Raw genomic sequence first — 68589 nt, forward strand, 5'->3', positions numbered from 1 at the left:
AGCCTGCCGGGAACACAAATCGCTTCTGGGCAGCCTCCTCTCTAGTGCTGCCTGGCAGGGCATCTCCTCACACTAAACTGCCCATGTCTCTTGGCTCCCCAGATTCCCACAGGGAGCCAGGGGCCTGTAGCAGGGATGGCTCAGTGTCAGGACAAGTGGCTCGTGGCCACGGGACACGTCTGTGCCCCAGGGAGCCATGGGAGGCGCCCAAGGAGGCTTCAGCCTGGGCTGTGTATGGAGCTGTGTTGCCGTGCTGGCTCTGGTGGGGAAGGAGAAAAGTTCTGCAGTAACGGGTGTGGCCACCAGTGCATGACAGCATCCGAAGATGAGTGTGGCGCCTTGGTGGCCAGGGCCGGATGGAAGAGGTAGGCTGTGGGGATGTGCCCATTTCTGAGCAGGTGGGAGAAACTGGGGGTAGGAGGATGGGGCAGCACCTCGGTCCCATTGGCTACCCTGTACCCAGGGCTTGGAGGTCCATGCTTGGGCCTCCAGTGGAGCCACACTGGTTTATGATGCAGCCACGTGTCGTGGCACGGATGAGCTTGGGGAGCCCCTGGCATGCAGGGAGCCGCGATACAGGAGCCCGACTCTGACAGCTTCGTGCTACTTCCCAGGATCTCCCTACGGCCTGACCCCCGGAGCCGGGGGGGTCTTGCTGCCTGCACCCCACTGACCTGCACAAGAGGATTGCCGGGATCGCCTCTGCCACAGACAAAGGCCCTGCCCCCAGCAGCCCCCTCCCCGCTCCTCCAGCTGCACCAGCTGCCCTCGGACAGCGTCTCCCACACGACATTGGCGGGTGCCTCCATGCCCAGGAGGCTGGCTGGGTGTGTGCCCGGCCGTTGTCTGAGTGTGTGCCCGGCCGTTGTCTGGCTCTGCCTCCAAGCAGCACCCTGCGAAGGCAGCAGTACAGCCTGTCTCTGCATAACAAGCCGTGTGTGAGGGCTCTGACCGTGTGCCTGCCGGGACAGGCTGGCTGGGGGCACTGGGAGGGCCAGGGAGTAACCACTGCAGCAGCCCAGCCCCTGGATTCAGTCACCTGCAAGCACCCAGATTACTCTGGGCTCAAATCACAGAATTACGTAATCCTGGGGCTGGAAGGGACCCTCAGGAGGTCATCGAGTCCAGCCCCTTTCCCCAAGCAGGATCAGCCCCAACTAAATCAGCCCAGCCAGGACAATGTCAAGCCGGGACTTAAAAATCTCAAGGGCTGGAGAGTTTACTGCTTCCCTTTCCCCCTTCCCTGCTATTTGCACAGCACCCACAGAACATCTGGGCAGGTCCTGAGGAGCTGCAGGGATCTGCCCTCCCAGTCACTTGCTGCTCTGGTGTCAGGACTGTCACCCACTCCACTTGCCTGTTTGTGTCTCTGGCCCTACCCCAGCTGGGCACAGACCTGCGGCGAGTTGGCCATGTCTCCGGCCGTGCTGGGCATGGTGGGGTCACCTTCCCACATGCAGGCCAGAGCCTGGCACCGGGTCCGGCTGGGGAACAGGCAAAGATTTGGGGTGAGCTGGGGGCTTTTTCCCAGCCTGCCCTTCCCCAGTTGCTCTGGTGTGATATGTTGTCCAACAGGCTGAGCTGGGGGCTCCCGACCTGCGGGATCTGTCCCCTCCCAAGCAGGGCCCAGGGGTCAGGCCCATGCTCCATGTGTCTGCATCTGAGCTGAGTCCCCGGTGGCAAGTGTCTCTCATGGGAGGCTGATGGTGGGGGAGCCAGCAGGGACCAGGGCTCCTCCCTCTGCTCTGCATTGCCCTGGCTCATGGGGGCAGGTTGGGCTGGTGCCCTCAAGTGGCCAGGCCATACGGTGCTGCTCTGGAGCAGCCTGCCTGCTCAGCTGGGGAGGGCAGGCCCTGTCCTTTCCCCTTCCCTGCCTGCATGGCCATTTCCTTGTTGCCCAGAGAGGGTCGGCCCCAGGCCTGCTCTGTTGGGCAATGCTGGGCTGTGGGTGCAGGGCTGCCCCTACAGCTTCCCTAACCTTACCAGGACAGCTCAGCATTGCAGCTCGGCCTCAGGTGCGGTCCTGGTGCTCCTGGTGACCTCTCAGACACATGGCTCAGGGAAAGGGCATTTCCCAGGGATCAGGGAAGGGGAGTCCAGTTACAGTCCACAAAAGCCAGGCTTGGCTGGGGCTCTCCAGGCCTGTGCTGGGGCTGCTCGCAGATTGCAGGTTTCCATTCCAGGCTCAGGCAGTGCCCCACCACATGGCCTGCTCGTTCAGCCCCCGCTGCTCCATCAGAGCCTGTTCCACAAGCGACTCTCTCCTGGGGGAGCTTATCAGCCTCCTGTGACCATCAGTACTTCCGGGGCACAGCCGGCCCCTCCTGGCTTATGGCTTTTCCCTGGCCTGGCCAGGGGCTGTAGCTCCTTGCTTAGCTGATCCATCACATGCCTCTGGTTGGCCCTTCTGCCCCAGTGCAGCTTAAACCTCCGACAGGCTTGGTCTGGGTGCTTAGAGGAGGTCTCAATAGCACCGGGAAGCCAGGAGCCCCGTGTTGGGCTGGGTAGATGCAGGAGGCCAGCTGCCCCATGCCCATCCTGCAGCCCAGCCCGGCAGTGCCTGTTTGGGGTGGCAGGGTTTGCTCGCAGCTCTGGGTGATTTCAGCTCTCTCTGTCCCTGCTGCGCCTGGGGCTCATCCCTGCACAGTGGCCACCTCAGATACACCAAAGGTGTTTGTTCTCGGGGGGGGAGCAGCTGGGAGGAATCTGAGTGATTTCTTGGTGGGGGGACTCCCTTTCTTCTGCCCCCTATCCTGCTAGAGGTGGTCGGGGTCCCCTGGGACCATGCTGGGGCGGAAGCAGCTGTAGGCGGGGGCCCTGAGCAGGAGAGAGGTGAGGGTCAGGCCACAGTGACCCGGCACAGTTTGTCCCCCAGAACATTAGCATGTTGGTAACAGGGGGGCCTCTCCCCAAACCACTGAACATCTCACAGCTGCCTTCAGCCTCTCATGGCTGCTGGGAGCAGCTGGGCTGGGCCCCCTGCTGGTTTCAGGGCTCATGACCAAGGAGTGGGGGGCAGTGGCAAATTCCAAGTGCCCCCTCGAGGTCCAGACCCATGGCAGGGGCAGGCTGGGGAGCAGGGGAGGCAGGGACTGGGTCAGGTCCTCCCACTACAGCCGCTCACAGGCTGGACCACACATGCTGCTTTCCTTCACAGCCGCTTTGTCCATGCCCTGCGCTCAGCCGTGGCCAGAAGCCTCCAGGCCGCCCCCTCCGGGTGAAGGGCTAAGTCACGTCTCTGGGAAGGCCCTGCCCCTGCCTGGGATCGCTTGGCCTCTCCTTCTCATGGATGGCACTGGGGGGGAGGCAGCACGGCCCTCTGGAACGGGAGCGTCCATCCACAGCCTGTGACCTGTCCCCTTCGACCTGATGGCCCCAGGACGAGTGATCTCCCATCACCTGCTGTCAAAAATCAGGACTTGGCAAGTGTCCCACAGAAGCCAGGGGGCCTTTCCTGGGGTTCTAAGCCTGGGGCATCCTGAATGTCCTGGGCTTCTACTGCCGGGGTTGGGGGAAACTGCCAACCTGTGTGGTTCCTGCCCTGAGGAGACTGCTGCCTGCTCCCAAACCATCTCCACCCACCGGGGGTTTCTCTGAGGAGGAGGAGGCTGGAATCACCAGTTCTGAAAAAATCGGAGCCAAGTTGCAAGCCGGGCTGAAGCGCCGTCCAGCCCAGAGGAGAACCTGAGCCACTGGAGGAGAGAGACCCCAGAACTCAGCCCCGTGGAACTGCACCCAAGCTGGAACAGGGGGAGACATTTCAATGCAGATGGGGGTTTACCCAACATGCTAAGTCCCTGAGAAGCTGGGCTGAACTCTGGGAAGAGCCACGTTGCTGCCACCTCCCAGACCTGTCTCCCCCGCAACAGTGCCACTAACCAACAGCATCACGGCAACAGAGCGAGTCTGCCGAGGTTTCTCTCTCTGTTCACTCCCTGCTAGAGGCTCTCATGGGAGCAGCCAGGCAAGGATCCGCCCAGAGCAAGTCTCACGTGTCAGCCGTGGTAGCAGTACCCTGAGCGCCCCAAGCCCAGCAGTCGTTACAATTCAGTGGTGCTGGGGCTTGTCTGAGGTCAGAGCCAGGGTCCATGTTGCAATCCTGTCTCGTGGGATTCGGTGCCCTAGTTACTGGCCTGGCCCTCTGGCCCAGAGGACGAATGTGCAATGTATGCAAATCCTGCCGGCGTGAGGTGTGGTTTCATCCTCCAGTGGCTGAGGGGGCGGAATAATGCCACTGTGTGCTGGGAACAGGTGCAGGGTGTGAGCCTCAGTCCTCCGCCTTCTGCTAGTGGGCAGGGAAGTACAGCTACGCAAACAAGGAAGCTCTCAGAAGTGCCCAGCCCCTGATGAGATGCTCAAGCTCAGGTCTGTTGGCTGCCCCTGCGTCCCCCGCAGGTGGGGTGGTTGTCGCTGTGATGCTGCCGGCGTGTGAGCCCCATCCTGGGACGCTCTGCAGCAGGCGCAGCACCCAAAGCGTGAACTTGCCCCACTCCAGTGCAGTTCGTGCGTCTGCCTCCACCCATGAGCGCTGGAGAAGGACTCTGATTCCGGGTTCGAGGAGGCTGGGCAAGTCCCCCAGAGCAGAATGCCTGGGTGCCTTGGGAGCCTGTGACCCAGTGGCCTGCGGGTGGTTCACAGCCTGGGGAGCAGAGGAAATGCTGATCTCCCCCTAAGCCAAGGAAAGGGGCAGACAGGAAAGACACATCTCCTGGGGAAACCTACCAAAATGGTGCTGGGTTTCCCATTCAGTTGAGTTCCTGACAGAACGTTACTCCTGCGGTGGAAGCCTGTGTCAGGGCTCAGAAATGTGCGGGGCTCTCCCAGCCCCGGCTCTGTCCCGTGCAGGGTTGGGCAGTGAAGGCATCTGGCTCAGTTCCTCAAGGCCGTCCCAGACAGAGTGGGAGAGACGCCGGGGAGGGACGGGCCCTGCAGCACCAAGTGACCAGGCTGGAGGGAGAGTTGAAGGTTGCTGGGAGCCTGTACCCATGCAGAGGCCTGCAGGAGGGGATTCCTGGCAAGAGAAGAAGCCCTGCTACCCCACCCCCAACCACCCTTTGTGCCGGCCAGCTTGGAGAACTAACAGAATTAACCTATGACTCCCCAGGCACACGTGCCAACCTCCAGCCACTGCCCCACCTCCCAGCTTGCTGATGTTTTCTCCCTGGATGCTAATGAGCTTTGCTATTGGCTTTTGACTGTGGGTTTAATGGTCCTGTGAGCCCAGCGAGAGAGCGGCCCGATGGGCTCAGCCCTGGGCTGGACACACCAGCTCCATGTGCTTAGAGGAGGTGGCACCAGGAAATCCACGTTTCGCCGTGTCTAACCCAGGAGCGCTTTGGGAGTCACCCATTGCGCAGCAGCCTGTCTGCCCCTTCCTGGGCCTAGGGAGAAAAGCTCAAGGGCAGGGTGCCTTTTGGGCTGCAGCCCAGCCCAGAGAAGGGTTGTGTCACCACCTGCCATCTAGCTGTGGGATCCTGAAATGCTCTGCTGAGTGCCTCACAGCCCGGACACCAGCAGCCAGACGACAGACTGGCTAGGGGTGTACAAAGGGTCAATCTGACCAATCTGATCAGCTTCTATGACGAGGTAACAGGCTCTGTGGACATGGGGAAGTCAGTGGATGTGATATACCTTGACTTCGGCAAGGCTTTTGATATGGTCTCCCACAACATTCTTGTCCATAAGTTGAGGAAATATGGATTGGATCCTTGAACTATAAGATGGATAGAAAGCTGGCTTCATGGCCGGGCCCAATGGGTAGTGGTCAATGGCTCAATATCTGGATGGTGGTCTGTTTCAGACGGAGTGCCGCAAGGCTCGGTTCTGAGGCCGGTGTTATTCAACATCTTTATTAATGACCTGGAAGAGGGACTGGGTTGCACACTCAGCAAGCTTGCGGATGACACAAAACTAAGGGGAGAGGTAGATAGGTTGGAGGGTAGAGAGAGACTCCAGAGGGACCTGGATAAAATGGAGGACTGGGCCAAAAGAAATCTGATGCGGTTCAGTAAGGAGAAGTGTAGAGTCCTGCACAGGGGCAGAAGAATCCCAAACATTGTTACAGCCTGGGGACCGACTGGCTCAGCAGCAGTACAATGGAAAGGGACCTAGGGGTTATGGTGGATGAAAGGCTGGATGTGAGTAAACAGTGCGCCCTTGTAGCCAAGAAAGCTAACGGCATCCTGGGGTACATTAGGAGGAGCATTTCGAGCAGATCTAGAGAAGTAGTTATTCCTCTTTAGCTACGTCTACACAGGGATGCTGCATCAAAATAGCTTATTTTGATGTAGCAAAATCGAAATAAGCTATTTCGATGAATAGCATCTACACGTCCTCCAGGGCTGGTGCCGTCGACGTTGAATGTCGACGTTGTGCAGCACCACATCGAAGTAGGTGTTGCAGGGGAGTGTCTACACGCCAAAGCGGCCCACATCGAAATAAGGGTGCCAGGAACAGCTGCAGACAGGGTCACAGGGCGGACTAGCACTTCCGGGGCAACAGCTAGCCGCTCCCTTAAAGGGCCCCTCCCAGACACACTCAGCCTGCACAGCACGCGGTCTGCAGAGCCACAAGCACACACACCTCGTCGAAGCAGTTATGGACCCCCAGCAGCGGCAGCAGCCAGAGGTCCACACAGCTGCCCCTGCAGGAGCAGTGCTCGCCCTGCTCAATGCTATGCAGGAGGCAGCTGACCACCTTTTCTTCGTGGAAGAGGAGCTGCCCCCAAGGGATGAGGAAGCAACCCCAGACCCTGCAGCCCTCCGACCCGCCCCCCCCGCCGCACACGCTGCCGGCTCTGGAGCTACCCCACGAGCGCCGACTGGTGGGAGCAGCTGGTGCTCGGCAAGTGGGACAATGACCGCTGGCTCCAGAATTTCCCCATGAGCCAGCAGACATTCCTGGAGCTCTGCCAGTGGCTCACCCCTGCCTTACGGCACCAGGACACCTCCATGCGACGTGCCCTCACGGGTGAGAAATGGGTCGGCATCGCTGTCTGGCAGCTGGCCACTCCAGACAGCTACTGATCCGTAGGGCAGCAGTTTGGTGTGGGCAAGGCCACCATTGGGGCTGTCCTCATGGAGGTAAGAGGACCCGGTGGGGGGAGCCCTGGAAGGGGGGAGACCTGGGGGAGACCTGGGAGGGGGGAGCCCTGGAGTGGAGGGCCAGACACATCCTGCACACCCCTCACTGGTGCTCTCTCATGTCCTTCCCCGGCAGGTCGTCCGCACCATCAGTGCCCTGCTCCTCCACAGGCTCGTGTGGCTTGGGGACCCAGATGCTGCCATCGTGGGGTTTGCCAGCCTGGGCTTCCCAAATTGCTTTGGGGCTCTGGATGGTACCCATATCCCCATCTGTGCCCTGGAGCACAGCGGAGGACGCTTCCTCAACAGGAAGGGATACCATTCGGTGGTCCTCCAGGCCTTGGTGGGCAGCCGGGGCCGCTTCCTGGACATTTATGTTGGCTGGCCTGGCAGCACCCATGATGCCCGGGTATTCAGAAATTCGGGCCTGTGCCGCAGGCTGGAGGCGGAGACCTACATCCCCCAGCGGGAGATCCCTGTGGGGGACACCACCATGCCCCTCTGCGTCAGCGCAGACGCAGCGTACGCCCTCCGGCCGTGGCTCATGCACCCTTACACGGGCCACCTGTCAGCCAGCCAGGAGCGCTTCAACACGCGCTTGAACCACGCGCGCCAGGTGGTCGAGCGCACTTTCAGCAGCCTCAAAGGGCGCTGGAGGTGTCTCCTCACCCACCTGGATGCGGGCCCCACCAACATCCCCCAGATTGTGGGCGCGTGCAGCACACTCCACAACCTGGTCGAGAGCGAGGGGGAGGCCTTCTTTCAGGGCTGGGCTGTGGAGACTGGCAGGGCCGATGTGCAGCCACCTGCTGCCCCCAGTCGCCAGGTGGACCCCGAGAGGATCCGGGTCTGGGAGGCCCTGTGGGCCCATTTTCACGAGGCTGTGGGTGAACGCTGGCAGGCCACCCACTGCACCCCCCCATCCTCCACAACACTCCCTGCCCCCACGCCCACACCACAGAGCACCCAAGAGCACCCCCTCCCCACTTTTCTTGCAAATAAATGGACCTGTTTTTTGAAACCAAACAGTGAAATGTCTTATTAATACAATATATATATAAAAAAAAAAAGGCGGGGGGAACTATTTACATGGGGGAGCAGGTACCATAACAGAGCAGGGGTCCAACACAAACTATATACAAATAATGGGGGATATATTCAAAGGTGGGGGGGCACGTCCTCGGCCCCGCACCCCTACTGTCCGGCGCCCGGGGTTGGAGGGCACGACCCTCGCCTCGGCCGGAGCCCTGGCCGAGGCTGGGTGGGGGCCGGGCGAACTGGCAGATATGGCTGGCGAGTGTCTGCAGGCCCCAGGTCCCCCTCAGCAGCAGGCCCCAGGGTAGCGGATGGTGGTGGGATGGTGGTCGGAGTGGCGGGCAGAGCTGTGGGTGGAGCGGTGGGCGGCGTGGCGGGGGGGTGGGGGGCAGGTGTTCCGCTATGCGCTCGAATGTGCTCATGAAGGCCCCCCGCAAGCCTCCTGGTGCCAGGCCAGTGCTCGCTCTTGCAGTTCCAACCGCTGCTCCTCCACCTGCAGGCGCCGCTCCGACACCTCCAGCTGACCCCGGAGGGTCGCGAGCAACTGGGGGTTTGTGGCCATCCTCTGGTGGCTCCACCATCGGCCCCGTCCTGGGGCTGGTCGGTGCTCTGCCGAGGGGCTGGGCTGCTGGGATGGCCCTGGTGGGCTCTCCGGGACCATGGATACCTCGCCAGCGCTCTACGGGCCCTCCGATGGTGCAGCTGAGGAACACTGGGGAAGAAGAGTGGAGACAGCCGTTAGTGTGGGCCCCGAGCCGTGGCCTTTGTCCTCCCACCCCTCTGCTGCTGGTTCCCCATCCCCGTCCCCGGGAGATGCTGCTGCTGCTGATAGGTGTGCCACCCCCCCTGGGGGACCCTAGGTTTCGCTCCCCCCATCCCCAGGGATGGGGCATGGCGCTGTCCTGCTGGGGGGGCAGGGGCTGATGCACTCTTCTGAGGGACATGCCACTGCTGTCCTTGGGGCCATGGTCATTTGGGCATGTGGAGGGCCCTGGTCATGTCTCTTGTCCCTGCCACTTAACCCTGGGGGTGTGCACTGGGTGGGGGGTACATACCTGATGGTCCGCTCCCACGGTTGGGAGACACCCTCTGGGCGGACGCCCTGCTGGAGCTCTGGGATGTGAGGGCGATGCGGAGCCCCCCATCGCTGGAGGAGTCCCCCTCCTCCTCCTCTGGCATCCCAGGGGTGGGCTCCTGGGGGCGGTCCTGGGGTGCAGAGCTTGCCTCTGGGGCGGACTCTGCCTCCAGGGCCTGCTGGGGCTCATCGGCTGAGGTGTCAAGAGTGGCCGGGGGGGAGGAGGTGTACCGGGGGCCCAGGATGGACCTGAGCTCCCTGTAAAAGGGGCAAGTGACGGGGGCGGCCCCAGATCAGCTGGCCGCATCCTGGGACCGGGCATAACCCTGCCGCAGCTCCTTCACCTTACTCCTGACATGGTCAGGAGTGCGGGCAGGGTGACCCCGGGTGGCCAGGCCCTCAGCCAGCTGAGCAAACGCATCCGCGTTCCGCCTCTTGCTCCCCATTACCTGGAGCACCTCCTCCTCGCCCCAGAGCCCCAGCAGGTCCCGGATCTCAGCCTCCGTCCAGGAGGGGCCCCGCTGCCTCTTCCCTGACTGGCTGGGAGCCCTGGCTCCCCTTGGGGGGGTGCCTGGGGGCGCTTAGGGGGCTGGGGGGCAGCCATCGCTGCAGGGGTGGTGGACTGCGGCTGCAGAGGGGCATGCAGGCTGGCCGCATGGCTGGGCTGCCGCCTGCACACTCTCTCAGCTTCCTGCACAGGAAGGCAGGGGGCGGGGACCTTTAAGGGGCGCTGCACGCGGCGACCATTGAACTCAGGGGCTGGAGAGAGCGTCTCTCAACCCCTCGGCTGATGGCCGGCATGGCGGACCCCGCTCTTTCGATGTTGTGGGACGCAGATCGTCTACACGTGAGTAGGGTGCTATTCCCATCTCCTGATGGGGATAGCGACTTCGACGTCTCGCTGCCTTATGTCGATTTCAACTTCGAAATAGAGCTCGCCACGTGTAGCCGTGACGGGCGCTATTTCGAAGTTGGCGCGGCTACTTCGAAGTAGCCGGCACGTGTAGACGCGGCTTTTATTTGGCACTGGTGAGGCCACATGTGGAATATTGTGTCCAGTTTTGGGCCCCCCAGTATAAAAAGGATGTGGATTTGCTGGAGCAGGTTCAGCGAAGGGCAACAAAAATGATTAAGGGTCTGGAGCCCATGACCCATGAGGAGAGGCTGAGGGATTTGGGCTTGTTTAGTTTACAGAAGAGAAGACTCAGAGGTGATTTAATAGCAGCCTTGAACTTCCTGAAGGGGAGCTCTAAAAAGGAGGGTGAGAAACTGTTCTCAGTGGTGTCAGATGGCAGAACAAGGAGTAATGGTCAGAAGTTGAAGAGGGAAATATGTAGGTTAGATATTAGGAAAAACTACTTCCCCAGGCGGTTGGTGAAGCACTGGAATGTGTTGCCTAGAGAGGTGATGGATTCTCCATCCCTTGAGGTTTTTAAGTCCCGGCTGGACAAGGTCCTGGCTGAGATGACTTAGTTGGGGTTGATCCTGCTTGAAGCAGGGGGCTGGACTAGATGACCTCCTGAGGTCCCTTCCAGCCCTGTGATTCTGTGATTCTGTGGGGAAAGACCCACTTCATCAGAGGCATGAGTGGGGGGTGGGGTTCCAGAGAGGTATTTAAAGAGTGGGGTCCCAGTAAAGGGCCGGGGGGGGCAGAGCTGACAAGGTCTATTCATTGTACTCATATTCAAGAATGTTCTATTCTATTCAGGTCTATACTTTGTCAGCTCTGGCCCTCCCTTTTACTGGGACCCCACTCTTTAAATACCCCTCTGAACGCCCTCAACTCATGCATCTGATGAAGTGGGTCTTTGCACACGAAAGGTTATGCTCCAAAATATCTGTTAGTCTGTGAGGTGCCGCAGGACTTCCTGTTGTTTTTGAAGATACAGACTAACACGACCACCTCTCTGATAGGCCACTAGGTTATTCGTAATGTCTGTGCAGTTGACAGGTGGCTTGTGGTGCACGTGCAGACAACAGCTCTGGTCTGGGTGTGTACGGCACAGCCAGGTCAGCAATTATTGCAAACAAGGGGTGAGGTGCAGCAGCTACAGCCAGGCCCAGGCTCAGAGCTGAATTACCAAGTGCTAATTACCGAGAATTGCCAATAAATTGAATTACAATAATCAGTTCTCTGTTCTTCAGACCTAAGCACATTCCTTATACCTCCAAGGATGCTTTTGTCCTCAAAGCACTTAGAGGAGCCAGGTCTGTGGCATTTGCACAGATTCATCCAAACCAGTGGTTCTCAGCCAGGGGTACCTGTGCCCCTTGGGGTACTCAGAGGCCTTCCAGGGGGTATGTCAACTCATCTATCTCTTTGCCTAGTTTTACAACAGGCATTAGTGAAGTACAAATCTCATACAATGACTTGTTTGTGCAGCTCTGTGTTTTACACGCCCAGATGTAAATACAATATTTGCATTCTAATTGTGTGTTTTATAACGTTACGGTAAACAGGAGAAAGCAAGCAATTTGTCAGTAATAGTGTGTTGCAACACTTTTGTATTTTAGTAATCAAGGTTGACAAATCAGAAAAATATTATCAAGGTGAGCAAATCAGAGAGTGGAGGGGCGGGTGGGGGGGGAGTCAAGAATTAGATTAAGCCAAGTATGCAAACGAGCCCCTATAATGACCTAAAAAATTCCCATCCCGGTTCAAACCACGTGTTAATGTGTCAAATTTGAATATAAAAGAGAGTTCAGCAGCCTCTCTTTCTGAAGTAGTGTGAAAATTCCTCTTCAGTAAGATGCAAACCTTCAGGTCATTAACAGAATGGCCCACTCCATTGAAATGCTGGCTGACCGATTTGTGGACCAGGAGTGTTTTTATGTCTGTTTTGTGCCCATTAATTCTTTGTCTAAGGCTACGTCTATACTAGCACACTATGTCGAAGTAGCCTATTTTGAAGTTAGGACATCGAAATAGGCTACTTCGACGTGTATCGTCTACACATCCTCCAGGGCTGGTGCCATCGATGTTCAAGGTTGAAGTAGCGACGGGAAACATCGAAAGGAGCTGCCCCGGAAGGAAATGCAGAGCGTCCACACACACAAGTGCTCCCCGTCGAAATAAGGGGCCAGCAAAGCCCCAAGCTGCTCCCTTAAAGGGCCCTTCCCAGACACACTTGCCCTGCACAGCACAAGAGCCACAGAGCCAACAACTGGTTACAGACCCTGTGCATGCAGCACGGACCCCCAGCTGCAGCAGCAGCAGCCAGAAGCCCTGGGCTAAGGGCTGCTGCACGCGGTGACCGTAGAGCCCCGCAGGGGCTGGAGAGAGTGTCTCTCAACCCCTCAGCTGATGGCCACCTTGGAGGACCCCGCTATTTCGAAGTAGCAAGACACGAATCGTCTACATGCGCCCTACTTCGACGTTGAACATCGAAGTAGGGCGCTATTCCCATCTTCAGATGGGAATAGCAATTTCACCGTCTCACTGCCTAACGTCGATTTCAACGTTGAAATAGCACACGGCACATGTGCCGGCTACTTTGACGTTGCGCCGGCTACTTCGAAGTAGCCCAAGAGAGTTTGAAGTCTGTCCAATATACAAAGCATTTGGGCATTGTTGGCACATGATGGCATATATGATGTTAGTTGAAGAAAATGAGAATGTGCCCATGATTCTGTGAATAACCTGGTTAGGTCCAGTGATGGTATCTCCAGGATAGATATGTGGACAAAGTGGGATGGGAATTTTTTAGGTCATTATAGGGGCTCTTTTGCATACTTGGCTTAATCTAACTCTTGACTCCCCGCCTCCTTCTGTCCCTCTATTCTCTGATTTGCTCACCTTGATTACAATTTTTCTGATTTGTCAACCTTGATTACTGTTTTTGGTTCTGTGTGCCTTAAATATTGAGTCTGTTCTGGTATGGCCATGGTCTGAAGAAGTGGGTCTGTCCCATGAAAGCTCATCACCTAATAAATTGTTTTGTTAGTCTTTAAAGTGCTACTGGACTGCTTTTTTGTTTTGATAGTATATAGACTAGCATGGCTCCCTCTCTGTTACTGTTTGTATTTTAAGGTCTGATTTTTGGAAGCAAGTCACTCCCATCAGACTCCTGAAAGGCCACACTTTCCTGGAGAGGTTGAGAACTGCTGCTCTGTGATAGTCAGGCAATTACAGTAGTCAGAAAATGTTTTCAGAAGTTCTAGAACACCAAACATCCTAGTAACACTACCCTGCAGTACAACTTGCTCTGATACAGTAGAACAAATGTGTAGCAATGGTAGAAAAAAAATTGTGCATCTGAAAACTGTAGGTACTGTTTTGTTTTTTAAGGGATACTTTATGAAAAAAGGTTAAGAAGCACTGAGAGACAAGTTTAGACTATGCAAAGCTATTGCTAACATTTCTAAGGCTAATTTGCTTGGACATGTGAAGGAATTAAAGTGGAAACTCTGGTTACTTGGGGTCTCACTCAGCAGGGAGACTGATGGAGATATCCCATCTTCAGGCCAATGCACAGAGATATCACATCTTCTCAATGTAACCCTGGGGCTGGGGAGAGCTTTTCCACATGCCTGGGACAGGCCTTGGCGTCACTCATGGATCTGCAGCTCTTTGGTGGATTCAGTCTCTTTCTAGGCACTGTGTGACCTCCCTTTTATGGGCTCTCGGTTCCAGGCTCATTGGTGGGCCTCGCACTCTGATTTCCATTGGACACGTGTGGAGTGAGGACTCTGTGCTTTGCCACTTCCACTGGTACCCAGCAGAGGGTGATGGTGTACAACGAAAGTCTTCAGTCCAGCTCTTATCAGAGGCTTTTTACCTTTGACTCAAAACAAGAAAGCCGACCAGTGGCACTTTAACGACTAACACAGTAATTTATTAGGTGGTGAGCTGTCGTGGGACAGACCCACTTCCTCAGACCATAGCCACACCAGAACGGACTCAATAATTAAGGCACAGAGAACGAAAAATAATTATCAAGGTTGACAAATCAGAAAAATTGGAATCAAGGTGGGCAAATCAGGAGAGCAGATGGGTGGTGGTGGTGGTGGGGAGTCAAGAGTCACATAAAACAAAGCATGTAAAAGAGTCCATAGAATGGCCCAGGTAACTGGTGTCCCGGTGCAAACCACTTGTTAATGTGTCGAATTTGAATATGAGAGAGAGCTCGGCGCTCTCTCTTTGCAGGCGATTCTTAAAGTTCCTTTCCAGTGAAACACAAACTTGTGAGTTAAGAGCTTTTTGATGCCTGTTTTGTGCCCATTCATTCTTTGTCGAAGCGTGTTTACTGTTTGTCCTATATACAAAGTACGTGGGCATTGTTGGCACATGATGGCATATATGATGTTAGTGGAGGAACATGAGAATGTGCCCGTGATTCGGTGAATAACCTGGCGAGGTCCAGTGATGGCATCTCCAGAATAGATATGTAGCCAAAGCTGACAAAAGGGCTTGTTGCAAGGAAAAGTTCCCGGGTTGGTATTATTGCGGTATAGTCTGTGGTTGCTGGTGACAATCCTCACAAGGTTGTGGGGGTGTCTGTAGGAGAGAACAGGCCTGTCGCCTAGGGCCTTCCGTAGCGTGGCGTCCTGATTAAGGACAGGTTGTAGGTCTTTAATGATGCGTTGCAGTGGTTGAGTTAGGGGCGGTAGGTAATGACCAGTGGTGTTCTGTTGTTGGTTTTTATGGGCCTATCTTGAAGTAGCTGGTTTCTGGGTATTTGTCTGGCCCTGTCAATTTGTTTTTTCACTTCTCCTGGTGGGTAATTCAAGTTTAGGAATATTTGATAGAGATCTTGTAGTTTTTGGTCCCTCTCAGTAGGATCAGAGCAAATGCGATTGTACCTAAGGGCTTGATTGTAAACAATGGATCTTGTTGTGTATGCAGGATGGAAGCTAGAAGCATATAGGTAAGTGTAGTGATCAATGGGTTTCCAGTAGAGTGTGGTACTCATCAGGCCATCCTTGATTTGTACTGTAGTGTCCAGGAAATGTATCTCTGGCGTGGAGTGGTCAACGCATAAGTCGATGGTTGTGGGGGCGAATTGTTAAAGTCTCTGTGGAATTCTTCTAGAGTCTCTGTACCATGGGTCCAAGTCATAACGATGTCATAGATGTTTTGTAAATAGAGGAGGAGTAGTAGGGGACAAGAGCTGAGGCATCATTGTTCCATGTCAGCCATAAATATATTAGCATATTGTGGGGCAGGCGGGTGCCCATAGCAGTTCCACTAATCTGGAAGTATAAGTTGTCCCCAGATTGGAAATAATTGTGGGTGAGAACAAAGTTACAGGGGTCAGACACCAGACTGGCTGTGGTGACATCAGGGATGATATTCCTCATTGCTTGTAACTACAATCCATTGGTGACCTTCCTGAAATCACCATCCTGGCCACCGTGGACGTAGAGGCCCTTTACACCAATATCCCACATGAAGATGGACTCCAAGCTGTTAGGAACATTATCCCTGATGAGACCGAGGCACAAATGGTGGCGGAGCTTTTTGACTTTGTCCCCACCCACAACTATTTCAGATTCGAGGACAAATTATACCTTCAAATTAGTGGCACTTCTATGGGCACCCGCATGGCCCCAGAGTTTGCCAACATTTTTATGGCTGACCTGGAACAACGTTTCCTCAGTTCTTGTCCCCCAGTGCCCCTCCTCTACCTGCGCTACATTGATGACATCTTCATCATCTGGACCCATGGGAAGGAGGCTCTTGAAGAGTTCCACTGTGTTTTCAACCGTTTCTACCCCACCATCAACCTTAGCTTGGACCAGTCCACACAAGAGACCCACTTCCTGGACACTACTGTGCAGATAAGTGATGGTCACATAAACATCACCTAATACCAAAAACCCACAGACGGCTATGCTTATCTACACGCCTCCAGCTTCCACCCAGGGCACACGACACGACCCATTGTTTACAGCCAGGCACTGAGGTACAACTGCATTTGCTCCAGTCCCTTAGACAGAGACAAACAACTACAAGACCTTTACCAAGCTTTCCTCAAACTACGATACCCATCTACGGAAGTGAGGAAACAGATTGACAGAGCCAGACGGGTACTCAGAAGCCACCTGCTACAAGACAGGCCTCACAAGGAAAACAAGAGAACACCACTGACCATCACATACAGCCCCCACCTAAGGTCTCTCCAGCGCATCATCAGTGATCTGCAACCCATCCTGAACAATGATCTTTCACTCTCACAGGCCTTGGGAGGCAGGCCTGTCCTCACCTACAGACAGCCTGCCAACCTGATACAAATCCTCACCAGCCATTACAAATCACAAACCAGTCACTCTAAACCTGGAACCAGCCCCTGCAACAGTCCTTGCTGCCAACTCTGCTCACATATCTACACCAGTGACATCATCACAGGACCTAACATCAACCACACCATCAGGGGCTCCTTTACCTGCACATCTACTAATACAATATATGCCATCACGTGCCAGCAATGCCCCACTGCAATCTACATTGGCCAAACTGGACAGTCTCTCCGTAAAAGAATAAATGGACGTAAATCAGACATCAGCAATGGTAATGGACAAAAGCCTGTGGGGAACACTTCAATCTCCCTGGACACTCAGTGGCAGATTTAAGGGTGGCAGTATTGAAAAAAGAAATTTCAAAAATCCAATGGACAGAGAAGTCTCTGAGCTGCAATTTATTTGCAAATTTGACTCCATTAATAAAGGATTAAACAGAGACTGAGAATGGCTGGCCCCTTACAAAAACAGCTTCTCTGCCCTGGGTGTTAATCTCTCCCCATTAGACTCTGACAATGGCTCACATCCCCCTGTCTGATCTGACTTGTTTTTTCCTCTTTTGATACGTACTATTTATACTGGGGCATTTCCACCTTGCTGAATAGACCTTGTCAGGTCTGGCCCTTCCTTTTACTGGGACCCCCCTCTTTAAATACCGCTCTGAACCCCCACCCAATGCATCTGATGAAGCCGGTCTTTGCCCACGAAAGCTCATGCTTCAAAATATCTGTTAGTCTATAAGGTGCCACAGGACTTCTTGTTGTTCTCATTGCTTGTAATCCATCTTCACATGAAATATTAGTGTACAGAGCCGCTACATCCTTGGTGGCAAGGAAGGTGTCGTCAGGAAGTTTTCCAATGTTTTGTAAGCTCTTCAGGAAGTCAGTGGTTTCTTGGAGATAGCTGGGAGTGTTGGTGGCATAGACCTTTGACTTGGTTTGAAGCCTGTCATTGGTTATTAGCACTTACTGCTGAGTGGAATCAATCCCCCATCACCCTTTTCTTTTAATATTCTAGTGACACACTCGTTCATACCTTGCAACCTCTCTTCTTCCTTGTACCACTCTTCCTCCTACTGTGAAAGCACAGCCATTATTTGCAATCAAACCAGAGAAATCCCTCCTAATCTTCTGGATCTGCAGGACAGACGCCACCCAGGCGGTGGCTGTACAGCAGCGTTTCGCCTTTGTTAGGACTTACAATAGAATGAGAAACATTATTCACATGGAGAAAAATGTAGATGTGGCCTACAGTGCAAACAATTGTGCAGCTTCTTGTTTGGGATGAAAGACAGATTGTCCCCGGGCGATTTGACTGACGAGGAACACAATGCATTGTTTAGAATCCAGGGTGAAACAACAGTTTGGATTTCTAGGGGTAACCAGCAGTTTGCCAAGTTTGACCTTCAAGACACATTTCTTGTTTGTTGACCTTGCAGCTTCCCCACTCACCTCCTGTTTCAGGCGTGCGCAGTGCGCAACGTGCCATCCAGGCTGGGCACTTGGGCTCTTGTCAGCTAGCTTGGGAGAAGAAAGAGGTTTTAGCTACATGAAAATGATGGGTGATTCCTGCCTCAGAGATTCACAGGTCTCTGAGCCGCTTTGGTTCTGTCCCGATAGAGCAGAACTCCTGACTGGCTGATGGGTGAGTCCTCAGATGCTGAGAACCATTTCCTGGCTGGCTTTACTTGCTAGGCAGACCCTGCTTAGGGGAAAACCAAGTTGGGAGCTTCTCAAAGGCTCTGAGGGCCAGAGGAATCGGTAGCTGTTAACTATTCCAAGCACGTCTGTTCTTTGCAGCCCTTGCACATGAGTGACAGGGCAGGTGAAGCTGCGAGCACCAGGCCAGGTGCTCCACTCTTGCTAGCCCCTGTGCAACAGCTCTGATAGGCTGTCATTCTATATGAGGTGGGGCAATAGGAAAGGCAGCTAGTCTGGAAAGGGTTTACTGATGGTCCCAGAGCAGAGTCTGAACCCTGAGGGGGCTGGGAAGAGCCTGGGGTACATGTCTCCTTGATTTGGTGTTGATTATTGGGGCAAATTGAACAGCTGGTGAGCAGAACTATTCCTCTTCAGCACCAGGGCCACAGCCCAGAGCTTGGTTAATGCTGCCATGGGCAGAATAGTGCTGTCCCAGTGTAAGGCTGACAGATGTGGGTTCCTGGCCCTGGGGATAGAACCTGCGAGCATACGGTCTAGAGCCCTGCACTCTACCACATGAGCTAGGGGCCAGCTGAGGCTGTAGAGTGGAGACTTCACTCACGCCAGATGGGGGCTCAGTGCCTCTGGGTACTACACTAGCAAAGCCGAGACCCGCGCGGCCCATTCTCTGTGAACACCAGCACCTGAAGGGCAGAGCCAGTGGGGCTGGTTGGCGCAACGAGGCCGGGAAGCAACCTCCCCTGGGCACTGGATGGTGCCACCAGCAAGGACCTGGCCCTACACACAGGTCGCTTAGGGAGCCTTGTGCAGAGCTGGGCTGAGAACTGCTGCTCCTGGACAGGCTGCCCAGCAGCAGCTGCCTGAGTGCTCTGCTCTGGGGACAAGCCTCTGCCTGGTGAGACAAGTGCCTTCTGGTTTGCACGGGCCAATGCGGACTGGGCCGGCCATGCCAGGTGTGTTTGGTGCCCGTTTGAGCCTCGGCCCGGCTGAGTGCCTGCAGCCTCACACGCCGTGCCCTGGCAGTGGCATGGCAGGAGCTGCTCTCTCTGAGCTGCCCAGGAACCCGCGCAGGCCATCAGGACAGCACCTGGCTCCCGCTGCCTGGGCAGCCCTCGGCGGGAAACGGCCCCATCTGAAACCGAGCACTGACTGCTGGACTACCTCTCTCCTGGGCTGTGAGAGCTCCAGCCACGGGCAGGGGCCAGCCCTTCCTCCGGCACAGCGCCCCATGCCCCGCGGGCAGCACTAGAGAGGCACAGGGCGTTTTCTGGTGCTGGGGTGCGCGCTGACCCTGCCCAGTGCTTGCAGCATGCAGTGCGGCTGTGTAGGCAGCCGGGGGTGGCGGTGGCTCTCTTGCTGGGCTGCCAGATGGCGTTAGGGTGGTGTGCTCGGACGGGAATGCCGAGGCCGCACACCCTGCCCTTTCCTGCCCCAGCCAGCAGCTGGGGCACGCTCTTTGCTGGCTGCTGGGGGATGCAGCTGCTCTCACCCACCAGGGGCTGGGTCATCCTCAGATGCCCCTCCTGGGGAGTGTCTGTTGGGTGCAGCCCCTCAGTGTCTCCAGGCACTATGGGCCTTTGGAGAGAGGTGGAGAACCGCAGGACGGGGAAGGAAGGCCCCAAGCCGCGGCTGCGCTGATCGGGGGTGGGAGCAGGGCCCCTCAGGCTCCTCCAGCTGCCTGGAGCTGGCTCCCCCCTTTCTGCCTCTCAGGAGTGCTGCTCACGGTCTGGGAGGTGCCCCGCAGCTGGGCTGAGCAGCCTCATGCCTTCCCAAGTCACCTATGTTCTCACCGCCTGCAGTGGGGAGTCGGCTCAGAGAGGGAGCCATGTTAGTCTGTGCTTGCACAAAAGGGAAGTGGCGGCATGTCGCTCCTTAAAGGCCAACAGAAACGAACTCCTCCCCAGCACGTTTGTTAGTCTTTTAACAGCCAGCAGGGCTGCTTCTTCCCCAGCGACTGGTACGTCCCGCTGCACCGAACTGCCCAGACTGGGCTCTGGCAGCTCCGCCAGCCCTGCACCTGCAGCTTGGCCCGGGGAGAGGCCAACAAGGCTTTGACACAGGGCTGGAAGGATGCAGGACTATAAAGTTGCCCACACAAGTGAGTGGGCAGGTCTTTGCTACAGGTGGCACATGTCCAACAGCCCTTATTGGCTCTTCTCTCCTCACCCTGCGTGCAGCCAGCCATACGTCCCTCCCCTCACACCCGCGTGCAGCCAGCCGTACGTCCCTCCCCTCACACCCGCGTGCAGCCAGCCGTACGTCCCCTTCCCCCACACCCGCGTGCAGCCAGCCGGGCGTCCCCTTCCCCCACACCCGCGTACAGCCAGCCGTACGTCCCCTTCCCCCACACCTGCGTACAGCCAGCCGTACGTCCCTCCCCTCACACCCGCGTGCAGCCAGCCGTATGTCCCCTTCCCCCACACCCGCGTGCAGCCAGCCGGGCGTCCCCTTCCCCCACACCCGCGTGCAGCCAGCCGTACGTCCCTCCCCTCACACCCGCGTGCAGCCAGCCGTACGTCCCTCCCCTCACACCCGCGTGCAGCCAGCCGTACGTCCCCTTCCCCCACACCCGCGTGCAGCCAGCCGGGCGTCCCTCCCCCCACCCCTTGTAGGTGCCGTCCTTTCGCAGGCGATGGCCCGGCTGGGCTGGGGTGGCAGCGATGCAGCAGGTGTATTTTGCTCCATGCCTGCCGAGCACACCTGAGCACGGCCTCTGGGGAGCGAGGCGGCCAGCACAGCTGGACACACCAGGCCCCGCTGGCGCAGGGCGTCCGGCTGCGGGTGCTCTCCCCTGTGCTGCCCCAGCTCTGCCCAGACAGCTGGCACAGCAGAGCCCGCAGCCCAAGGAGCGCGAGAGCCACTCATAAGCCCAGACCCCCGGCCACATTTACTGTCCATGACGCTGGGTCCTGGCTGCCCAGATCAACAGCTCCAGTTACACTCGCTGGACCCAGTTGGCTAGAGGAAGGTAGGAGGAATCCTGCAGTGGGACTTATGGTGCAATAAGCCATGCAAGGATCTGCCTCGTGCCTGCTAGCCCCCGGCTGGCTAACTGCCCTAAGTGGGGCTGGGACATGAGCCTATTGAATGTAACCTGGGGTATTTGCCTTAGCCACAGAAATACATCACCCCTTCTTTGCAGCCTGTGAAGCTCTTGGCTGCAGCAGTATGTTGTGGAAGCAAGTTCCCAGGTTGGACAAGTAAACATTTCTTGTGACTGGTTGTAACGACTATTATTGCTCCAACGTGCGACCTCCACAGTCCCATCTGCACCTGACTCAGTGCTCCCCCAGGAACAGAGCATGGGTGAGCCTTGGAGTCGGTTTGCAATCTGTCTGGGTGCGCAAACGTCCACCTCCTCCGCACACAGTCAGCACAACTGCGATTGCATCAGTAGCCTACATACCACAAACAGAGGCTGTTCCCCAGGGCCCGTCCAGGGAAACAGCCGAATGCTTTGTGCTTGCATCACGCTGCTGCAGGCTTGGCTGCAGTTTCAGGGCCGGCACCTGTAAACAAGCCCTGTCCCCAGACAGTGCCAGGTTCTGCCCCACCCACACTAATTGGGAGCTAGCTATTCTGGGAGAGGAGTGGGTGGAATGGCTGGCTGGGACCTCTCCCCAGTGTCTGTGACACAGCTGCGCTCTGGGAGGAACCCGGCACAGCTGAGGGCTCAGGCAGAGAGGAAGATGGGCTCAGGGAACACTCCTGGGGCCCAGGCAGAGACAGTTGGCTGTGCCACCCCTGGAAGCAAAGGCCTGCTCTGGGCTCTGGGGACGTGAGGACAGGCCTGGGGATGGCTTTGCAGCTGGCCTGGCTCCTGTCCTTTACCCACTTTCCTCCCCTCCCTGCAGTCAGGAAGCGGAGGCACAGCACATGACAGCCTCCCACAGGGCATGTGAGCGCAGGGATGTGGATGCAGGGCGGCTCCCAGCTTGCTCCTTGTTTTCGGTGCCTGGTGCCCAAGTTCTGGGCAGGTTGACGGAGCCTTGGCCTCCTGCCCAGCCCAGTGCTATAGAATAAAGGGCCATTCCCTTTCAGTCCTGGCTCTTGCCCACTGCACCTCCCCAGCACTCCCTTTGCAGCGCCTGCTGGGACCTGCCCACGGTGTGGACTAGGGGCAGCCAGCTGTCCCGCCTCGTACATATCAACTCTGCATCCCTCAGGGAATGGGCCCATGGTGCTGGGCAGCCTGTCCCCTTATGCCCCACGGACTGTTCTCCTGGTGCCCAGACGGTGGGGCAGGGGAGAGGTCACCCTGTTGCTTTGAGCCCAAACCGGTGCTGGTGTCTGCCCGGTGGACCTGCTCCCTTGCGCCCCTTTGTGGGGCTCATGCACAGGGTCCCGGGAGGTAACTGGGGCACTGCGGCTGGGTGGGCACCCTCCTTCCCTCCCCGCAGCCCTGGGGCCGTACAGCCCAGTCGCAAGGCACGGTGCAACACAGTCTCAGTTCTCCCCGGCTCAGGGAGAGCTTCACCTTAGCCCAGGTGGCGGCACCAGGCTGGGAGACCCACCTTGGTGGGCGGGGCAGGGCGGGGCGGGTGCCTGGGTCTGCTTACAGTGGAATGGAATTAGCTGAGCGTCAGACTCCGACAAGACCAGACAGGCTGCCTGCGAGCCGGCCCCTCCCTCTACTCCATCAGCCCCGCTCGCCCCGCAGCTTAAAGCTGCCCTGCGCTGCCCCGCCTTGCGCTGCCCCGGCACTGCAGCACCATGACGCCAGCAGGCCTGGTGCTCCTCGGGGCCCTGCTTGTGCTGTGGGCACAGCTGCCCCCAGCGCCTGGCGAAGGCCCAAGCGTGGAGCACGGTGGGTACTGGCAGCGCTGGGTGGCACCTTGGGGCGATCAGCCCAGGACAAACTCCCCCTCCGGGAGCAGGGGTGTGGCAACGGGGCCTGGGTTCCTGGTGGGTGCTGCCTGCGCAGGGGCTGTGCAGGGGGTGGGGCTAGCCCACCTGGGGATGGCCCCATGTAGCCCTCCCCTCCCCTTCTGTGCAGGCCCCTGGCAGCATGCTGACCCCTCTCTCTGCAGGCAAGCCTGGGTACTGCTACAAGGTGGCCCCGCTGGGGAACATCTTCGATGGGGAGAAGTGTGCCAGCTGCCTGGAGAACAACTGTTCCACCTGCTGGACTGACAACGACTGCCCCGGCACCACCAAGTGCTGCCCAGACGAGTGCGGCTACACCTGCCAGATGGCAGTGACAGGTATGGGCATCCTGGCCTGGCCCCAGGGAGCTGGGCTGAGCCAGTGTGAACCTGGGGAGCCCTGAGACCACCAGCCTGCGCCCTGCCCCGGACCCTGTGCTCTCGCTGGCTCACATGGGAACACTGGCGCAGGCAGAACATAGAGGGGTGTGTGTGTGCCAGCCCTGGGTCAGGCAGGGCAGGGAGGGGTGGGCTGAGGCTAGGGCACTGGAGGGGCTTGGCCGGCAGGCAGCCCCCCCTTGGCATGGCGCAGGGCACGGTGCGGTGGCCGGGCAGCTAATGCGCAGGGCAGGGCTGGAATGGGTGACAGGAGGGATCATGTGGCGCTTGCTCGTTCTAGTCATGCCCTCTGGGGCACCTGGCATCGGGAGGTGGGACGCTGGGCGAGGGGGACCATCGGTCTGAGCCAGTGTGGCTGCTCGTGCGGTCATGTGGACACAAGCCCAGCCGGCACCAGTTTCCACCCCGCCCTGCATGGATGTGTGCTGGCCTCGTGCTGCATGCAGGGGGACTGGAGCTGGGCTTGCTCTGCCATACAGAGCTGGGGAGCAGCCCGGGCCATGCGGGGAAGGAGGGAGATGGGCTCAGTTTTGAGTTGTCCTGAATCTCAAAGATGCCTTTTTGCAGCCTTGGTGTTGTGGCCGCAGGGGCTTTTGCAGTGTGACTGTGGCACTGTGACCGTGGGGTATTCACAGGCGTGGCCGTGGCGCTGACCACGGGGTGTTTTGCAGGTATGGCCATGGCACTGTGACCATGGGGGCTTTCGCAGGTGTGGCCGTAGCACTGTGGCCGTGGGGTGTTTTGTAAGCATGGCCTTGGCAGTGTGACCGCATGGGCTTTCACAGGCGTGGTCGTGGCACTGTGGCCGTGGGGGCTTTCGCAGGCGTGGCCGTGGCACTGTGACCGCATGGGCTTTTGCAGGTGTGGCCGTGGCACTGTCACCGCATGGGCTTTCGCTGGCGTGGCCGTGGCACTGTGGCCGTGGGGGCTTTCGCAGGCATGGCCGTGGCACTGTCACCGCATGGGCTTTCGCAGGCATGGCCGTGGCACTGTGACCGCATGGGCTTTCGCAGGCGTGGCCGTGGCACTGTGGCCGTGGGGGCTTTCGCAGGCGTGGTCGTGGCACTGTCACCGCATGGGCTTTCGCAGGCGTGGCCGTGGCACTGTGGCCGTGGGGGCTTTCGCAGGCGTGGTCGTGGCACTGTCACCGCATGGGCTTTTGCAGGCGTGGCCGTGGCACTGTCACCGCATGGGCTTTCGCAGGCGTGGCCGTGGCACTGTGGCCGTGGGGTGTTTTGTAAGCATGGCCTTGGCAGTGCGACCGCATGGGCTTTTGCAGGCGTGGTCGTGGCACTGTCACCGCATGGGCTTTCGCAGGCGTGGCCGTGGCACTGTCACCGCATGGGCTTTCGCAGGCGTGGCCGTGGCACTGTGGCCGTGGGGGCTTTTGCAGGCGTGGCCGTGGCACTGTCACCGCATGGGCTTTCGCAGGCGTGGCCATGGCACTGTGCCTGTGGGTGCCTCACACCACCCTCCCTGTAGCATGGGCTGCACTCACCTGCAGGGCCAGGGGTGGTGTGGAGGGTCTGACAGTTTGTGGTCACTGACTAGTCGGGCCTGGCCCATGGGGCGAAGCAGTTCGTGCTCCGAGCAGCTGAAGTATCTCTCCCCCACCTGCAGCCAGCACTGCTCAGACAGGTCCTGCTGGCGAGTCATTACCTAGCTCCACCGCATTCCTCAGTGGCAGCCCCACCCTGGCATCCCAGCACATCGTGACTGTGCACTAACAGGTGTTACTGGCTCCCTCTGGGGCTGGCAGCGCGAGCAGCAGTAGGGCTGGCTCAGGGCTTCGCCATCAGGGCGGCGACAGGTCTCTGGTGTCAGGAAGCCCAGCCTGTGTGGGTGGGGAACTGGCAAGAGGCAGGAGGCCAGGGGAGGCTGATCTGTGAAGCTGGGCTGGGGAGTGTGGAAGACAGGGCACACTTGATGCTGGGTGTGACCTTCTGTGGGCAACAAGAAGTCCTGTGGCACCTTATAGACTAACAGATATTTTGGGGCATAAGCTTTTGTGGGCAAAGACCTGCTTCGTCAGATGCATGAGTGGGAGGGTAGTTTCAGAGGGGTATTTAAAGAGTGGGGTCCCAGTAAGAGAGTGGGCCAGAGCTGGCAAGGTCTATTCAGGAAGGTGGAGATGGCCCAGTATCAACAGTCATTATCAAAAGAGGAAAAAACAAGTCAGATCAGACAAGGGGATGTGAGCCTTTGTCAGAGTCTAATGGGGAGATATTAATGCCCAGGGCAGAGAAGCTGGTTTTGTAAGCTGCGAGCCACTCCCAGTCTCTGTTTCATCATTGGTTAATGGAGTCAAATTTGCAAATAAATTACAGCTCAGAGATTTCTCTCTCCATCTGATTTTTTAAATTTTTTTGTTTCAGAACTGTCACCCTTAAATCTGCTACTGAGTGTTCAGGGAGATTGAAGTGTTCCCCCCACAGGCTCTGTACATTATCGTTCCTGAAGTCTGATTTATGTCTGTTTATTATTTTACAGAGAGACTGTCCAGTTTGGCCAATGTAAATTGCAGTGGGGCATTGCTGGCACATGGTGGCATATATTGTATTAGTAGATATGCAGGTTAAGGAGCCCCTGATGGTATAGTTGGTGTTAGGTCCTGTGATGATGTCACTGGTGTAGATACGTGAGCAGAGTTGGCAGCGAGGACTGTTGCAGGGGCTGGGTCCAGGCCTAGAGTGACTGGTTTGTGATTTGTAGTGGCTGGTGAGGATTTGTATCAGGTTGGCAGGCTGTCTGTAGGTGAGGACAGGCCGGCCTCCCAAGGCCTGTGAGAGTGAAAGATCATTGTTCAGGATGGGTTGCAGATCACTGATGATGAGCTGGAGAAGCCTTAGGTGGGGGCTGTATGTGATGGTCAGTGGTGTTCTCTTGTTTTCCTTGTGAGGCCTGTCTTGTAGCAGGTGGCTTCTGGGTACCCATCTGGCTCTGTCAATCTGTTTCCTCACTTCCTTAGGTGGGAATTGTAGTTTGAGGCGAGCTTGGTAAAGGTCTTGTAGGTGTTTGTCTCTCTCTGATGGATCAGAGCTAATACTGTTGTACCTCAGTGCCTGGCTGTAAACAAGGGATCGTGTCGTGCGCTCTGGATGGAAGCTGGAGGCGTGTAGATAAGCATAGCGGTCTGTGGGTTTTCGGTATAGGGTGGTATTTATGTGACTGTCACTTATCTGCACAGTAGTGTCCAGGAAGTGGGTCTCTTGTGCGGACTGGTCCAGGCTAAGGTTGATGGTGGGGTGGAAACTGTTGAAATCACGGTGGAACTCTTCAAGAGCCTCCTTCCCATGGGTCCAGATGGTGAAGATGAAATCAATGTAGCGCAGGTAGAGGAAGGGCACCAGGGGACGAGAACTGAGGAAGCGTTGTTCCAGGTCAGCCATAAAAACGTTGGCAAACTGTGGGGCCGTGCGGGTGCCCATAGCAGTGCCACTGATTTGAAGGTATAATTTGTCCCCAGATCTGCAATAGTTGTGGGTGAGGACAAAGTCACAAAGCTCCGCCACCATTTGTGCCTCGGTCTCATCAGGGATAATGTTCTTATCAGCTTGGAGTCCATCTTCATGTGGGTTATTGGTGTAAAGGGCCTCTACGTCCACGGTGGCCAGGATGGTGTTTCCAGGAAGGTCACCAATGGAGTGTAGTCTCCTGAGGCAGTCGGTGGTATCTCGAAGAAAGCTGGGGGTGCTGGTAGCACAAGTAGAGAGTCAACATATCCAGACAATGCTGTGGTGAGAGTGCCAATGCCTGAGATGATGGGGCTTCCGGGATTCCCAGGTTTATGGATCTTGGGTAGCAGGTAGAAGAAACCTGGTTTGGGTTCAAGGGGTGTGTCTGTGTAAATCTGTTCCTGTGTTTTTATAGGGACCGTCTTGAGCAGATGCTGTAGTTTGTGTATTCCTCCATGGGCTCCTCGGACAGAGGCCCGTAGGCCTTCTGTGGGCAGGGTGTCAGGTGACAAGGGGTCTGTGCCCTACCCCACGCCCCAGGCCCCTCTGAGAGCCCCCCTTGCCAAGGGTGCTGGAGGCAGCGGCAGCTGGTGCGCGCCCCTCTGCCTCCCCCAGCTCACGCCCCTTTGCTCTGCAGATCTCTGCTGCCTGCCGCCTGTGTGTGGGTTTTGCAAAGCCCGGTTCCGGCGCTTCTTCTACAACCTGTCCAGCCAGGCCTGCCAGGAGTTCGTGTACGGCGGCTGCGGCGGCAACATGAACAACTTTGAGACAAGGGAGGAGTGTCAGAAGGCCTGCGGACACCTCGGTAAATGGAGCGCGCAGCCCAGGGCCCCCGAAGGCGTTGGGGCGTGAGGCTCTGGGTGGAGACCCCACCTCTGGAGTGAGCTGGGGGGATGGTCCTCTGACACTCCAGGCCTGACTGCATTGCCTTTCCCTTGCAGGCATTGCCTAGCTCAGCCTGGCGTGCGGAGCCGAACGGAAGCTGCTCTTCCTGCCCGGCGACCAGCGTCCTGCGCACTGGGGGGGGCGACTCTCCCTGCCTACGAGCCCCCCATCTGAGTTCCCCGGACAGTCTGCTAGAAGGCGCCTGCCTGGCATCCCACGTGCAGAGCCTGCCCCAGCCTCACTGCCATTCACTAGCCGCAGACATGGGCAGGCAGGAACGGAGACTGCTCTCCCGGCCCGGGGCGCCCGGCTGGCTCTGTAAGGCAGTGTGGGGGGGCTAGTGGCCAAATGCCCCTCAAAGCTGAACCATTTGCTTGGGAGAGGAGAAAGCCGCCGGCTGGTTGCAGGAGCAGCAGGGGCACATGGGACTCCAGGCACACAGGTGGTAGGAGTGGGCAGCCCAGCATGAGGGCAGGATTGTCTCCTGCCAAGGCCCACAACGCAGCAGGCTCAGCACGATCCCCCAGCCCCCACCTGCTGCTCGGCACCTGCTGTCCTGGAAGGCCCAGCTGGGAGAGGCCAGCCGGGAGCGCGAGACTTGGAGCGCCCTTAACGCCCAGGCTCTGCAGAAAAGCCTGAAGAGCGGCTGCTTCGGGAGCAGCAGCTTGTTGTTTGGGACTGTCGTGTGTGTGTTTGAGTCTCGCCCATGGCTGACGGCTCTGTCACTCTCCAGGCTCATCTTCATCCAAACTGCCCATTCCTACCAGCTGGGCCAGCCCTGTCCCGCCCCCGCCCCCCCACCCAGGGAAGGCCAGTGGGGTGGGAGCAGGAGACCTGGGTTCTAACCTGTGCACTGAGACACCAGGCAGGTCTGTGCCTCGGTTTCCCTGTCTGCGGCAGGGGTGTCTCTCCTGTTGCTTAATGCTGATCCAGGGGAGCCTTCACCAACCACTCTGCCAAAAATAAACTGTCCCCCACCCCGGTCTCCTTGGGGCAGGGTCTGGGGCCTCCTCACTGGCACAGCAGCAGCAAATGTTCCAGACGTGGGGGGCACCTCCCTGAACTGTCAGCGCCAGCGGAAACCATCTGTCCCTGGAAAGGGCCAGGCAAGTGCCGGGCCTGCCTGCCCGCCAGCCTCACCCTGCCCCCCACCCGCGCCGCACGGGGCGTGGGGCAGCCAAGCTGGTTTGCTTACAGGGTGCTGAGCTGCAGCTCACACGTGTGCAGGACGCGTCTCCCCCGCCCCCACCCTGCACCGGGGCTCCGGGGTGCGGCCACCCCCCGCAGCCCTTGGACAGGGCAGAGCGGCCCAACGCGGCCCCTCCCAGCCCCTCGCCCCCAGCGGCGGCGCTGCTCCGCGTCGGGGACCTCCGGCGCCCTGCTGCCCAGTGCCGGGGAGACCTGCCCGGGTGGGGCGCCCGGGGCTCTGGGCTCAGCGCTCAGGAGCAGGGGGACTTCGTGGCCTGAAAAGCAGCCGTGTGGAGGGACACCTTTAGCGGGGGCCTGGGGCCCCACGGCCCCGGCTTGCACCCGGACTCTGCTTCTGCATGAGGTCCCCAGCCCCGTTCTGTGCGAGACCCCCCCGGCTGTCCTGCCCCCAGCACCCGCGGCCATCCCGCCCCTCGCTCCCCCCCAGCCCCTCCCCCCAGCCCCCCGCTGTCCTGCCACTCGCTCCCCCCAGCCCCTCCCCCCAGTCCCCCCGCTGTCCCACCCCTAGCCCCTCACCCCCAGCAACCCCGCCCCTCACCCCCATCTCCCCTGGCCATCCCACCCCCAGCCCCTCACCCACAGCACCCCCGCCCCTCGCCCCCAGCCCCTCATCCACAGCACCCCCACCCCTCGCCCCCAGCCCCCCCCGCTGTCCCGCCCCTCCCGCCATCACCCCCAGCCCCCCCGGCCGTCCCGCCCCTCACCCCCTGCGCCCCCCGGGCGTCCCGTCCCCACTCCCCTGGCTGAGTGGAGCACTTTGGGGGGAGCGGCTGGGTTTCGCAGGAGCCGGAGAGGCACGCAGAGCCCAGCGCTGCAGCTCGGTGCCGCAGGGAGAGCGGCAGGAAGGAGGGGAAGGGGCTTTCTGAAGCATGTCCTCAGCGCCGGCGGCGGGTTGGGGGCAGCAGGGAAGGTGACGGAGCACCCAGCCCTGCTCACTGCTGGGGGCAGCTGCCCCCTTGCCCACGAGAACTGCTGTTCCTCTTCCATCTGTGAAACTTTGTTCTGTGCCCCACCCGCAGCCGGGGGCGCTCTGCGGATCAGCTGGGTGGCCCCGGGCACCTCTGCTGGGCGCACAGGGAGGGGTCATCGCCTCTCCGGGGGGGGCGCCTTCACCAGCCGTGAGCCGGAGCTAGGGCAGCTGGCTGCAGCAGCCTGGCGCGATGCTTCCAGGGGAGCTCGGGAGTAGGGGGGTCCCATGGGCAGCCCTGAGCTGGTGCCCTGCTGTGTTTGCTGGCTCGGCCCTGAGGCTGGTCATGTCCAGCTGGGAGCCAAGGGAATGAGGCCTCGGAGCAGAGGGTGCTGGGGGAGAGGGCTATGCTGGAACACCCCAGGGAGGGGTGGGATGCATGGAGGGGGCAGAGCCAGCCTGTGGCTTGACTTCAGTGTGAATAACAGCCCCCGTGCCCCGCTCTGCACCGCCAGCTCGGCAGCACTGGGCGACCCCACCGCAGGGACATCGGGTCTCAGGCACTCTGTGGAGGGGGCCCTGCTCTGCAGTTCCAAGGGGGATCTGAGGAAAAGGCACCTTTGCAGCCCTGCCCCATCGCGCACCCCAGCTGGCGAGTGGCTGGCCTGCCCCACGCAGAGGAGCAGAGTCACGCCTGGTGCTGGTGTTCAGTTTATTGCTGGGCCATCTGGAGCAGACCAGAAGTTGCCGTAGATGAGAAGGGGCTGGGGAGGAAATGAGGGGCTCCAACACAGGGCTTCCTGTGGTAAAGGTGCAGCTCTCTTAGGCTTGGTGGTTCGTTATTCAGCAGCTGAAAAATAAACCAGCTCAGAGCTCACGCCTGGCGGAGGGCCATGTTTTCTCTAAGCTTGGGCACAGACTGGAGACCTGGGAGGAGCACCATACCCTTTCCCTGCCCCGCTTTCTGCTGCCCCAAGTCCCAAACCGACTGGCTCCGTGCTGGCAGCTACAAGTAGGGGCTCAGCCCAGCCAGTACCCAGCCACTCTGTCCCATTGGAAACGCTGGGAAGCAGCCCGGTAGCTGGCTGTGTCCTTTAAAGCAGGGCACAATGCCCCTGACCCCGGGGCCGGTGCAGCGGTCCGCGGCTGCAGCCAGGGAGCCATGGCCTCCCCCCAAGGGATGGGCACGCGGCTGGCCCTGTGCCCCTAGCATCATGAGCTCAGTTGCTACGCGGCACCTTTCTTGGGCTCCAGGCAGCGCATGGCACACTTCTTAAAGCAGCACTTCTTCCACTCAGCACAGTCGTGGTCATGGGTACACTCAGAAGGGTCCACGCTGTGGCACTTAGCAGATTCCAGGGGGCAGGTCCCAGGCTTCTCTGCAGCAGAGGAGACCAGAGGGCCCTGTAATGGGGTGTGTGTGGGAGCTGGCCACCCCAGCTGGCTCAGCTGTGGGGTAGCCCTCGCCAAGCCCAGCACCAGGCACTGGGGAGGAGCTGCCTGGGGATGCTGTTACCTACAGTACATTCTGATTGGCTGGGCCTTGCTGAGGACACCTGGCCTGGTGCCAGCTCCCAGCAGAGCCTGGGCAGGCCCTTGCATGGAGCAGCTCCCAAGAGCACTGTGACGGGGAGTAAGGGGAGCAGCCAGGGCTGGGCTGGTGCAGAGCACAGTGACCACTGCCAACTGCCCCTCCTGCCCCCAGCGCCCTGGGCAGCCCCTGAGCAGCCAGCCAGTTCTTTGACTGATGGGGTGGTGGGAGAAAGAGAGGCGGCTGGTGGGCCACAGGCTGATGCAGCAAAGAGAGGCGGGCCAGGGGCTGGGTGTGGGAAGGGCCCAGCCAGTGGGGTTCCCCCTCCCCCCGAGATGGATGGGGCTAGGCTGGGAGTACCCTGCCAGGCAGGAAAGGATGCTGGTGAGCTCTCGCCTTGGCCAGCCAGCATGGCCCACCCAGCAAGATGAAGGCAGGTGTGTGGGGGCACCCAGGGAGCCAGGGTCGGCTGACAGCTGAGCTGGCTCAGACTGCCTCAGCAGCTTCCAGCCAGGGGCCAAGTTGGCACAAAGAGACACCCCTCCATGGCCCCTCTGGAGAAGGGTGCCCGTCTGTATGATGCCTGACCCCTTCCAGACAGGTGAGTGCCTCTCCCCCATGCTGGGCATCCCCCTCTGAGCTGCACGGCTGTCGGTGTCCATAACCCCCGACCTCCTGCTGACTTCCCTCTGCAGATCTCAGAAGGGGTCCTCCAGCCCTGCTCGGGACCCCTCGCTGCCAGCTGGGGTCAATGCAGTCGCTCTCAAACATGGCGCCAAAAAGGGGAGATGCCGGTGGGATCAGCTGAATGTGCTGGCAGTTGCCCCCAGGCCGGGTTGCACCTGGCGCCCTGCCAGCAAAGCTCTCCATGCATGGGGGGAGAGGAGGGACGGGGTTATTTCCCAGGGTGTGGGATGGTACCGAGCAGGGCCCCATGGGGCTGAGCACACGTGGCCTGGCCCCACCAGTCCAGAACCTGCGCGAGGGCAGAGCACAGCCCTGGAGAGGCCAATTCACCTGCAAAGATGGCGGGCATGCAGACATGGCCACAACCGTTGCTGCAGCATTTCTGTGCCCGAGGACAGTCTGCGTCTGCATGGCACTCGTCCCAACATGTGCCTAAGCCCTGGGGCTTTGGGCAGACGCCTGCAATACAAAGCAGCGTTGTGCCCGCGATTCCCTGCCCCACTGGGAATGGGGCCCTGTGGGCGATGGACCCTGCCCGCATGCTGGAAAGGTCCGAGCACTGCACTCGGGGGGGCCTGCGCCAGTGAAGGTACCAGGCCCCATCTACAAGGCATTCAGAGCCTGACCCAGCCTAAAGCCCTGGGATGAGGTTCAAGCACAGGGGCTGGCCCCAGACTGGAAGGAGCTCCCCTGGGAGTGAGGCAGGCAGGATGGGTCAGCCCTTGCAGCGTCAGCACACGGGGTTGGGCTCCGAGGCTGTGGCCTGGGGCTGAGGGCAGGACCTTCATCTCAGCGTGGGTAGCAAATCCTCAGGAGCAACGGCTGCCCTATCCCACCCTCTGCCGGCACAGAATGGGAGGGGGACTGCTGGACTCTGGACGTCTCCACCATACCGGGACACGACATGGCAGCGAGGGCTGAACCACCGGCTGGGCTCCTGCAGCGGCTCCGGGAACCAGAGGGAAGCCGGAGTGTTGGCAGGAAGCTAGCAGAGCCCAGGGAACAGGGTGGCTTTTGAACTGGCAGCAGTGTGTAACTGGTAGTCTGCGTATGACCAGCAGAGCGAGAGAGACATGAACAGAGCCAGGAAGCCAGGCTCGGCGTTTCCGCCAGCATTCCCACTGGGGGAAGGACTCAGCCCCAGGGGGACCAGACTTGCAATTTCAGGCAAAGGCCGCCCCGGGAGGGAGGGAATGTGTCTGTGTCCATCTCTGCCAGCTCCCGTCGTCGCATCGGTAGGATGTTGCGTACATCAGCGCCCTGGGGCTGTTCACAGATACACTCTCTCGCAGGGGTGGCCTTTTTGGAGAAGCCAAACATGGTCACCCTGGCCAGCACTCCGGCTTCCCTCCCGTTCCCGGAGTCGCCGCAGGAGCCTTGCCTGTGGTCCAGCCCTCGCCGGCACTTCAGCTCCCGGATTGGCAGAGATGTCCAGAGTCCTCGTCCCATTCATCATAGCTACCAAGGTGCCTCTCCCTGGCAGGGGGCCCCACTGGACCCTGTGCCTGCTGCTTCATACCCCATTCTGCCCCCAGCTCCAGGGCTAAGCTCACCTGGGTGCACCACCTGGCAGACATGGCTGCAGCCGTGGCGTTGGCACTTTTGCCCTCGGGGACAGTCCTCATCCTTGCGGCACTCGTGCGTGCATGAGCCCCTGGTGACACTCCCAGCCTTGTCCGGTGGCCCTGTAACACAGCAGGTGGCCCCCATGCCAGATCGCTGGGCACGCGCCGAGCCCAGGGAAAGCCAGGGGAAGGGCGCTGTGCCCCTACCTGTGCGCAGGGCCACACACTCGAGGCGGCACCCCGTGTCACAGCACTTCTCGTGCCGCTTGCAGACGTGGTCATCCAGACACAAGTTGGAGAGGTGCTGCCTCGGGCTGCTGCAGGGCTTTGGCCGGGGACAGGCACCAGGATGCTCTGGTAGGGGAGGGGACAAGAGGGACAATGAACCCTCCATCTCAGCCTTTGATGAGAACTGCCCAAGGGGAGGGGCCCAGCCAGACCGTCCCTCTGCAGCCACGTGCCCACTCCAAGCTCCTGCAGCCCCATCCACCCTCTCTCTGCTGCCCTGCCCTGGCACAGGCTCCTTCCTCCCCCGCACAGCCGGGCTGCCCCGGGAGATGGGGGGTGGAGGGGGTCGGTCCCTCTGGTGGTTACCTTTGTACGGCGGGACGCAGTGCATGGCACAGCCGGCGAAGCAGCACTTCTCCTGCTTGGGGCACTCTCGGTCGTGCAGGCAGCTGTCCCGCTCGTTGCATGGCACCAGGGTTTGCCAGGGCTTCTGTTTTGGGCAGGCACCTGGTTTCTCTGACGAGAGAAGGGAGGGCGGGATTGGGGGCTGCTGGAGAGGGGTGCCCCAGGGCAATGCCACGTGCAGCAGCAGCAATTCAAAGGGGCCCGGAGCTCCGGCCTGCACCGTTGCTACGTTGGCAGCAGCAGCCAAAGCTCCGGGTCCCTTCGAAATGCTGGGCTGGGGGCAATCGCCCCTCCCTCGTCACAGAGCCTGGCAGCCCCTGCGCTCTGGTTACCTCTCTCCGGGGCCTGGCATGTCCGGCCACAGCCACTGTCACAGCACTTCTGGCTCCCAGGACACTCCTTGTCCGCCGCGCAGGACTCGCACGGAGGGGACAGGTGCATTCTCCCGTCGGTCATGGGGCAGACGCCGGGCTTCTCTTGACAGCACAAGGCAGAGGCGGGAGGGGCTCGCTGGGGGCCATGTGACGGGAGGAGGCCCCTGCCTGCCAGCTCCACCCCGGCTCTCCTGGTGTGCTGCTGCTCTGGGCCTGAGTCCCTCGCTCAGACAGTCTCTCCGTCTGACCCCCCATCGCCGCTGCCCCATGCCCGACCCCGCTGGTAGCTGCTCTGCCACGATGCCCCCCCAGTCCGGGGCTGTTGTGCCAGGCTGGGCCCAAGCCCCCGGGGCTGGCTGGTTGCAGGCGGGGTGGCTCTGGGACCTGTCCCAGGAGTGTGGCTTGTCACCATGTGCCAGCCCTGTGCACAAGCCAGCCTGCACCTCCCAGCTGCCCGAACACGCCCGCAGGGCTTCCCCGGCTTGCGCACGGCGCTGTACTGCTGGCGGAGGGGGGAGGCTCCAGATGCCCAGGGCAACTCCTCACGGCCCCCGCGATGGTGGCTCCACCACCCTAGGAGTGGGGCCCAGGCGGCCCTAAGAGAGGCCTCGCGTGGGGCGCAGCAGAGCCCCCCCCCCAATTCATTGCACTGGCCATAGCCAGTGACCCGGCCCCGGCGCCGTGCTGTGCTCTGGGGCAGCCGGGAGCGGAGTGCCCGGCCCTGGGCGCCGCCTCCCACCCCGCAGAGACACGAGCGCGTGCCTGGGGAGGGGGGTGGGGCAGGGCAGGGCCTGGGGAGAGCTGGCGGGACACGTGCACCCCCAGGCAGACGCAGCCCCGGCTGTGGACTCTGCCCCGCCACCGGCCCTCGCTCCCGAGCCACCCCTCCGCTTCGGCGGACGCTGGTAGGGGGGCTTGGCCCGGCCCGCCAGGGCAGTGGCGGCAGCGCCTCCTACCTTCCAACGGCATGGTGCACTCGTGGTCGCAGCCGCGCAGGCAGCACTTGTGGGCCCCGGGGCAGTCCCGGTCGTGGCGGCAGGCGGTCCAGCACTCGTAGCTGATGTAGAAGCCGTTGAGCACGGGGCAGAAGCCAGGCTTCCCTGGGGCAGACAGGCCGGGGCGGTCACAGCCGGGGAAGGGTGCAAGGAGAAGGCGCGGCCCTGGGCCAAGCCAGGGTCGGGGGGTGGGAGGCCGGGGTCCAGGCCCGGGCCCGTCTCTGCAGCAGGGAGATGCGCCAGGCCTGGTGGAGCTGGCGAGTCAGCGCACAGCCCGTGCGAGAGGTGGGGGAACCGGCCCTGGGCCGCCTGCCGCTGTGCGGAGCCCAGAGAAGGGCCGGAGGCGCGCTGGAGGCTGCCCACGCGGTGCTGCTGCCTGCCACGTCCCCCCCGCCGAGAGGGAGATGCAGGTGCGGGCGCAGCGGGTTTGGCTGCGGGGGCCAGAGTGGCTCCACGCCGAGGCAGTCAGAGCCTGAGGGGCCCTCAGCGCCTCCGTGGGGAGGGAGAGGGACCCACCGGGAGAGACAGAGAGCAGAGCCCCTTGGGCAGCCATCCCCCGCCCCAGGCCTGCCATGCCCGCCGGTCGCTGCCCCAGCTGGTGCTCCCCCACCTCCAGCCGGGCGCGGAGACTCACCGTGGGCCGGCGCGGGGCAGCCCTGGCGGCACTGATGGCTGCAGCACGTCTCAGATTTTGGGCAGTCCTGACTACTGCGGCACCTCTTCCCACTGAGCCCCTCGTTGGCGGCCGGGGCAAACGTGGGGGTCCCTGTGACACGGAACGGCCCCATGGCAGCGAGACCCTGGCTGGGCACCTGGCTGCACCAGCCAAAGCGCCTGGGAAGGGTGTGCCTGAGAGACGTGGGCCAGGCCAGGACTGGAAAGGGCTCTGATGTCTGTGTCGTGTCTGCTGCTCCACCCTTGGTTCATGGCACTCAGCCCCTGACCTGCCCGGCATTGCCCTTAGCTCCGTACCCTGCAAGGCCATGTAAGGGTGGGCACAGCCTGGGTCTCACTGCCCCTGGCACTGCCCCTTTTAGGCCCCCTGCAGTGATCCTCTTGAGCCCCAGGGGTGGAGCTGCTGTTCCCCAGAGGGACGAAAGGACGGAACAGCCCACCCAAGCTGTGGCCAGGCTCCAGGGACTCGGCTGACAGCGGCAGGCTGCGCCACCGGTGCTGAGGGCCTGCACCATGCTCGGTGCAAGGGTGCAGGTATCCAGAAGCTGGAACAGTCCTCACCCGCTCCTTGCTCTAGAGCTGAGATTCCAGCCGTCTGCCCCAGCGAGATTTTTGGACTAGCTCCGGGGTGTAACGAGCCCTGGGCAGGGGGCTGATCCTTTAGGAGCGCAGGCGCCTTTTATTTGACGAGTTGGTTTTCCTAACCCCTCATCCCTATGAGCAGTGAGTCCCATGTGGCCTGAGCTGGGTGCCCCACCCTGCTGGCTGCACTCCCACTGGAGTGTGCAATGCACGAGTCGGACAGTCGAATGGCCCCATCTCATCTGGAGCAAAAGCCGTTTCCCGGCCCTGCCCCAGTCGCAGGCAATGGCTACGACATGGAGGGATCCCTGAGGACCCCGGACGCTGACCAGGGCAGGGCAGCTCCTGGTGCCCTGAAGCAACTGAGCAGCCACTAGCCCCACAGCAGCACTGCCAGCCCTTGGACCCCTGCAGGAAGGAGTGGCCTCTGAACAGACCGGCCGGGGGCTCAGGCCAGGATTCTGGCTCACCCCACGGCTAGGTGGCGCCAGGGAGACCTAAGTGGTGCTCACAGCGCTGCTGGGCCCCCATCCTGGAAAGTGCTCAGCCCACCCCAGGACCAGGGCGCTTGGGTGTGTGTGGTGGGGGGGGATCCTGCAGGCCCTGCCTCCCCCCAGCAGCAGCGGTGGCTCTCACCTTTGGGGGGCACTGGGGTGCATGTGGTGCCGCAGCCGTTCCCACAGCACTTCTGGGACCCCGGGCAGTCGTAGTCGTGGCGGCATTGCTCCACACAGATCCCGACCTGTCCTGGCTTGACAGCCGGGCATTCGCCAGGCTTCTCTGGGCGGGGAAGAGTCACGGGGCAGCTGGCAGTGAGCTGCACGTGCAGGCAGAGCGTCCCAGCTCCAGGGGAGAGAGACCCGGGTTCCCCAGTGTCTGCCCTCTCTGCTTTCCCCCTCGGGCTCCTCGGCTGCCAGCTCCCACCCGCCGGCCTCCCAGGGCCTGAGCCCCTCTCGCCAGCAGGACTCCCACAAGCTGGGCCCTGCCAGGGGCATCCTGTGGGCAGAGCCCTGGTGTATTTCCTGCACCAGCCCGCCTGCGACAGGGCTTGGGGAGGACTTGGAGTTTGACCAGGCTCCTGCCCTGCCCCGTTGGGCCTCAAGCCTGCCGCCGTTGCCCACTACGAGCCCTGACCTCCCCCTCTCGATGGCTTCAGCCTCGCTCCTTTCCCAGGTGTCCCCAGGCCCTGCCCCAAAGTGGCAGCGTGGGTGCTGGGACATGGGAAGCCCTGCGGCCTGGGCTTTGTCCTGGGGTCCTGTTTCCTGCCCCTCTCCGCTCAGCCCATCCTCCCCACTGATTCCTGTCTCTGTCCCCAGCCCCATGGAGCCTGCCCCCTCTGCTCTCCGCCACTGTCCCTAGCACCTGCCACCTCTGGGACGCCGGCTGAGGGCTCCTGGTGGACACAGCATCCCACCCAGGGAAGCAGCAGCAGCAGCAGCCCAGGCTCGGCTGGGAGGCTGGGGTCCCGCCGGGCACATCTGGGGAGTGGGGTCCTGGCCCCTCACCACTGGCTCAGCTGTCCGCGTGTTGGGCCCTGCAGGGCGGCCAGGCCCCTTACCCCGCACTGGCTCCAGGCAGGCAGCCCCACAGCTCAGGAGGCAGCATTTCTCACTTCCCAGGCAGTCCCGGTCCTCGGAGCAGGGGAAGAGGCAGGGGTGGGAGCCGCCCCCGGCTGTCTCAGCTGGGCACATGCCAGGTTTCTCTGCAATATGAGGGGCCACGGGGTGGAGAGGTGAGGTGGTGGGAAGGCAGATGGGAGCCAGGAGAGCTCGGAGTACTAGGGGCTTTCACTGGTGGCCTCAGCCCCCAGCCCTTCCTTTTGTGGCTAGCTGCCTCTCATGGGCCAGCTGGTCAGGCCCCAGGGGTATCTAGTGCCCCCCCAGAATGTCACCCGGGCCACTGCCTTCACCACTCTGCTCAAAGGCCGGCAGTGGCGCTTGGTCCCCCACACCGACCCGCCCTGGTACAACCCCCAGTGCGTGAGGGCTGCTGCTAGTCCCCGCCCCGGTCGTCGAGTTTCCACCCCGCGCTGGGCCTGAGCGGTGCCGCCTGCCCCCACAGTACCTTCCTCCGGGTCCGCACAGCGGAACTGACACCTGCTATAGCAGCACTTCTGCCGCCTGGGGCACTCGCCGTCGCTGTGGCACAGGGGGGCCTCTGAGTAGGAACACCTGATGGGGCTGGCAGGGCAGGTCCCACGTTTCCTCGGGGTCCCAGGCAGCCCTGCAACACAAAGGGGCGCCCACGCTCTGCTGGTTGGCTTTTCCTAACCCCAATAGCCTGCTGCTCCTTGGCACTGCCCCAGGCAAACCACCCTGGCTGCCTTACTCTGCTGCACGTGGAGGGGCACTAGGCTGGGCATGCCAGGCCCCTGCCCCTGGCACTAGCATGCAGGCCTCTGTGCAGCTTCTCTAGGTGGGCAGGGAAGGGAATGTGCTAGTTACTGTAAGATGACACAGCCAGAGCTTTCAGGCCCAGGCTTAATAAGTAACCCCGGCCTTGGTTCCTAGCACACAGGAAGAGCCAGCAGCTTATCACAGTGCTGTTAAACACCACCGGTAACCCTGACAGACCCGCGGCGCCAGCCCTAGGGATAGAACTGGCCAGCCTAGGTCTGAAGCCCTGTGCTCTACCATGTGAGCTAATGGCCAGCTGGCTCTCACCTGAGGCTGTACAGCAGAGACTTCACTCACCTCCGATGAGATGAGCTCTCAGTGCCGCTAGGTACCACACACCTAACTGCTACTCCAAGCTTCGCCTTTAATCCCTGTGGGGTTGGCCACCACCTCCCCCGGCTTGTGCCGGCAGGTTGGGGCTGCCCCCGGCGCCGTCTGCCCTGCACCCCTGTGCTGCTGCCGAGCACCGCCCTGCAGGGATGGGAGGGCCCAGATTCACTGCCGCAGGGCGAGGTGTCCTGCTAGGCAGGGGCCCCACACGCCCTGGAGACTGGCTAGGGGTTGGGGGAGCTGGCGAGAGCTGGGCTAGCCTAGGAGCAGTGAGACCCACCCCCCAGCCCCCTGCACCTGGAGCACGGCTTCCCGGGGGAGTCGGCTTGGCAGAGCCCTGGCTGGGGGGCAGAGGGGGCAGGGCAGTGCTGAGGGCTTCGGGGGGGACACACTCAAGGCCACAGCCAGTGAAGCAGCATTTCAGCCCCTTGGTGCAGTTCCTGTCGTCATCACAGCTCCTCTTGCACGGGGCAAACGCCTGCAGCGCTCTCCTCTTGGGGCAAACGCCAGGGGAGGCTGGAGAGAGGCACAGCCCAGGGTGAGCACGTCAGCGGCTGCCACAGCCCCTGCTCCAGCCCCGACAAACTGGGGCGCCGGCTCCCAGGCAGAGCCCTGGCCCAGCTGACCAGGGCAGACTGGTGGACAGGCCGGCACCTTGCGTGGCTCCCAGGAGGGGCTTGTTCCTCACCGGTTCCAATCAAAGCGCCTGGCCAGGGAGCGGCAGGATTTTGGACCCAGATAAGGATGGGGGTCAGGCTGACCCGTCTCTCCTGCCTGTCAGTGCTCAGTGGCTGGCAAAGCCCTCAGCTAGCTAACCCCTTCCAGCCTGGCCTGAGGCCCTTCCCCGCCGGGCATCGTGCCTGGCTGGGCCCTGCAGGAGCAGCTCCTGGTGTTTGACCGCCCGGGGCCAGCAAAGCACTCAGCACCTGGTTCTCTACCGGCCCCCAGCAGCACCACTGAAGGCAACGGGTCCTGTCAACCAGCTCCTGGCGCCTGGCTCGGGCTCCTCCCCTCTTTCTGCCTGGGCTCCCTGCAGAGCCCTGTCCCAGGAGCGGGGATGGAGAGGAGGGTCCATGCTGGAGGCATGTGGGTCACATCGCCTCTGTCCGCAAGCAGCCGCCATGTCAGGACTCAGTGCTGACTCCTGCTGGGAGCACTGTGCCTGTTTCTCCCCTGAGATGTAGCTGACCCCCCAGGGCTGCCGATCAGGCTTGCTGTGGGCGGAGGGGCAGGGGAGTGATTTCCAGAGAGCTCAGGTGCACAGCTGCATGGCTAGGGCAGTCACACTGAGCAGGAGCGCGCCTGCCAGCTGGGGCCGTGTGCTGGTAAACGTGCCCGGTTTGCCTTGTGAGCTCACAGCTGCTGTGAGCGAATGCACAAAGGGACGGGCAGCTGCCAGTGCCACGGCCATGTCACCACAGCCTCCAGCCTGAGCACCGGGCCCAGAGGACAAGCCCCTCTGCTGACTGCGTGGTGTCATACCTGGCTCGGCTGTGGTGCACTGCGTGTGGCAGCCGATGGTGCAGCACTTCTGGTCCGGGGAGCACCACGTGTCGTTGGAGCAGCTGACGAGACAGATGGTGGTCAGGTTTGGCGCTGGCTGGGGGCAGTACCCAGGGTGCACTGGGAACGAAGGTAAAGCAGAGGGAAGTTTCAGGCGCTGGGGTGGCCGCGTGCTCCATCCGACGGGCAAAGGCCTGGCAGGGCCAGGGCAATGCCGGGCACTTCTGTGCAGCTGCCGCCCGCTGTGGCAGCGCCTGTGCCCTAGCTCTGGAGGACGAGCTCCTGGCGGCTGGGACCAGCCAGGACGCCACATGCAGTGTGGGAATGTGGGGCGGGGGCAGGGGCGGGGGGGTGCAGCCCCAGCCTTCGTAAGTTGTAAGGTGCCGCTGAGCAGGCCCAGCAGAGCGTGGCCGCTCCCAGCTTGTGCTGGAAAGAGCCAGCAGTCCAGGGGAGCTGTGGTTTCCACCGCACTGCCTGTGGACTAGCTGGTCCCCCTCTGTCCCCCTGGGCCCTGCCCCAGCCGACACAGAGATCTGGAACCTCTCCTGTTGCAGAGGGTTCTGGGGAAGATCTTTATCACTGGTAGTGGGAGGCCAGGCCAAGAGGCAAGGCCTGAATTGTATCCCAGGCAGCAGGTCACTGTGACCAAGCCACAGAGGCAGAACCCCAGGCACCGCGGCTCAGCTGGCAGCACCTCTTGGTTTCGGCGATTGGACGTGGGGATTAGATGCAGCCAATGGACCTGGTGTCCCAGTGCAGGGAAAGGCAACCAGCCCCAGGAATCTGGCCAGCTGAGCAGGGCTGTACGGGGGGGACGAGCAATTCCTGCACCAGCCAGCATGCGCCCTGCAGCCTGAGCGCTGGGCACCCTAATCTTACCCACGCAGCAGTGCCACCCAGCCTCTGGGCTCCCATGGTGGGAGTTCCACCAGCCACTGCAGCTCTGTGCAGAAAACCCCCTTGGGATGGTGCCAGCTGAGCACCCCCCCAGCCCCCCACTTCATAAGGGGACAGGATGGAAGCACCTCCCTGGCTGGCTCAGAGGGGTCGGCCAGTACCTGAGTCCGGCAGGACGCACTCTCTCTGCTTCCCTGTGTTGCAGCACTTCTGGCTCCCTGGGCATAAAGAATCCGAGAGGCAGTAGAGCCGGGGGGGGCCAACAGGCCCCTGAAGCTTGGCCGGACACTCGCCGTCCTTCTCTGGGGCTGGGCAGGAGACAGGAGCCCAGGTCACTTGGCGAGTGGGTGGAACTGTGGGGAAGGTCTGTGCAGGGCTCTCCCCCCAGCCCCGGGAATGCAGGGCTCCCACCTGAGCCCTGAGGACAGAGGCTGATGGCTTTGCTGCAGGGCTGCCAGCCCCATTTCCCGATCTGAAGAAGTGGGTGTGCCCAGTAAATTATTTCGTTGGTCTGTAAAATGCTACAGGCCTGCTGGTCTGTGCTGTGCGGAGACAGACGAACAGGCTGCCTCCCGGTGACGAGCCCAGCAGGAGGAAGGCACGCAGGGGGCTGCTGTAAGGTTTACACGTGTCAATATGTATTTTCTATTCTAGAGCCCCCGCTGCCACGGCCAGGCCCTCAGCCCGTTACCCCACAGGGCGTGGAGAGGAGCCGAATGCATTTCTCTTGTAGCTGTGGGATTGGCCCTTCAGGGGCCACCAGGGTGCCAAAAAGGCCAGCGTTCCCTCGCCCAAGTCCCAGGCAGGTTGAGCAGAGATGTCCCCACTGTTCTGTGGGTCCCCCATGGCGTGGCACAAGTGGCACCCACTGCCCGGCTGATGTCTGATGCACACAGGAGATGGAAGAGCCTGATCCTGCTCCCCCGAAGTCAGTGACAGCAGGACTTGGCCCCTCAGCCTGCTCTGCTCCCTTCAGGCCGGCGCTGAGTGAACAGCGGAGTTTTTAATTCAGGGCGAAATTGTCATTTCAGGTGGCACCGCCGCACAGGGGAGCGGCTGGGGAGAGCTGCGGCTGAAGCTCTCCAGCCCTGGCCTTGCTCTTGCGACTTACAGCTGTAAACAGCGGACGTGCTGGAACAGCCGAACGCCCACGCCCGGGGCTGCAGCCTGCACGTGCTCCAAGTGTGCTCGGGGCAGATCTCAGAGCCGGTGCGTCCCAGTCCCTGGCCAAAGGCCCAGCTGGGAACACAGACTTAAGCCGGTGCATTTCCATGGCCAGCGTGTGCTGCTCCCCCTCGGAGCCCATGTCAGCACCAGCCAGGGTGATGGCAGTGGCGCTCTCCACTGGCCACCCGGTGAAGGCCCCGCAGCAGCTGGGCTGCACCGTGCGCCGGCAGGCAGTCCAGCTGGCACGGCATGGCCAGCACCACGAATGCACGTTGCTCTTCCTCCCCTGCTCCCTGGGACACCTCCACCCCAGCTGCCTGTCGCGAGAGGGACCGGAAAACGACTCACCGCTTTTCTCCTGCAACACAGAGTCCCGCACGGCCAGGAGCCCCAGGAGGAGGAAGATGGGACCTGACTTCATGGTGCTGCCAAGGACTACCTCTGAGTGCCCAGGGCTGAGCTAGGTGGGGATTTAAACCCCCATGGCCTGGGTGGGGCCTGCAGGGGAAGGGCTGGCTCCCACGTGGTGACCTGGAGCACCCTGCCAGCAGCCAGTGCCAAGCCTGGGAGCAGCACAATCACAGGAGGGGGAGTTCACAGAAGCGGGTGCTGGATGCCCTGCCAGATTGTGTCAACAGGCTTATCGGCCGGCGGGTGCATCTCACCATGACCATCTGCAGCCAGAGCTGGGCCGTGTGCGGCCTGCCCGTCAAACCCTGCTGCGGCTGCCAGGGGCCCGGCCACAGGTGACCATAGTTCCCTAGGCCAAATATACGGGACACCCAGGGGAACTGCTGGGATGCAGGTGAGTTTAATGGCAATCAATCAGAACTGTGGTACAAATGTTCAGACTCGCATGAGGGCGACTGGGCTCCCCGAGAAGAGACACTGCCTCACCGTCACTGAAATGGAAAGTCCTCACGCGAGGGCTGGTCCTGTGCGTGGGAGCTGTGGGGGTGGGTGAGCTGGAGGAGTCAGGGCTGGTGGTGTGTGCAGGTGAGCAGGACACCAGGAGTGGAGGGAAGCCCTGTGGCCGGGTTATCTACCTCACGTGCTTTCACAAGGCAGCTGTGGGCTGTCTGCCCTGGGGGGCCTGCTAAGAAACCCCTGGCTTTTTCCCAGGGCAGCGGTGACTGCTGATAGGGAGGGTGCACAATTCAAAGGTCCTGGCGGGTTGCAGCAGGATGCCAGGCAGGTACTCCTGAAACAAAGGAGTTTTGGTGTCTAGCGCTACTTCTGACAGGTTTTTATGATACTGTGTAGCAGCAGACGGAGACTGTAATAAACGAGAGGGCTGCACATGAAGAAAACTGCTCAGAAGAGTGGTGGCTCGACACCGTCAGTCAGATATGGTGCCTGCCAGGTCGAGCTCAGCTAGCGGTAGTCCATTGTGGGCAGAGTCCCCCGCCGCAGAGCTGCGACGGCTGGAGCTCAAGGTGAGATTAAAGTAACTGGAAGCCCAGGAACGGCAGAGGGAACATGAGCGCCAGGAACGGGAAAGAGAGCATGAGCACGAGCGCCAGCTACGAGAGAGACAGCGGGAGGAGAGAGAGCGAGAGCGGGAGCATGACCGGGCCATGGCGGAGGCGAGACGCCACGAGACCCCAGCTGCGGGAAGTGGGGAGAGGGCCAGGCGGCTCGGGGTGGCCAGTCACTTGGAGACACGCGTGCTGGCCCAGTAGCAGGACACCGGGGGATCCACCGCACCAGGGAAAGGTTGTTACAGAACTCTTTTTTGGCCAGGGATCTTTGCAGCGGTCCATCTATATTGCCTGTCCTGCGATCCCTGCCAGAGGGTGGGGAAGACCCGGGACAAGGGGAAAGCTGCCCTGAGGTCACTGCCCATTACAGAGGAGCCTTTCCAGAAAGTGGCTAAGGACATAGTGGGACCCTTCAGCAAGGCAACGCGCTTGGGGAAGAAATATATTTTGGTGGTGGTAGATTTTGCCACGCGATACCCAGAAGCAGTGGCCTTGACCTCTGTCGACACTGACACCGTGGCAGATGCACTGCTGTCCATTTTCAGCAGAGTGGGGTTCCCCAAGGAGGTCCTCACAGATCAGGGGTCCAACTTCGTGTCGGCCCTGCTGCAAAGCTTGTGGGAAAAGTGTGGGGTCCGGTACACCTGGGCCACAGCCTACCACCCGCAAACCAATGGGCTGGTGGAGAGGTTCAATGGGACTCTAAAGCAGATGCTCAGAACCTTCATGAATCAATACCCCCATTACTGGGACAAGTACTTACCCCACCTGCTGTTTGCATACAGGGAGGTGCCCCAGGAATCCACGGGGTTCTCCCCGTTTGAGCTGCTGTATGGAAGGAGGGTACGGGGACCCTTGGACTTGCTCAGAGAAGAGTGGGAGGGGACGGCCTCTCCTGAAGGGGAGTCAGTGGTACAGTATGTACTGACCTTCCAGGAGTAACTCACCGAGCTCATGGGCCTGGCCAGGGAGAACCTCTCCATGGCCCAAAGGAAGCAAAAGTTCTGGTATGACTGTAACGCCCAGGCCCGAGCCTATGCCACCGGGGATCAAGTGATGGTCCTTGTACCTGTGCGGCGGAACAAGCTGCAAGCGGCCTGGGATGGCCCCTTCAAGGTCGTCAAACAGCTAAATGACGTAAATTATGTGGTGGAACTGTCGAACCAGGCCCACAGCGGGTCTATCATGTGAACATGATGAAACCTTACTGGGACAGGGAGAGCTTGGTGCTGGCCGTGTGCAGGCACTGGGAGGGGCAGGGGGATGATCCCTTGGTGGATTTGCTCACAGGGACTGGAGCCGGCTCCTTGCTGGAATCTATTCCCCTCTCAGACCAGCTGACCCCTGCCCAGCAGACAGAGATCAAGGAGGTGCTACATTCACACCAACAGCTTTTTTCTGACAGACCCGGATGCACTGACCTAGCTGTCCACCGAATAGAGACAGGCACCCACGCCCCTATCAAGTGTGTGCCGTTCAGAGCCACAGGGAAGACGGCTCAGGACATAGAACGGGAGGTTGAAGACATGCTGGCTCTGGGGGTGATCCAACCCTCCTCCAGCCCCTGGGCCTCTCCCGTGGTGTTAGTCCCTAAAAAAGATGGGTCTGTTCGGTTTTGTGTGGACTATCGCAAGCTTAACGCCATCACTGTATCGGATGCCTACTCCATGCCCAGGCCTGATGACCTTTTAGACAAGCTGGGGGGAGCCTGTTACCTCAGCACCATAGACCTCACCAAGGGGTATTGGCAAGTGCCATTAGATGAAGATGCCCGGCTCAAGTCGGCTTTCATCACCCCTGTGGGGCTCTACGAGTTCCTGGTCCTGCCCTTCAGCCTCAAGGGGGCACCCGCTACCTTCCAGCGTCTGGTGGACCAGCTACTGAAAGGGATGGAGAGCTTTGCCCTGGCTTACATGGACGACATTTGCATCTTCAGCCAGACGTGGGAGGACCATGTGTCCCAGGTCAAGCGGGTGCGGGACCGACTTCAGAAGGCTGGGCTGACTATCAAGGCAGGGAAGTGCAAGGTGGGGATGGCTGAGGTGACCTACCTGGGCCACAAGGTGGGTAGTGGCCGCTTAAAGCCGGAGCCAGCTAAAGTGGAGGCTGTCAGAGATTGGCCAACACCTCAGACTAAGAAACAGGTCCAGGCCTTCATTGGGATGGCGGGGTACTACTGGAGGTTTGTGCCCGACTTTAGCTCCATCGCAGCCCCCCTCACAGAGCTGTGTGAAAAGGGAAAACCTGACAAGGTGGTCTGGACCGAGCAGTGCCAAGAGGCCCTCTGCGCGCTGAAGGCGGCTCTGGTCAGGGCCCCAGTGCTGGCAAATCCAGACTTTGACAAGCCCTTCCTGGTGTTCACCGATGCCTCAGACGTGGGGCTGGGGGCGGTGCTAATGCAGGTGAATGACAAGGGGGAGAAACACCCCATCGTGTACCTGAGTAAAAAGCTGCTGCCCCGGGAGCAGAACTACGCGGCCATACAGAAGGAATGTCTAGCCATGGTGTGGGCTCTGGGGAGGCTGCAGCCATACCTGTTTGGACGGCGTCTCACCGTGTGCTCCGATCACTCACCCCTGACCTGGCTGCATCACGTGAAAGGGGCCAATGCCAAGCTCCTGCAGTGGAGTCTGCTCCTGCAGGACTATGACATGGAGGTGGTCCATATCAAGGGGAACAGCAACACCACAGCCGATGCCCTGTCACGCGGGGGGGGCCCCGAACTTCCCCAGGTCACTGGCTAAGTGACCCTGCTGAGTTCGGTCTGGAAGGGGAGAGAGATGAGATGGAGTGGGGGGAGTGCATGTGTGAGACTCAGACTGGATGTGTATGAGACAAACAGAGCAGCTCCCAGCGGCTAAGGATGACCCTGGGGCTGTAACGTAGGCTGGCAGGTAACACCTCAGCCCTGAGGAAAGAGGAGGCTGGAGCGGAGCTGGTTTTGAATCGGGGGCGGCAGTTAGAGGCTGGGGGGAGAGGGAGCTGGAAGGGAGCCAGCCAAAAGCTACACCCCAGAGGGGCACCCATCGGGCTCCTCTCCCCAGGACAGGTTGGAAGGACTGTCTCTGACTGCTGCACTGACGCTTCTGTGAGAAACTGGGCACCTGTTGCCTAATAAACCTCGTGTTGTACCTGCTGAGTGAGAGTCACTCCTGCCAGCGAACGGGGTGCAGTGCATGGGGACCCCTGAACCCCAGCACGCAGCCATGGTTCTATGTTTGCATCAAATCATTTGCGAAGTGGGCCAAGTCAGGTGTCTGATGAGAGCTGAGGATGCATTGATTCTGTTTACACTGTTCGTATGCATACGTCACCCCAGCCATTGGATTGCCTCTCTCAGCTGGTCTGCAGAAGTGGGTCTGTCCCACGAAAGCTCATCACCTAATAAATTATTTTGTTAGTCTTTAAAGTGCTACTGGGCTGCTTCTTTGTTGTGATCGAATACAAACGAACACGGCTGCTTCTCTGGTGCTGTTCATATGCATGTATCGTTTTCGTATTTGAAGCTAGGAGTATTGGCTCTGTACTTGTGTTTCAAATGTCTGCTTCTGGGACCCTCAACAGGAGGCTGGGTGTGATGGAGTGGGGGATACCTGTGTGTGTGTGTGTGTGGCTCACAGAGGGTGTGGGGCTCCTGCTGAGGGTAACCCTGACAACCAGGTAACACCTTTGTACTGCAGACAAAGGAGGAGGTGGAGCCTGAGGGGTTTGAATTGGAACTGGGAGTTGGAAGCAGTTAGTCTGGGCTGAGGGAGAGAGAGACAAAGGAGGGGGCAAGGCCCCAGCTCTGGGGGCCCCTCGGGGCCTCCTCTCCCCAACATGGATTGGACTGGCTGTCTCTGCCTGCTGCACTGACTCCTCTGTACGATGCTGTGTCCTGTCGGCTAATAAACCTGCTGTTCTCCTGCTGAGTGAGAGACTCTCCTGCCTGCGGACAGGGTGCAGAGCTTGGGGGACCCCAGAACCTCATCACACTGGTGTCAGAAGTGGGATGTTCTGCACCCCGAGGATGGAGCATCCAGCAGTAAGTGACCAGGGCCCTGGAAGAAGTGGGGCCTGCGAGACCCAGGTGTGCTGAAGGGCAGTGAGGTGCAGTTCCCCAAGGCGGAGGGGCCTGCGGCCGAACCCAAGCAACTGCGGTTGTGGTCCTCAAGAGGGGGTGTCACACCTGAGGAGGGGTTACTCCTGGGAATCTGTTGGAGTCGGTCCCAGAAGGTGGAGGGGCCGAGAGCCCAACCCCCAGGAACAAGTGACCCCTGAGGAGGCTGACGCTGAATGAGTCCTTCCCAAGACAGGGTGCTCATGGTCCCTGAGAGCGGGTGTCACACTGAAGAAGGGGTTCCGCTGGGAGTCTGTTGGAGTCGGTCCCAGAGGGCAGAGGGGCCTACGGCCTAACCCCGGGCAGCTTGTGACCCGCAAGAAGCCTGGCACACTGAAGGGATTCTTCCAGGAATCGTGGGGTGCAGAGGGCATCAGCCTGAGAGCCAGCAACCACGCTGAGCAACTCCACTGTGAAGTGGCAGCACCTGGAAACCGAATCGAGATTAAAGAAGCTGGACAAAGCAGCATGGATGTGCAGTGGCAGAGGTGAGGGTTAAGGAAAATCCTGCAGAGGTGAGCCCGGATCGGGGCAGGGAACCCCGGACTGCATGGAGCTCTGAACCGAGTGGCCTGCCACAGCTCAAGGAGGGAAGGAGCGATTCCAACCCATCATCTACTAGTGGCCAAGACAGACCTGCGAAGAGTTTTCCAGGCCTGGGCCGAGGAAGGTGCCTGTGTGTCTGTGCAGGAAAGCAGCTGATCCACTGGGAATGGCAAGTTGTCTGTGAGAGAAGCTGCTTCACCTTCTGTGTGTGTGTGGAGACCAGCCGGGGGGCTGGGACAAAGGAGAGAGTGTCTCCCATTGTCTGTCTGTGTTGAACAGCAGCAGCAGCCTGGGGAGAGAGCAGAGCCTGCGTTTGGAAAAGGTGCCAATGAGGAAACTAGCCCATTGTCTGAGGAAGACTTCACCAGCCTGGGGTGGCTGGAGAAGGATCCACCAGGAAAGAGCATTCCAGGTGTGTCTCTGAATCCAGCCATGGGGGCTGGAGCAGAGGGAATGGCTCTGGGATGGGCAGTGGTATCACTGCTCAGGACACTGGTCCTTGGTGCAAGAAAAGTGCTTCTGCTTCTGGGGAAGTGAATCCTTTGCCTGAGCCTGTGGGGGCTCGAGATGGAGCCAAGATCCCAGAGCTGGATCTGAGGGCAGCTGAAGCCCAGATGGGAAGTGGGCCTACCTCTGTCTCTCTCAGGGGGGATGATGCTTTAACTTGGTCTAATCCAGTTAGGATCATCAGGGAATCCCAGAGACCAGACGATTCTGGTACTTGTTCTTTGCCTGATGCTGAGGTGTTACTGGGAAGGGGGTGAGAGGACTCTGTCCTACCAGAGTCATCCTCTTGCCAGGACACAGGAACAGATGGGCAATGGAGTTATGCTGACTGATGAAGATAAAGGAGCTGGTAGCAGAAGGGAGGAAAGGGATCCTAACCTTCTGTCCGGTGGTACTGGCTGTCTGCCTGGAGGGGGATTACGTGGGAATCTGCCTAATGGTCCAGAAGTGATCCTGGGTGTAGGTGAAACCCAGGAGCTGGTTGTGGCTCAAGGGAGCAGTGCCCCCGTGGAGGCAGACAGGGATGAGTTATTGTTTGGGGAAGCTCTTAAGGAAGAGAATTTCCCTGAAACTTTTCCTGACCCGTCTGTGGGGACTGCAGAAAATGGGAGTGAGGTGAAGGTGAGTGAACAGGAAAGGTGCTTGTCTGTAAGAGCCAGAGCAGCCCTTTGCCTGGGGAGAAGTTGTTTCAGCTCCTGATGGCCAGGACCTGCCTGAGTGTGAAACCACTGGCTGTGCTCTGGAAGGGTCCAAAGCAGGCAGGGTAAAAGTTTCTCAGGAATTGGAAGTTGGTGCAAGTAAGGTGAAAACTATCAGGGAATGTGAGCAGCCCTGTGAGAACCAAATAAAACAGCTGCACAGTCAGTCTCTGTAGGATGCAGGAGAGCGCCAGCAATTCCCCATCTCCAGATGGTGGAAACACTTATATTCTTATACTGGACTCCACTTCTGATTCCATGGGGAGGCAGTAGTTGGAGGTGGAAGGACAAAGGAGCTTTGGGCCTGGTGGGTCAGTAAGGGATAAACAGGGATTCCTTCATGTGGATTCTGTGTCTGGGACTCACAAAACAACTCTCAGAAAGCAGTTTGGTTTGCAAATTTCCAGACTGGTAGGGAGGGGGCCATCTCCCTGAGATCATCAATGGCCCAGCTCTTGTTAGAAGGGAGGGCACAGCCAGAGAGATCACATTTCCACCCCAGGGGGCAAGAGAGAAGATTAGAACTTGATGGTGCTAAGAAAGGCCTCAGCCATTTATCCCCAAAATACTGGATTCTCAAGGATGTTGCACAAAGGTTGTGGTCTACCAAAGAGCAACGTAAATGTACAGTTGCAATGGGTTTGTTCTGTTACTCACGCTGACTGCTGTAACCAAGGGGTGCTGCTACCAAAAGCTGTAGAATTGTACCATGTACTGAATGTTTGGAAAGAGCCATGTGACATGATGACATGGATGTAGAAGCATGAGTTGTATGTTGAAGGAGTCTGTAACTCTGAAATGTCACCATAGTTCCCTGTAACTAGTCTTGCAACCTCTCACATGAGGAGGAACATTCCAAACCTATTGTGTGGCATGGAAGGGGAAACTGAGGCACACAACCATTTTGGTGGTCTGGCTAAATGCCAAGGGTGGAAGCATTTGTACCTTCCGTTACTGGACTGTAACTGAATTCTAAACATTGGCTGGAGCAGCTGTGTGGGCTGGTGGGCAGACAGGGCAGGGCCCAGACCAGAAAAGAACTATTTGATCTGTTGGTGCTGCAGCATCTGTATGGGCTCTGCCTGCCCGACTTGAGAACGTGGCTGATGGACCAGAGACAGAAGCAGGGAGACCGACCAACCTGAGGGAACTAAAGGGACTTGCCCGGCTGCATCACATGAAAAGGGCCAATACCAAGCTCCTGAGTTGGAGCCTCCCCCAGCAGGATTATGACATGGAGGTGGTGCACATCAAGGGGAGCACTGAGGGTGCAGCCAATGCCCAATCACGAGGGGAGGGCCCCAAACTTCCCCAGGTCGCTGGCTGAGTGACCCCGCTCAGTTCGGTCTGGAAGGGGGGAGAGATGTGATGGAGTGGGGGATACCTGTGTGTGTGTGTGTGGCTCACAGAGGGTGTGGGGCTCCTGCTGAGGGTAACCCTGACAACCAGGTAACACCTTTGTACTGCAGACAAAGAAGGAGGTGGAGCCTGAGGGGTTTGAATTGGAACTGGGAGCTGGAAGCAGTTAGTCTGGGCTGAGGGAGAGAGAGACAAAGGAGGGGGCAAGGCCCCGGCTCTGGGGGCCCCTCGGGGCCTCCTCTCCCCAACATGGATTGGACTGGCTGTCTCGGCCTGCTGTACTGACTCCTCTGTACGATGCTGTGTCCTGTCGGCTAATAAACCTGCTGTTTTCCTGCTGAGTGAGAGACTCTCCTGCCTGCGGACAGGGTGCAGAGCCTGGGGGACCCCAGAACCCCATCACACTGGGTCAGCCTGCAGTCAAGCCAGTCTGAGTCCTTGAATTACAAAGAACATTACTAGGTGGCAATCCACATCTGAGGAGCTTTGCTGTCAGCAGCAGAGCAGCAGATAGGCGATGGCTGATTGCCTACAAAGGAGGTGGGCAGGTGATACGCAGGACTCATGTGACAAGCTCCGCTTGGGGTGTGCCTTCACCCCAGGGGAAAATGGAATTCCCTTCACAGCTGCAAGATTTAGGTTTTAAAAAGGGTCCTGCAGTTCCCCCATCTTTGTCTCCACTGCAGCCCATCACTTCAGGAGCCTCCCTGCTGTGAACTTGAACCCAGAAAGGCTCACGACCCTCCGTAACAAAGGCGATTTCCAGCGACTTTTAAGCAAATAGTTTATTTCATCTCTGCGACACACCTGCACCAGGCACTCCGCTGTGGCGTGTGTAATGCAACTTCAGTTTCACTCTCAACCTTTCCCTCCTTCCTTTCTTATTCACAAACTAGTAGATTTCAGACTCGAAAGCACTGGCCGAGCATGTTCATTTGGGTCAAATCTGAGGTATAAATGGACCTGGGGATGTGGCTGCTCCATTGGGGTCAGGCGAACCTGTTCAAATCTCATGCAATTTGTTTTCATAAGCTCTCACCTGTGTAAGGAGGGGACTGGCTGTGGTGCAGGACAAGCTGCAGTGTGTAAGGGGATTGCTTGCGTGACTCCTTACTTGTCATCACGGCAACAGCAGTGCTCTGTGTGGCTGGTTTGGTGCCTTACAGTGGGCTGTAGGTAGCCTTGTCTTTAAGCAATTGCCCCGATTTGACCCTCTGAGCGGTGCCCAGAAAAACTCCAATATCACACTGGGTGACACCAGAACTGCTGAGCACAGGGGTGCTGGTGCCGTGCACATGCGGATGCATTTCTCCAGTGGGCCAGCTGGTGCCTGATGCACCGTGTGAAGGGGTTCCGGGGCAGGCTGTTTGCAGCCCCTGTGTGGATGCTAAGCTGGGTTCCAGGCAGTGGGTAGTGATCCGGGCGAGAAGTAGAACTGGTCTGAAGCACCTCCTTCCTTTCACGTGTAGCAGCAGAAGAGCGTCTCCTCAAAGGGTCATGCAGTGTGCGTGGGAACCGTCACCGGGGACTGCAGCCTCCACCCCATTGTGGCCAGGGCTAGGCCTTGCCTGAAAGAGCAGGTGAATGAGGTTGGGATGGGAGTGTAAATAATTTGTTTTCTTTACCAATCTTCATTCTTGCCTGTTCCTTCTTTCCTTTTACTAACAAAGCTTTCTACTCTGCATGCCACAGGCCTGGCACAGCATGCTCTTTGAGCTAAGAGCGGAAGCATGGATGGGCTCCAGCAGACTATAATTCTTGGTGACGCCCAGAAGGAGTGCGTCCAGCCAGCAACCCCATTGCTCTGAGCGCGAGCTAGAGCGGATAAGTGTGTGTGTCAGCAGCTGGCAGCTTGTGCCAGTCAGTGGGTCGCCACTTGGCGTAGGTCTGACATAGCCAAGCACTGCAGGGCTAGTAGCCCAACGTCACAGTAGCCCTCAGGACCAGGTCTTGGCAAGGCCGCACAGCATCTAGCTCTGGATGGAGCTGTGGGCTTAGCAGCAGCCTCCCTCTCAACCCCAGGGTGCTGAGCACCATGTTATACCTCCCCCAGCACCACTTTGCCTGCAGAGATGGGCGCTGCACACATGGCACCTGCCCTGCCCTGGGGCCCCTGATTCCCCATGCTGCTGCTCACAGAAGTGGGGCTGGGGGCTGGGGATGCACACTGGGCTGCAGGTGTCTGCTGCCTACTGAGTGGGTTCAGCCTGGAAAAGGGACGACTGGAGGGGGGATACAGTGGCGGCCGAACAGCTCATGAATGCAGAAGACAAAGTGGAGGGGAAGTGTAATTTATCTCTTCACACAATACAAGGACATGGGCAGCCCAATGAAATTGAAAGGCAGCAGGTTTACAAGCCGCCGAAGGAAGTATTTCTTCACTCAGCACAGCGTCAACCTGTGGAACTCCATGCAGGGCTTTCTGTGAAAACCCAAAGTGTAACCTCAAAAACAACTAGAAGTCCTGTGGAACCTTAAAGACAAACAGATATTTTGGAGCATAAGCTTTCGTGGGTAAAGACCCACTTCATCAGATGCATGTGGCTCAGGAAGTGGGTCTTTGCCCACAAAAGCTTATGCTGCAAAGTATCTGATAGTCTATTGGGTGCCACAAGACTTCCAGTTATTTTTGAAGATACAAACTAACTCAGCTACCTCTCTGATACAAACTTTAACTGAGTCCTACCCAGAATTACACGGGTTCTTGCTGGACCGCTCCATCACCGGCCCTCAGCCAAGGGGACAGGGATGTGACCCCATGCCCGGGTGTCCTGAAAGCCGTTCCTGACAGCGCCTCAGCCGGAGACGGGGCTGGCGGGACCCCGGGGCTCACCCAGTACGGCCATTCCTACGTTCTCTTACTGGAAACGGGGTCTTGGCAGCGGTTTCCACACCGGCCTGGGCAACACTTCTGCGGGCCTGGGCAATCCGCATCCCGGGAGCAGCTGGAGCAGGATTTCTTCCCCGTGCAGGGGCGGCAGGTCACGATGTGCTTCAGGCCATGAGGAGAGGGGACGGGGCAGTAGCCGGGCTTCCCTGCAAGCAAGGGGTGTGCTTGGGTGTGGGGGATGAGCGGAGCCCTGGCAAGCCTCAGTTGCTCCCCTTGCGGCGCTGGCAGGATGCAGCTCCCTCCGCTCGGGGAAGGGAGAGAAATTCCCCAGAGTGCATCCCCGGACCCAGCCAGTCTGCAGCCCCCTCCCCCGCCATCGTCAGCTGGGACCCCCCCACCTCCGATACCTGGTCTGTCTGTAGCCCCCTGACTGTCAGTCTGCAGCCCCCCTGACCCTATTGCTCAGTTAGCCAAAGGGCCCCCCCCACACCCTCCATGGTCTAATCAGCTGGGAGTTACCCTTCCCCCATTATCCTGTCACGTTGGGGTCACCCCTTCCCTGTTATCTAGTCAGTCAGGAGCCACCCACTGGAGTTCCCACTCCCCAGTGCAGTTACCCTAGGGCTGTACATCCTCCACCATCCAGTCAGCCTCGAGCCGCCCCCCAGGTTTAGTCAACTGGGATCCCCAAACCCACAATCTTATTAGTTGCTCTGGCTGGAGGCTCAGGGGCCCAGGGGCTGAGCAGACCCTCACCTTGGCCAGCACAGGCCCAGAGACACTCCTCCTCTGTCTCAAAGTTGTTCCCGTTGCCCCCACAGCCGCCGTAGATGAACTCTTCACACAGCCCGAACTCAGCATCGTAGAAGAACCGAGGTATGGCGGCATAGCAGGGGCCGGCGTCAGGGGGCAGTGTGCAGAGGACTAGGACACAGAACAGAGATTGCCCGGACCCATGGGTCTGACTGCCTTCTCCTGCAGCGGTGCCGGGGCTGGAGGAGGAGGGGGTAGGATGGGCAGCCCCAGCAGAGTGAATCCTGTGCCCCCTCCCGGTCCCTGCTCTCACCATGGGGGCTGCAGGTCTGCAGACACTCCTCTTCCCCAGCAAAGTTGTTCTTGTTGCCCTGGCACCCGCCGTAGATGAACGGCTCGCACTGTCGGGAGCTGGCGTCATAGAAGAGCCGAGGGACCCAGGCCTTGCAAGGGCCAACGTCGGGGCCGAGATGGCAGAAGTCTGCAGATGCAGAGCAGAGGGTGGGGGGATGTGACTGCAGGCAGCACAGCTGGGCTGTTTACTGTCTCTGACACCAAGCCTGCCCCAGAGCCATGGCAGGGCCCGTCCAAGGGAGTCACAGCCAAGCACTGCAGGGCGAGTGGCCCAGCATCAGAGCAGTCCTCAGGGCTCAGCACGTGACGAGCACCAGTCAGCATCTAGCCCTGGATAGAGCTCCAGGCTCAGCAGCAGCCGCCCTGTCACCCCAAGGTGCTGAGCTCAGTGTTACACCTCCCCCCGCACCACCCTGCTTGCAGAAATGGGCGCTGCACACATGGGACCTGCCCTGCACCGGGGCCCCTGATTCCCCATCCTGCTCCTCACAGACGGATGCAAGAGAGGTCTGGACACTGGAGAATGGAGCAGAGGGAGTGGAGGGGAAGTGTAATTTATCCCTTCACCCAACACAAGGGCAAGGGCAGCCCAATGAAATTGAAAGGCAGCAAGTTCACAAGCAGCCGAAGGAAGTATTTCTTCACTCAGCACAGCGTCAACCTGTGGAACTCCGTGCAGGGCTTTCTGTGAAAACCTAAAGTGTAACTGGGTCCTTCCCAGAATTACACGGGTTCTTGCTGGACCGCTCCATCACTGGCCCTCAGCCAAGGGGACAGGGATGTGACCCCATACCCGGGTGTCCTGAAAGCCCTTCCTGACAGCGCCTGGGCCGGAGATGGGGCTGGCGGGACCCCGGGGCTCACCCAGTACGGCCATTCCTACGTTCTCTTACTGGAAACGGGGTCTTGGCAGCGGTTTCCACACCGGCCTGGGCAACATTTCTGCGGGCCTGGGCAATCCGCATCCCGGGAGCAGCTGGAGCAGGATTTCTTCCCCAGGCAGGGGCGGCAGCTGTGCTTCAGGCCAGGAGGAGAGGGGACCGGGCAGTGGCCGGGCTTCCCTGCAAGCAAGGGGTGTGCTCAGGTGTGGGGGCTGAGCGGAGCCCTGGCAAGCCTCACTTGCTCCCCTTGCGGCGCTGGCGGGACGCAGCTCCCTCCGCTCGGGGAAGGGAGAGAAACTCCCCAGAGTCCATCCCCGGACCCAGCCAGTCTGCAGCCCCCTCCCCCGACATCGTCAGCTGGGACTCCCCCACCTCTGATAGCCGGTCTGTCTGTAGCCCCCTGACTGTCACTCTGCAGCCCCCCCGACCCAATTACTCCGTTAGCCAAAGGGGCCCCCCCCCACACCCTCCATGGTCTAATAAGCTGGGAGTTACCCTTCCCCCATTATCCTGTCACATTGGGGTCACCCCTTCCCTGTTTTCTAGTCAGTCAGGAGCCACCCACTGGAGTTCCCACTCCCCAGTGCAGTTACCCTAGGGCTGTACATCCTCCACCATCCAGTCAGCCTCGAGCCGCCCCCCAGGTTTAGTCAACTGGGATCCCCAAACCCACAATCTTATTAGTTGCTCTGGCTGGAGGCTCAGGGGCCCAGGGGCTGAGCAGACCCTCACCTTGGCCAGCACAGGCCCAGAGACACTCCTCCTCTGTCTCAAAGTTGTTCCCGTTGCCCCCACAGCCGCCGTAGATGAACTCTTCACACAGCCCGAACTCAGCATCGTAGAAGAACCGAGGTATGACGGCAGTGCAGGGGCCGGCGTCAGGGGGCAGTGTGCAGAGGACTAGGACACAGAACAGAGATTGCCCGGACCCATGGGTCTGACTGCCTTCTCCTGCAGCGGTGCCGGGGCTGGAGGAGGAGGGGGTAGGATGGGCAGCCCCAGCAGAGTGAATCCTGTGCCCCCTCCCGGTCCCTGCTCTCACCATGGGGGCTGCAGGTCTGCAGACACTCCTCTTCCCCAACAAAGTTGTTCTTGTTGCCCTGGCACCCGCCGTAGATGAACGGCTCGCACTGTCGGGAGCTGGCGTTATAGAAGAGCCGAGGTACCCAGGCCTTGCAAGGGCCAACGTCGGGGCCGAGATGGCAGAAGTCTGCAGATGCAGAGCAGAGGGTGGGGGGATGTGACTGCAGGCAGCACAGCTGGGCTGTTTACTGTCTCTGACACCAAGCCTGCCCCAGAGCCATGGCAGGGCCCGTCCAAGGGAGTCACAGCCAAGCACTGCAGGGCGAGTGGCCCAGCATCAGAGCAGTCCTCAGGGCTCAGCACGTGACGAGCACCAGTCAGCATCTAGCCCTGGATAGAGCTCCAGGCTCAGCAGCAGCCTCCCTGTCACCCCAAGGTGCTGAGCTCAGTGTTACACCTCCCCCAGCACCACCCTGCTTGCAGAGATGGGCGCTGCACACGTGGGACCTGCCCTGCCCTGCCCCGGGGCCCCTGATTCCCCATCCTGCTGCTCACAGACGGATGCAAGAGATGTCTGGACACTGGAGAATGGAGCAGAGGGAGTGGAGGGGAAGTGTAATTTATCCCTTCACCCAACACAAGGGCAAGGGCAGCCCAATGAAATTGAAAGGCAGCAAGTTCACAAGCAGCCGAAGGAAGTATTTCTTCACTCAGCACAGCGTCAACCTGTGGAACTCCGTGCAGGGCTTTCTGTGAAAACCTAAAGTGTAACTGGGTCCTTCCCAGAATTACACGGGTTCTTGCTGGACCGCTCCATCACTGGCCCTCAGCCAAGGGGAGAGGGATGTGACCCCATGCCCGGGTGTCCTGAAAGCCCTTCCTGACAGCGCCTGGGCCGGAGACAGGGCTGGCGGGACCCCGGGGCTCACCCAGTACGGCCATTCCTACGTTCTCTTACTGGAAACGGGGTCTTGGCAGCGGTTTCCACACCGGCCTGGGCAACATTTCTGCGGGCCTGGGCAATCCGCATCCCGGGAGCAGCTGGAGCAGGATTTCTTCCCCAGGCAGGGGCGGCAGCTGTGCTTCAGGCCAGGAGGAGAGGGGACCAGGCAGTAGCCGGGCTTCCCTGCAAGCAAGGGGTGTGCTTGGGTGTGGGGGCTGAGCGGAGCCCCGGGAAGTCTCAGATGCTCCCCTTGCGGCGCTGGCGGGACGCAGCTCCCGCTGCTCAGGTAAGGGAGAGAAACTCCCCAGAGTGCATCCCCGGACCCAGCCAGTCTGCAGCCCCCTCCCCCGACATCGTCAGCTGGGACTCCCACACCTCTGATAGCCGGTCTGTCTGTAGCCCCCTGACTGTCACTCTGCAGCCCCCCCGACCCTATTACTCCGTTAGCCAAAGGGGCCCCCCCCACACCCTCCATGGTCTAATAAGCTGGGAGTTACCCTTCCCCCATTATCCTGTCACGTTGGGGTCACCCCTTCCGTGTTATCTAGTCAGTCAGGAGCCACCCACTGGAGTTCCCACTCCCCAGTGCAGTTACCCTAGGGCTGTACATCCTCCACCATCCAGTCAGCCTCGAGCCGCCCCCCACGTTTAGTCAGCTGGGATCCCCAAACCCACAATCTTATTAGTTGCTCTGGCTGGAGGCTCAGGGGCCCAGGGGCTGAGCAGACCCTCACCTTGGCCAGCACAGGCCCAGAGACACTCCTCCTCTGTCTCAAAGTTGTTCCCGTTGCCCCCACAGCCGCCGTAGATGAACTCTTCACACAGCCCGAACTCAGCATCGTAGAAGAACCGAGGTATGGCGGCATAGCAGGGGCCGGCGTCAGGGGGCAGTGTGCAGAGGACTAGGACACAGAACAGAGATTGCCCGGACCCATGGGTCTGACTGCCTTCTCCTGCAGCGGTGCCGGGGCTGGAGGAGGAGGGGGTAGGATGGGCAGCCCCAGCAGAGTGAATCCTGTGCCCCCTCCCGGTCCCTGCTCTCACCATGGGGGCTGCAGGTCTGCAGACACTCCTCTTCCCCAGCAAAGTTGTTCTTGTTGCCCTGGCACCCGCCGTAGATGAACGGCTCGCACTGTCGGGAGCTGGCGTTATAGAAGAGCCGAGGGACCCAGGCCTTGCAAGGGCCAACGTCGGGGCCGAGATGGCAGAAGTCTGCAGATGCAGAGCAGAGGGTGGGGGGATGTGACTGCAGGCAGCACAGCTGGGCTGTTTACTGTCTCTGACACCAAGCCTGCCCCAGAGCCATGGCAGGGCCCGTCCAAGGGAGTCACAGCCAAGCACTGCAGGGCGAGTGGCCCAGCATCAGAGCAGTCCTCAGGGCTCAGCACGTGACGAGCACCAGTCAGCATCTAGCCCTGGATAGAGCTCCAGGCTCAGCAGCAGCCTCCCTGTCACCCCAAGGTGCTGAGCTCAGTGTTACACCTCCCCCCGCACCACCCTGCTTGCAGAAATGGGCGCTGCACACATGGGACCTGCCCTGCACCGGGGCCCCTGATTCCCCATCCTGCTCCTCACAGACGGATGCAAGAGAGGTCTGGACACTGGAGAATGGAGCAGAGGGAGTGGAGGGGAAGTGTAATTTATCCCTTCACCCAACACAAGGGCAAGGGCAGCCCAATGAAATTGAAAGGCAGCAAGTTCACAAGCAGCCGAAGGAAGTATTTCTTCACTCAGCACAGCGTCAACCTGTGGAACTCCGTGCAGGGCTTTCTGTGAAAACCTAAAGTGTAACTGGGTCCTTCCCAGAATTACACGGGTTCTTGCTGGACCGCTCCATCACTGGCCCTCAGCCAAGGGGACAGGGATGTGACCCCATACCCGGGTGTCCTGAAAGCCCTTCCTGACAGCGCCTGGGCCGGAGATGGGGCTGGCGGGACCCCGGGGCTCACCCAGTACGGCCATTCCTACGTTCTCTTACTGGAAACGGGGTCTTGGCAGCGGTTTCCGCACCGGCCTGGGCAACATTTCTGCGGGCCTGGGCAATCCGCATCCCGGGAGCAGCTGGAGCAGGATTTCTTCCCCAGGCAGGGGCGGCAGCTGTGCTTCAGGCCAGGAGGAGAGGGGACCGGGCAGTGGCCGGGCTTCCCTGCAAGCAAGGGGTGTGCTCAGGTGTCGGGGCTGAGCCGAGCCCTGGCAAGTCTCAGTTGCTCCCCTTGCGGCGCTGGTGGGACGCAGCTCCCTCCTCTCGGGGAAGGGAGAGAAATTCCCCAGAGTGCATCCCCGGACCCAGCCAGTCTGCAGCCCCCTCCCCCACCATCGTCAGCTGGGCCCCCCCCCCACCTCCAATAACTGCGCTGTCTGAAGCCCCCTGACTGTCAGTCTGCAGCCCCCACCCCCGATGTCCAGTCTGCTGGGACCCACCCGTCCTCACCCTTATCCACAGAGCTGGGAGCCTCCCGCTCAACCCCTCCAGGGAGCCAGGTCCTGCCCCTCTGCCATTCTCCAGTCACTGAGCAGCTCCCATGAGTCTCCGTCTGCAGCGTCCCCCCATTCTGCAATCAGCCCAGAGCTCTTCCCCATTTTCCGGTCAGTCTGGAGCCCTCCCAGTGCAGTCAGTCTCCAATCCCCCCGCCCCCCTTTACCCAGTCTGCCCGAATCCTCCCCCTGGCCCCATCATCCAGCCAGGCTGGAGGCCCCCTCCCCTGTCACACCCAGACTGGAGCTGTCCCGCACCTGTTAGCCAGTCACCCAGAGCTGCCTCTGCGCCTTTGGCCAGACACCCTGGAGCCTCTTCCTCCCCACCCCAACCCCGTGAGCTGCTCCGGCTGCAGGCTCTTTGCAGAGCAGACCCCATAGGCTCAGGCTGCACAGACACACACGCCCTGGGCCGCCCACGACAGGCTGCAGCAGGGCAGTTGGTTGATGCTGGGGCTCTGCAAGGGCTCAGGTTGGCAGGTGGCTGCAGCCCATCCTGCGGGGGAGTGTCAGCCTCAGCCTGTCCCCAGTGTTTGGAGGGGTGCAGCTTGGAAGGTGCTTGGTACCCGGGTCCCTCCCTGGGCAGCCGTGCGCAGGGCCCCTGGACGTCAGCCAGGGATGGTGCAGCAAGCTGGCTGCAGCCGGGGGCTGGCGCACCTCTCCCGAGGACCCCGGTTCAGCCAGCACAGGGCACGCTCAGTGCTCTGAGATGCGCACAGCCCCTCGCCGCCAGCGGTACCTTCTGTGGGGTCAACGCAGCGGAACTGGCATGCGACGTAGCAGCACTTCTGCCGTCCCGGGCACTTGTCGTCACTGGAGCACTGGGCTGGTTCTGAACGGATACATTGGATCGGATCGGTGGGACAGGTCCCAGGCTTCCCTGCAAGAGAGAGGGCTCACGGTCTGCACAGCGCCTGGGTGCAGAGGCTTAGCAGCCGGATCGCTGCTCCCCATCCCCTGTCCAGTCGGCTGGCAGGTGTGGGAGCTGGCTGGCCGGGTACGGGGCTGGCTGGAAGGGGAGGGAGCTGGGTCATTGGCCTGGCAGAGGCAGGAGCTATCTGGCGGAGTTGGAGTGGGCTGGCATGGGAGAGAGCTGGGGATTGCTCCCTTTGTCTGCAGCCCGGGGGCTCATGACTTTTGGAGCCTCTCTGCTGTGAACTGCGCTTGAAAGCTCTGAGGGTCCATCCTGACAGAGGCTGTATTCCAGAGGCTTGTCTTGAGACACGGAATATTCGAGCTCTGGCACAAGCCCACACCAAGAACAGTGCAACTGTTGAGTGTATCTGACTGTTCTAATAATATTACATAGGCTGGGCCAGAGACGGGGCTGGCGGGACCCCGGGGCTCACCCAGTACGGCCATTCCTACGTTCTCTTACTGGAAACGGGGTCTTGGCAGCGGTTTCCGCACCGGCCTGGGCAACACTTCTGCGGGCCTGGGCAATCCGCATCCCGGGAGCAGCTGGAGCAGGATTTGTTCCCCGTGCAGGGGCGGCAGGTCGCGATGTGCTTCAGGCCAGGAGGAGAGGGCACCGGGCAGTAGCCGGGCTTCCCTGCAAGCAAGGGGTGTGCTTGGGTGTGGGGGCTGAGCGGAGCCCCGGGAAGCCTCAGTTGCTCCCCTTGCGGCGCTGGCAGGACGCAGCTCCCTCCGCTCGGGGAAGGGAGAGAAATTCCCCAGAGTGCATCCCCGGACCCAGCCAGTCTGCAGCCCCCTCCCCCGCCATCGTCAGCTGGGCCCCCCCCCACCTCCAATAACTGGGCTGTCTGCAGCCCCCTGACTGTCAGTCTGCAGCCCCCACCCCCGATGTCCAGTCTGCTGGGACCCGCCCTCCTCACCCTTATCCACAGAGCTGGGAGCCTCCCCGCCAACCCCTCCAGGGAACCAGGTCTTGCACCTCCGCCATTCTCCAGTCACTGAGCAGCTCCCACGAGTCTCCGTCTGCAGCGTCCCCCCATTCTGCAATCAGCCCAGAGCTCTTCCCCATTTTCCGGTCAGTCTGGAGCCCTCCCAGTGCAGTCAGTCCCCAATCCCCCTGCCCCCCTTTACCCAGTCTGCCCGAATCCTCCCCCTGCCCCCATAATCCAGCCAGGCTGGAGGCCCCCTCCCCTGTCACACCCAGACTGGAGCTGTCCCGCACCTGTTAGCCAGTCACCTAGAGCTGCCTCTGCGCCTTTGGCCGGACAGCCTGGAGCCTCTTCCTCCCCACCCCAGCCCCGTGAGCTGCTCCGGCTGCAGGCTCTTTGCAGAGCAGGCCCCATAGGCTCAGGCTGCAAAGACACGCACGACTGGGCCGCCCACAACAGGCTGCAGCAGGGCAGTTGGGCGATGCTGGGGCTCTGCAAGGGCTCAGGTTGGCAGGTGGCTGCAGCCCATCCTGCGGGGGAGTGTCAGCCTCAGCCTGTCCCCAGTGTTTGGAGGGGTGGACCTTGGAAAGTGCTTGGTACCCGGGTCCCTCCCTGGGGAGCCCTGCGCAGGGCCCCTGGACGTCAGCCAGGGCTGGTGCAGCAAGCTGTCTGCAGACGGGGGCTGGCGCACCTCTCCCAAGGACCCCGGTTCAGCCAGCACAGGGCACGCTCACTGCCCTGAGATGCGCACAGCCCCTCCCCGCCAGCGGTACCTTCTGTGGGGTCAACGCAGCGGAACTGGCATGCGACGTAGCAGCACTTCTGCCGTCCCGGGCACTTGTCGTCACTGGAGCACTGGGCTGGTTCTGAACGGATACATTGGATCGGATCGGTGGGACAAGTCCCAGGCTTCCCTGCAAGAGAGAGGACCCATGGTCTGCACAGCGCCTGGGTGCAGAGGGTTAGCAGCCGGATCGCTGCTCCCCATCACCTGTCCAGTCGGCTGGCAGGTGTGGGAGCTGGCTGGCCGGGTACGGGGCTGGCTGGAAGGGGAGGGAGCTGGGTCATTGGCCTGGCAGAGGCAGGAGCTATCTGGCGGAGTTGGAGTGGGCTGGCATGGGAGAGAGCTGGGGATTGCTCCCTTTGTCTGCAGCCCGGGGGCTCATGACTTTTGGAGCCTCTCTGCTGTGAACTGCGCTTGAAAGCTCTGAGGGTCCATCCTGACAGAGGCTGTATTCCAGAGGCTTGTCTTGAGACACGGATTATTCCAGCTGTGGCACAAGCCCACACCAAGAACAGTGCAACTGTTGAGTGTATCTGACTGTTCTAATAATATTACAGAGGCTGGGCCGGAGACGGGGCTGGCGGGACCCCGGGGCTCACCCAGTACGGCCATTCCTACGTTCTCTTACTGGAAACGGGGTCTTGGCAGCGGTTTCCGCACCGCCCTGGGCAACACTTCTGCGGGCCTGGGCAATCCGCATCCCGGGAGCAGCTGGAGCAGGATTTGTTCCCCGTGCAGGGGCGGCAGGTCGCGATGTGCTTCAGGCCAGGAGGAGAGGGGACCGGGCAGTAGCCGGGCTTCCCTGCAAGCAAGGGGTGTGCTTGGGTGTGGGGGCTGAGCGGAGCCCTGGCAAGCCTCAGTTGCTCCCCTTGCGGCGCTGGCAGGACGCAGCTCCCTCCGCTCGGGGAAGGGAGAGAAATTCCCCAGAGTGCATCCCCGGACCCAGCCAGTCTGCAGCCCCCTCCCCCACCATCGTCAGCTGGGCCCCCCCCCACCTCCAATAACTGGGCTGTCTGCAGCCCCCTGACTGTCAGTCTGCAGCCCCCACCCCGGATGTCCAGTCTGCTGGGACCTGCCCGTCCTCACCCTTATCCACAGAGCTGGGAGCCTCCCCGCCAACCCCTCCAGGGAGCCAAGTCCTGCCCCTCCGCCATTCTCCAGTCATTGAGCAGCTCCCATGAGTCTCCGTCTGCAGCGTCCCCCCATTCTGCAATCAGCCCAGAGCTCTTCCCCATTTTCCGGTCAGTCTGGAGCCCTCCCAGTGCAGTCAGTCCCCAATCCCCCCGCCCCCCTTTACCCAGTCTGCCCGAATCCTCCCCCTGCCCCCATAATCCAGCCAGGCTGGAGGCCCCCTCCCCTGTCACACCCAGACTGGAGCTGTCCCGAACCTGTTAGCCAGTCACCTAGAGCTGCCTCTGCGCCTTTAGCCGGACACCCTGGAGCCTCTTCCTCCCCACCCCAGCCCCGTGAGCTGCTCCGGCTGCAGGCTCTTTGCAGAGCAGGCCCCATAGGCTCAGGCTGCACAGACACACACGTCCTGGGCCGCCCACGACAGGCTGCAGCAGGGCAGTTGGGGGATGCTGGGGCTCTGCAAGAGCTCAGGTTGGCAGGTGGCTGCAGCCCATCCTGCGGGGGAGTGTCAGCCTCAGCCTGTCCCCAGTGTTTGGAGGGGTGCAGCTTGGAAAGTGCTTGGTACCCGGGTCCCTCCCTGGGCAGCCATGCGCAGGGCCCCTGGACGTCAGCCAGGGCTGGTGCAGCAAGCTGGCTGCAGCCGGGGGCTGGCGCACCTCTCCCGAGGACCCCGGTTCAGCCAGCACAGGGCACGCTCACTGCTCTGAGATGCGCACAGCCCCTCGCCGCCAGCGGTACCTTCTGCGGGGTCAACGCAGCGGAACTGGCATGAGACGTAGCAGCACTTCTGCCGTCCCGGGCACTTGTCGTCACTGGAGCACTGGGCTGGTTCTGAACGGATACATCGGATCGGATCGGTGGGACAGGTCCCAGGCTTCCCTGCAAGAGAGAGGGCTCACGGTCTGCACAGCGCCTGGGTGCAGAGGGTTAGCAGCCGGATCGCTGCTCCCCATCACCTGTCCAGTCGGCTGGCAGGTGTGGGAGCTGGCTGGCCGGGTACGGGGCTGGCTGGAAGGGGAGGGAGCTGGGACATTGGCCTGGCAGAGGCAGGAGCTATCTGGCGGAGTTGGAGTGGGCTGGCATGGGAGAGAGCTGGGGATTGCTCCCTTTGTCTGCAGCCCGGGGGCTCGTGACTTTTGGAGCCTCTCTGCTGTGAACTGCGCTTGAAAGCTGTGAGGGTCCATCCTGACAGAGGCTGTATTCCAGAGGCTTGTCTTGAGACACGGATTATTCGAGCTCTGGCACAAGCCCACACCAAGAACAGTGCAACTGTTGAGTGTATCTGACTGTTCTAATAATATTACATACGCTGGGCCAGAGATGGGGCTGGCGGGACCCCGGGGCTCACCCAGTACGGCCATTCCTACGTTCTCTTACTGGAAACGGGGTCTTGGCAGCGGTTTCCGCACCGGCCTGGGCAACACTTCTGCGGGCCTGGGCAATCCGCATCCTGGGAGCAGCTGGAGCAGGATTTGTTCCCCGTGCAGGGGCGGCAGGTCGCGATGTGCTTCAGGCCAGGAGGAGAGGGCACCGGGCAGTAGCCGGGCTTCCCTGCAAGCAAGGGGTGTGCTTGGGTGTGGGGGCTGAGCAGAGCCCTGGCAAACCTCACTTGCTCCCCTTGCGGCGCTGGCAGGACGCAGCTCCCTCCGCTCGGGGAAGGGAGAGAAATTCCCCAGAGTGCATCCCCGGACCCAGCCAGTCTGCAGCCCCCTCCCCCGCCATCGTCAGCTGGGCTCCCCCCCACCTCCAATAACTGGGCTGTCTGCAGCCCCCTGACTGTCAGTCTGCAGCCCCCACCCCCAATGTCCAGTCTGCTGGGACCCGCCCGTCCTCACCCTTATCCACAGAGCTGGGAGCCTCCCCTCCAACCCCTCCAGGGAGCCAGGTCCTGCCCCTCCGCCATTCTCCAGTCACTGAGCAGCTCCCATGAGTCTCCGTCTGCAGCATCCCCACATTCTGCAATCAGCCCAGAGCTCTTCCCCATTTTCCGGTCAGTCTGGAGCCCTCCCAGTGCAGTCAGTCCCCAATCCCCCTGCCCCCCTTTACCCAGTCTGCCCGAATCCTCCCCCTGCCCCCATCATCCAGCCAGGCTGGAGGCCCCCTCCCCTCTCACTCCCAGACTGGAGCTGTCCCGCACCTGTTAGCCAGTCACCCAGAGCTGCCTCTGCGCCTTTAGCCGGACACCCTGGAGCCTCTTCCTCCCCACCCCAGCCCCGTGAGCTGCTCCGGCTGCAGGCTCTTTGCAGAGCAGGCCCCATAGGCTCAGGCTGCACAGACACACACGCCCTGGGCCGCCTACGACAGGCTGCAGCAGGGCAGTTGGGGGATGCTGGGGCTCTGCAAGGGCTCAGGTTGGCAGGTGGCAGCAGCCCATCCTGCGGGGGAGTGTCAGCCTCAGCCTGTCCCCAGTGTTTGGAGGGGTGCAGCTTGGAAGGTGCTTGGTACCCGGGTCCCTCCCTGGGGAGCCATGCGCAGGGCCCCTGGACGTCAGCCAGGGCTGGTGCAGCAAGCTGGCTGCAGCCGGGGGCTGGCGCACCTCTCCCGAGGACCCCGGTTCAGCCAGCACAGGTCACGCTCACTGCTCTGAGATGCGCACAGCCCCTCGCCGCCAGCGGTACCTTCTGCGGGGTCAACGCAGCGGAACTGGCATGCGACGTAGCAGCACTTCTGCCGTCCCGGGCACTTGTCGTCACTGGAGCACTGGGCTGGTTCTGAACGGATACATTGGATCGGATCGGTGGGACAGGTCCCAGGCTTCCCTGCAAGAGAGAGGGCCCATGGTCTGCACAGCGCCTGGGTGCAGAGGGTTAGCAGCCGGATCGCTGCTCCCCATCACCTGTCTAGTCGGCTGGCAGGTGTGGGAGCTGGCTGGCCGGGTACGGGGCTGGCTGGAAGGGGAGGGAGCTGGGTCATTGGCCTGGGAGAGGCAGGAGCTATCTGGCGGAGTTGGAGTGGGCTGGCATGGGAGAGAGCTGGGGATTCCTCCCTTTGTCTGCAGCCCGGGGGCTCATGACTTTTGAAGCCTCTCTGCTGTGAACTGCGCTTGAAAGCTCTGAGGGTCCATCCTGACAGAGGCTGTATTCCAGAGGCTTGTCTTGAGACACGGATTATTCCAGCTCTGGCACAAGCCCACACCAAGAACAGTGCAACTGTTGAGTGTATCTGACTGTTCTAATAATATTACAGAGGCTGGGCCAGAGACGGGGCTGGCGGGACCCCGGGGCTCACCCAGTACGGCCATTCCTACGTTCTCTTACTGGAAACGGGGTCTTGGCAGCGGTTTCCGCACCGGCCTGGGCAACATTTCTGCGGGCCTGGGCAATCCGCATCCCGGGAGCAGCTGGAGCAGGATTTCTTCCCCAGGCAGGGGCGGCAGCTGTGCTTCAGGCCAGGAGGAGAGGGGACCGGGCAGTGGCCGGGCTTCCCTGCAAGCAAGGGGTGTGCTCAGGTGTCGGGGCTGAGCCGAGCCCTGGCAAGTCTCAGTTGCTCCCCTTGCGGCGCTGGTGGGACGCAGCTCCCTCCTCTCGGGGAAGGGAGAGAAATTCCCCAGAGTGCATCCCCGGACCCAGCCAGTCTGCAGCCCCCTCCCCCACCATCGTCAGCTGGGCCCCCCCCCACCTCCAATAACTGCGCTGTCTGAAGCCCCCTGACTGTCAGTCTGCAGCCCCCACCCCCGATGTCCAGTCTGCTGGGACCCGCCCGTCCTCACCCTTATCCACAGAGCTGGGAGCCTC

General features: G+C 60.3%; 2 protein-coding genes across 2 annotated transcripts; one reads left to right on the plus strand and one right to left on the minus strand.

Annotated features, from left to right (window-relative positions):
• Positions 1–22779: 22779 nt before the first annotated feature.
• LOC142022290 (eppin-like) lies at positions 22780–28710 on the plus strand. The gene is made up of 4 exons (XM_075011986.1): positions 22780–22899; positions 23123–23296; positions 27449–27616; positions 27753–28710. The coding sequence occupies exons 1-4, from the start codon at positions 22806–22808 to the stop codon at positions 27761–27763; spliced, it is 447 nt and encodes a 148-aa protein (XP_074868087.1). The 5' UTR covers positions 22780–22805; the 3' UTR covers positions 27764–28710.
• Positions 28711–35725: 7015 nt separating this feature from the next.
• On the minus strand, positions 35726–39082 carry LOC142022372 (uncharacterized). Its single transcript, XM_075012138.1, has 5 exons — positions 38919–39082; positions 38413–38556; positions 37491–37634; positions 36232–36363; positions 35726–36087 (listed from the first exon to the last, which is right to left on the minus strand). Exons 2-5 carry the CDS (start codon positions 38543–38545, stop codon positions 35726–35728), a joined length of 771 nt encoding a protein of 256 aa, XP_074868239.1. The 5' UTR covers positions 38546–38556; positions 38919–39082.
• Positions 39083–68589: the final 29507 nt, after the last annotated feature.

Source organism: Carettochelys insculpta, chromosome 17 (genome assembly GCF_033958435.1).
Source record: "Carettochelys insculpta isolate YL-2023 chromosome 17, ASM3395843v1, whole genome shotgun sequence".
Classification (NCBI taxonomy): Eukaryota; Metazoa; Chordata; order Testudines; family Carettochelyidae; genus Carettochelys; species Carettochelys insculpta.

Coding starts and splice junctions, on each gene's coding strand:
- LOC142022290 (XM_075011986.1), top strand. CDS start 22,806: ATGACGCCAGCAGGCCTGGTGCTCCTCGGGGCCCTGCTTGTGCTGTGG. Junction 22,900..23,122: donor AGGCCCAAGCGTGGAGCACG/GTGGGTACTGGC, acceptor CTCTCTCTGCAG/GCAAGCCTGGGTACTGCTAC. Junction 23,297..27,448: donor CTGCCAGATGGCAGTGACAG/GTATGGGCATCC, acceptor TTTGCTCTGCAG/ATCTCTGCTGCCTGCCGCCT.
- LOC142022372 (XM_075012138.1), bottom strand. CDS start 38,545: ATGTGCCCAGCTGAGACAGCCGGGGGCGGCTCCCACCCCTGCCTCTTC. Junction 36,364..37,490: donor CACCCCAGTGCCCCCCAAAG/GTGAGAGCCACC, acceptor TCCGTGTCACAG/GGACCCCCACGTTTGCCCCG. Junction 36,088..36,231: donor CTGCCCCGCGCCGGCCCACG/GTGAGTCTCCGC, acceptor CTCCCCACGGAG/GCGCTGAGGGCCCCTCAGGC.